The 71,315-nt window shown below is 43.3% G+C and overlaps 2 protein-coding genes across 5 annotated transcripts; one reads left to right on the top strand and one right to left on the bottom strand.

Moving 5' to 3' along the window:
• Positions 1-10,821: 10,821 nt before the first annotated feature.
• On the bottom strand, positions 10,822-32,575 carry SRD5A1 (steroid 5 alpha-reductase 1). Of its 3 annotated transcripts, none has more exons than XM_080678428.1 (5): positions 32,085-32,575; positions 23,136-23,302; positions 19,993-20,094; positions 17,440-17,590; positions 10,822-11,218 (listed from the first exon to the last, which is right to left on the bottom strand). In XM_080678428.1, the coding sequence occupies exons 1-5, from the start codon at positions 32,363-32,365 to the stop codon at positions 11,194-11,196; spliced, it is 726 nt and encodes a 241-aa protein (XP_080534554.1). In that variant the 5' UTR covers positions 32,366-32,575; the 3' UTR covers positions 10,822-11,193. The 3 variants fall into 3 exon arrangements, with proteins under 3 accessions (XP_080534554.1, XP_080534552.1, XP_080534553.1); XM_080678426.1 differs by lacking the exon at positions 10,822-11,218 and adding an exon at positions 13,166-13,372; XM_080678427.1 differs by lacking the exon at positions 10,822-11,218 and adding an exon at positions 13,654-13,833.
• Positions 31,920-60,970, top strand: NSUN2 (NOP2/Sun RNA methyltransferase 2). Of its 2 annotated transcripts, none has more exons than XM_080678425.1 (19): positions 31,920-32,323; positions 33,159-33,316; positions 34,464-34,568; positions 36,731-36,836; positions 40,141-40,212; positions 41,209-41,293; positions 42,258-42,450; positions 44,436-44,510; positions 46,522-46,652; positions 50,576-50,649; positions 51,486-51,616; positions 51,998-52,094; positions 55,035-55,219; positions 55,782-55,874; positions 56,438-56,573; positions 57,218-57,298; positions 57,649-57,787; positions 59,260-59,299; positions 60,032-60,970. In XM_080678425.1, exons 2-19 carry the CDS (start codon positions 33,261-33,263, stop codon positions 60,321-60,323), a joined length of 2,091 nt encoding a protein of 696 aa, XP_080534551.1. In that variant the 5' UTR covers positions 31,920-32,323; positions 33,159-33,260; the 3' UTR covers positions 60,324-60,970. The 2 variants fall into 2 exon arrangements, with proteins under 2 accessions (XP_080534551.1, XP_080534550.1); XM_080678424.1 differs by lacking the exon at positions 31,920-32,323 and adding an exon at positions 32,551-33,058.
• Positions 60,971-71,315: the final 10,345 nt, after the last annotated feature.

The raw sequence follows: 71,315 nt of genomic DNA, 5'->3' as shown, positions 1-71,315 counted from the left end.
TTTTAATTCAATGAAACTGAAATTCATTGCCTGCACTGGCTGCAGCAAATTCTCTGCAAGCCAATATTTATCAGGACATTAACATGTCTCTGTTAAGGACCAACATATCTACCACAGGGAGAGATGCAAAGAGCAGAGTGCTGGCTCTCTCCTCATTGTGATGGGGAAGAAGAATTAATAAACAGACACCAGGAGGGATACAGAACATCTACAAATAATGCAGCAGCCAGGAGTTTCATGTCCATTTTGACCAGGACACTGGTGCTGTTGTAATTTCTAGTTTGACACTGAAGATTAGAACTGTCTGCTCTGAGATGCACTCTGAAGAAGAAACTGTGCTTAGTGGGACTATGGGACAGTATGGTGGCTATTTGTCTGAGATCCTCGATCCTCAGCTCCTCTTCCTCGCCATGGCCAAGCTCTGATGAGCATCACTCTATGAAGTGAAATGGTAAGTGAAACATATTTTAACATTGTCTGGACTTTGTGTCTGGCCTAAGGACCCTTCACTTACTATGGTTTACCCTCAGCTCTGAGTATTACATAAGCTTTTCCAAATATTTCCTCCACAACACTGAGTTTTAACAATTACAATAATTCTTTCCTAACCAGCTCATTTGTAGATATTGAAGAACCCATTATTCCAGTGTAATTCATAAAGCCACTGGTTTCCAGCATCTTCCTAGGTGAAATACAATGTTAGGGAGGTATTCTGGCCATAGGGAGACTGTGGAAAGGTTTATTCTTCTATCAGGAGGACTGCACATACACAGTCTCCAAGAGCTATTAGATACCACCTCCCTTTTCCACCTGGGGCAGAAAGCAAATGTTACCTCACTTAATGCTCACAACTGCACTGGTAGCCAATGGTATTGCAGTTATGCATGGCTTAATGATGGGGTTACAGTCTGAGAAATGTGTCATTAGGAAGATTCATTATTGTGCGAACATCACAGGGTGCACTTTCACCAACCTGGAAGGAAGAGGTCACTATACACTCAGGCTTCATGGTACAGCTTATTGCTCCCAGGCTACAGTCCTATACAGCATGGTATTGTGCAAAACAGGATTAAATCAAACACAAGAGAAAATTATGCAATGAAGAGACTCAGTAAACATAAGATGTATGAGGCTGCTGCCAGTGTAACATGGCAGACTATTTTACCATGAACTTTTATAAGTAGAAGGAATACACTCTAAAATAACAATAAAAAGTATAGTGTAGAAATATGTAAATCAATAGCATGATCGTTTATCATCATTATCAATTATCATGTACCATACGTAATTGTATGTATTATACGTTTATTTTTTACTTGTGGCCCAGTGCATGAAATGCATGCACATTAAAAGGGAATTAATTAGAGGAAATATTTTAATATTGCTATTTGCCCTTTCTCTATAATAGAAGTGTCAGAGATTAAAGAAAATTAGTAAAATGTATATGAAAATCTCCCTCCTGTCAGAGTCTGGGGTGCGCCGTGGGAAGATCACACCCACCGCTGCCTGGCCAAAGGTAAATCCAGAAAATTAGTAAAATGTATATGAAAATCTCCCTCCTGCCTAGCCCCTGCCCACCTGTGCATGCCTCGAAATCGCGTGAGACCCAGACCCAGCCAGCCCCACCTTCGTCAAGCCCCTCAGGGTGGGGGGTACAGCCTCAGGTCCCCCAGCCCAGCACTGGGTCGGGGGTGCAGCCTCAGGTCCCTCGTCAAGCCCTGCCAGGTGGAGGGCATGGCCTCAGGTCCCCTGGCCCCAGTGCCTGAGTGGGGGGCACAGCCTCAGGCCCCCTGGCCCCAGCGCCAGGGCAGGGGATGCAGCCTCAAGTCCCCCTTCAAGCCCCGCTGGGTGGGGGACGTGGCCTCAGGTCCCTTGTCAAGCCCCACTGGGCGGGGAGGGGAGCGCAGCCTCAGGTCCCCCAGCCCAGCCTCAGGTCCCCCGGTGCTGGGGCAGGGGGCATGGCCTCAGGTCTCCCGGCCCCGGCACAAGGGCCCCAGGGTGTGAGGGCATGAGGGCGTGAGGGTGTGATGAACCATTTGCGTATTAGCTCTTTATTATATAGGATCTTATTTTTTATATATATTTTTATTGATTTCATAGAAGAAGGGAGAGAGAGAGAGAGAAACATCATTGATGAGAGAGAATCATTGATCAGCTGCCTCTTGCAAGTCCCTTACTGGGGATCGAGCCCACAACCTGAGCATGTGCCCTGACTAGGAATTGAACCATGACCTCCTGGTTCATGGGTCAATGCTCAACCACTGAGGCACACCAGCAGGGCATGTGCTATACTTTTATATGATTGGCAGCATAGTTTTGTTTACACCAGTATCACCACAAACACATGAATAGTGCATTGTGCTATGACAATAGGATAGCTATGGTGTTGGGTGGTAGGAATTTTTTCAGCTCCATTATAATCTTATGGGACCACTGTGGTACACGGAATCCTTCATTGACCAAAACATCATTATGTGATGCATGGCTATATTATCTTTGATTTGCAAATGAGAAAACTGAGGCAGAGAATTCAAAGGTCATGTGAGTAGGAAACAGTGGAGTCAGGATTTAGCCCAGTGCTTTTAACTGCTCTGTGTGTCCCACTGCTGTTCACCTAAGTTGGAGCCATGAGGTGGAAGGAGTGTCCTCTAATTAATGTTAATTTATGCTACTGAAGCTCAGAATCGCTGGGCAGGTTAGGACTCAATGGAAGATCAAGATAGTGATTTGGTGATAAAAAAGGAGTTGCATCAGGGTTAGGAGAGAGGCAGTTGAGCCCCAGGGAGAAACGGAATAAGAAGGTGTGACCAAGAAGCTGGGATGGCGACCCTAGTGGCTCAGTCAGAATGATAAGTCAGTGCCAGCCATGTGACCAAAGGGCAGGTCACCGGAATGCCTGGCTGCAGCAGCAGCAACTCACAGAATAAAGCTCCAGCAGGATGGCTGGGGCAGGATCACAAGGCGCCTTTCCTCGTGATGAATTGCGCTAAAGCCTCTGAGGGGTGTGGCCTCAGAGGGCCAGCCCACCTGCTCCTCAAAACAGCCCCAAACTTCTCTAGAAAACAGCAGGATGTGAGTTTATTTCTCATAAATTCTCCTTTTATTGGAGTCATAGCTGATATCTTCTTTTCCCCCCAATTGTTCTAAAATATAATTGGATTTCTAAACTATGGATTTAAATTTTATTTTAAGACTAGAGGCCTGGTGCACAAAATTCATGCACGGGGACAGGGGTGTCCCTCAGCCCAGCCTGCACCCTCTCCAATCTGGGACCCCTTGAGGGATGTCCAACTGCCTGTTTAGGCCCGATCCAGGTGCGATCAGGCCTAAACGGGCGGTTGGACATCCCTCTCAAAATCCAGGACTGCTGGCTCCCAACCACTCGCCTGCTTCTGCCTGATTGCCCCTAACCACTTCTGCCTGCCAGCCTGATCACCCCCTAACCACTTTCCTGCCAGCCTGATCAATGCCTAACTGCTCCCCAGCCGGCCTGATTGCCCCTAACTGCCCTCCCCTGCTGGCCTGGTCACCCCTAACTGCCCTCCCCTGCCAGTCTGGTTGCCCCTAACTGCCCTCCCCTGCCAGTCTGGTTGCCCCTAACTGCCCTCCCCTGCCAGTCTGGTCACCCCTAACTGTCCTCCCCTGCAGGCCTGGTCGCCCCCAACAGTCCTCCCCTGCTGGCCCCATCACCCCTAACTGCCCTCCTCTGTGGGCCTGGTCACCCCTAAATGCCCTCCCTTGCCAGCCTGGTCACCTCTAACTGCCCTGGCCTCCCCTGCCGGCCTGGTCCCCCACAACTGGCCTACCCTGCAGACCTGGTCCCCCCAACTGCCCTCCTCTGCCAGCCTGGTCACCCCTAACTGCTATCCTGCTGGTCGGATCACCCACAACTGCCCTGCCTTACAGGCCTGGTCCCCCACAACTGCCCTCCCCTGCAGGCCTGGGTCCCCCCAACTGTCCTCCACTGCAGGCCTACTTTCCCCCTCCCCCCCCCCCCAACTGCTCTCTCCTGCAGGCCCGGTCCCCCCAACTGCTCTCCCCTGCAGGCCTGCCCCCCCACAACTGCCCTCCCCTGCAGTCCTGGTACCCCCCAACTGCTCTCCCCTGCTGACCTGGTCTCCCCCAACTGCCCTCCTCTGCTGGCCCGGTCACCCCTAACTGCCCTCCCTGCTTGCCTGATCGCCCACAACTGCCCTCCCCTGCAGGCATGGTCCCCCCTAACTGCCCACAACTGCCCTCCCCTGCAGGCCATCTTGTGGCAGCCATCTTGTGTCCACATGGGGGCAGCCGTCTTTGACCACATGGGGTGGCCATCTTGTGTCTTGGAGTGACAGTCAATTTGCATATTACTCTTTTATTAGATAGGATTGTGAAAACTTGATTCAAATGAGTATTTTAGAGCTGAAAATCCTTTCTCTGATTCCCAACAGTATCTGCAAATCTCAGAACTCGGGTTGCAAGCCTGCTTCAGAGGTGGGCTTGATCCACACTAACCCCATCCCCTCCTGCCTAGCCAGGTGAGGGAGGCTGACACTGGAGATGGCTTTCTCACAGGAGCTGATCCAACGGGTGTCCAGACTCTCTGGCATTTCTCTTCTTTGAGTCGTAATGTCCAGGGGTCCGACCAACAGGACAGGGGGTCTAGACATGGAATCAGTGGGGCAGAGAGATCCAAACTGCAGTGCCTTGGAACCCAGAGCAGAAATCTCCCCTGGAGGCAGCAGAGATGGAAGTGGCTGAAGGAGTTTGAGAAAGGATGTATCATGATGAAGCCTGTGCCTGCTGCCAATGGACAAGGTGACAGGGAAGTGGAGGTGGCTTCTGCACCCCCAGAGGCCACCAGTGGGAGACAGCCTGGAGCACACTGGTCCATGTCTGGACAAGGGTGGCAGCGTTTGATCACCATAGTGGCCTTGGGTGGAGGTTCAGACAACACTGAGGGTCATAATCCCCCTACTAGGCATTGCGTTTATTTTTGTCATGTTTTCCTCCCGGACATTGTTTTAGCTACTTATCTGTTTCTTGCCTGTCACTGTGCCTAGGCAGGGAGTATTTCATCTGCCCTCTGCTTGGCACAGATACTCAGTGCTCAGTAAATCGTGTTGAATGTATACCTTGCCCCGAAGATGCATCCACTGAAGAGGACACAGGTACAATACGTTTCTGCCTTGCTGGATTTACCTTTGGCCAGGCAGCGGTGGGTGTGATCTTCCCACAGACAGTGGCAAACTGAGCAGATAGCAGACAGCAGGTGACTGACGCTATGCCCAGTGGCCTCCCTGAGGAAGGAGCCTGGCACACAGATAGTTTTGGTGAGAAGCAGGTAAAAAGTAAGGAATGAAGTCCCTGCCAGGGAGAAGTTAAAATGCGATTAGGTTAAACAGGGAAAAGCCAGGGATTCTGCGTCAATAATGGAAAGGGCCTGGTGGGCTGAGGGAAAACCACTTGGGGTTAAAACAAGCCAGGCAGCTGGCAATGGTAAGAAGATGGCCACTTCTGGAACATGACCTGACCTTACCCTTCATACTAAGCCAGTCCCTACCTCTATCCTGTGCCTTGTGCAACATTGAAGTGTAACCACAGGTTGAGGTCAGAAAGGAGGCCCAGCAGGCAACAGAGGACAAGATGGAAACCTGCCCCTTCGAACCCGGGGACAGTGAGAGGAGGACAGTGAGGCCTGGCAAAGGGGCAGGGTGAGGCTCAGATTAACCAGGAGAGCACAACAGGAAGGGCTTTTGGTCACAGCAAAGTACATTTGTCAGGGAAGGCCAGGTGTGGGGGAGCAGTAGGCTCCTAGGAGGCTGCAGACTTGCGGGGTGGGGTCGGGGGATGGCCCAGAGGAAGCAGAGCAGTGGGCAGAGTGGCCAGGGTCTCTCTTTGCTAGGTGACGAGCTGTGGGCTAGGCACCTGGATGCACCTGGTGCCCCAAGGGCCCCACACCACAAGAGAGAGCCAGAGGCCACTGGCCCTGACCAGATAGAGAGGTTGACCCAGGGTCCCTGAGGAGAGGCTGCAGACCCCAGCAGCAGTAAGGCCATTTCCCTGTGGAGCAACCTTCTGCCCTGCACTGGGGGTCAGTGCCAGGGTCCCACATAGAATCTCAGCAGAGAGCTGGTCCCAGTGCAGGTGGGTGAGACATGTTCAAGTGGGGAAAACAGACAGCGGGCCTTCCCCAGGGACATAGAAGAAGCTAGACAGACCAGGAACTACTGAATCAGCTTAAGTGGCAGGTTCTAAAGTCATGAGTTATTTGGCAATCTTGGACTTACTTCATCATAGTCCAAGGACATCCCACATCTCCCTGGTGAAGCTATCAGAGCTGTGGCAGCACTTCGAGAATGAGGTCAAGTATCAGAGTGGAGAGGCAGACATGGGGGTAGGGGGTGGCTGGTGGTGGCAAACTGACCCAGACAGGGGCTTTAACTTCTGGCAACCCCCAGGGCCCAGGGAAGCGCTGGGCCAGTGGGTTGTAATGCGAGCCATGAAGGCCACAGCTAATCCTTGGCACCCAGCTCCTGGGCACTGATCAATCTGGGTCAGTGGTCGGCAAGCTGCAGCTCGCGAGCCGCGGTTTGCCGCTCTGTTGACTAATGAGTTTGCCGACCACTGATCTGAGTGAAAGGAACCTCGTGGTTAAAGTCTACTGTTATGAAAGGGGCTAGCATGCTGTTCAGGCAATAACTCAGGGAAGTGCCAGAGAATGGTCACAAGATTTCTGTTTATGGAGAACTTGCCTGCAGAAAGTGGGAAGAACAGTTAACTCTGAACATTGGATGATGTAGTCTCCTGGCTGTTCTTATTTTTTATAGAAATCAATGTTCTATGTAAATAATGAGCACATAACCATTTACTATCTGGACAATGTAACGTATTAACAATAAGCCTCCTGATTTTGTTGAGTATGTGTCTGACAGCCTCATACACGGACTGCCTTTATCATAATGCTCTGCAAATGCTGTTCTGGTGTGTCAGAATGACTTTGGGAGGAATTCTAGGGCATAGAGTAAAAATAAAAATAAAGCTACTAATGCCTCTTTCCCAGTGATATGGAAAAGATACATCTTTACATAGCTTTTTTTTTTTTTCTTGGACTAGCTTTTTTTAAATGACAAAATTGGGTTAAATTTTTGTTAATAAAGATTGCATTATTAGTCAATGTTTGCTTTTTCTCATCAAACCAGTTGCGCCTGGAGAAATTCCACTATGAGCAAACCTGTAGTTTTTAAATTATTTAAAGTATATGTAACAATATTTAATGGAGGGAAGTAAATAAATTATGACTTATGAGTGTTAATGGGATAATGCTTATATTTGGGGGACTACCACTTTAAGAAGGAATTTTTATAGATTTCAACACTGAACATCAGAGAACTATGTGAAAAGAAGCCTGGGAACTCTTGCATTATAAATCAAATCATTTCTTGACTTGTCCTAGAAAAGTAGGACAACTGTGCAGTAATAATTCTTGAGTGTGCATTCCATTCTTTGTAGTACCAAGACTTTGAAAAATGAAATGATTTTTCTTTATTCAAATTCAAAATTTATGTTCTTTTTAAAGAACTTGAAGTCTAAATTGTTTTGACTGCTAACTTGAACTGGAATTTCTTGTGGCATTATGGTCTATATTTAGTGCTGTGATAAACTGTTTCCAAATCTCCTAATACCACATTTGTAATACAGAATACCATGTGATAAACACTTCTGAGCTTTGGCAATGAAGGAAAGCTTTCACCAATTTCAAGTGCAGAAAAGATGAATGTTAGGAATATAATTTCTAAAATGTGTAATGGTACACTTGTTAAATTCACACTGTGAATAATATTCAAAGAACAAGCCAAAAAATTAAAATTCCATAGTTTGTAGTTAAAATTTCCCAAGTTTCAACAGAAATTTAGCTAAATTTTCAGTTAAGAGATTGAGAAAATGTTACATGTTCAGACCAACAGTGATTGCTATTTATGATCAGATGGTGATAAAATTGCAAGAGCATGAATTATCTGGCCTTTAATTAGCATTAAATATTTGACAATTTAAAAAAAGGAAGAGAGAGAGAATGAGAGAATAAAAGAAGGAAAGGAAGAAAGGTGGGAAGGGGGAGAAAGAAAAAAAAATAAGGGAAACAAGGGAAGGAAATTGCTAGTTTTCCAAAGTTGGTCTTTGTTTTACATTCTCACCAGCGATGTATGTGTGGGCATTTCGTTGCTTCATGTCCTCACCAACACTTAGGCTTTTTAAATTGGAACTGTTCCATCACATGTGTGGTGATATGCTTATGGTTTTAATGTGTTTTCCTGGTGACTAAAGATGGCAAACATCTTTTCATGTGCTTATTTGCCACAGGTACATCTTCAGTGAAGTATCTGTTCAAATCTTTTGCTCATTAAAAAATATGGCCTTCAGCCTGTCCGGTTTGGCTCAGTGGATAGAGCGTTGGCCTGCGGACTGAAAGGTCCCGGGTTCGATTCCGGTCAAGGACATGTACCTTGGTTTCAGGCACATCCCCAGTAGAAGGTGTGCAGGAGGCAGCTGATCGATGTTTCTCTCTCATCAATGTTTCTCTCTATCCCTATCCCTTCCTCTCTGTAAAAAATCAATAAAATACATATTTTAAAAAAATATAGCCTTCAAAACACTCCCTAGTTTTCATATCCACCTCCTTGCCCTACCCCCAACTCTTCTCTAGTTCAGATTCTCATTTTATCTGATCTAGACTCCCTGTCTCCCAGCCCCTTATCCTGCCACCTCCCTCCATCTTCCACAATGCTACCAGAGACATCTTCCAATGTCTAGATGTGCTGATGTGTCATTCTCCTGCTCAGACGAGTGCAGTGGGTCCTGACTGACAGGCTCTCCATCCTCCCCCAGGGTGCGTTCTTCATGTGCTTCTCACCTGTTTTATTCCAGTGCCTCCCATTCCCCCTTTTGTTTCATTTGTTTGTTTTTCACCAACAGTGGACTAAATGCAGACCCAGGAAGCCTCCCTGTTCTTTCACTCCTGTGGCCTCTACAGTTATGAATGGCCTCTACCCAGGTTGTTATTTCCCCAGCAGACCTGTGGGATCTCTGTCCTGAGTAAAAGAACCCAGCCCATGGCCCATCTCTGTATTGTTTTACGATTTTAAAAATACATAAAATTACAAAGTATAACATAACCACCCAGCTTTCTCCCTTGGGGTAAGGCAACTCTGGATTTAGTACCCATTCTCTGTTCAACTGCCCCATTCAGTGTGCGGAAACCGTCATAGATCTCAGCGGAGCTCATGAACTACTTGTGCAGCCTCCCATCCCCCAGCAACGTTGGCAGAGAAGTGTGGAAGACCCCGGCCCTGGGAACACAGGCCTTTGGTGCTTGCCTAGAGCTCTCCATGGTCCTGCAAGTGCCGCTGTGCACAGTGCAGATTCCAGAGCCTGGCCTTCTCATTGCCCATTTTCTCTTGTTCTATTTATAACATCCTAGCTCCCCTTTCCTCACAATCTACACTCCATGGCCCATCTCTGTTTTAAAATTTTAAAAATACATAAAACGACGAAGTATAACATAACCACCCAACCTATATATTATTTGAAAAAAAGATTTGATATATTTGCAGACATTAGTAAGGAAAATACCTTAATAAAAGGTAGTTTAGAGTAAAACAACAACAAAAAACCTTTGAGAACATCTAGTGAATAACCCACAAGATTAGAATGTCAACATGGACATGTTCTAGTTTGCTATCTACTCTACATCTGTTGGCAAACCCCCTTTCTCATTTCTGACACAACACATTTGAAAATCTCAGATTTTTTTTTTTAAAAGCAAAGACATAATTCCAATGGCTAAAGTAGAAAATAACCTTGTATAAAGAGAAAAGAATGCTTAAAATGGTAATCTCAAAAAAAAAAAAAAGGCATTCCTGTTAAAATGACACGAGGATCCTGACAATCACCTCCATTATCAAAATTGTTAAATTTCTTGCGAATTTAAGCAAACAAAAACAAAATAGCTTCAAATGATGCCCTGGACAGTGTGGATCAGTTGGTTGGGCATTATCTCATGCAACAAAAGGTTATGGGTTTGATTCCACTGTCATGGCACATGGCCAGGTTATCAACCAATCCCTGGTAGGGGGGCATGGAGGAGGCAGCCAATTGATGTTTCACTGTCACATCAATGTTTCTCTCTCTTTCTCTAAAAATCAATAAAAATATTTTTAAAATATTTATAAAAAGATATTTGCAAATGATATGACTGCAAAACTGGGGAACCTAAGAATAACAATAACAACAAAAAATTTGAGAGCTTATCAAGTAATTTCAGAAGCATGGCTAGATACGATAAATTAACAAACTTCAATAGCTTTGATTTATCCTAGTTATAAAAAATATTTAGCGCCCTAACCGGTTTGGCTCAGTGGATAGAGCGTTGGCCTGCGGACTCAAGGGTCCCGGGTTCGATTCTGGTCAAGGACATGTACCTTGGTTGCGGAGCATCCCCATTGGGGGGTGTGTGGGAGGCAGCTGATTGATGTTTCTCTCTCATCGATGTTTCTAACTCTCCCTCTCCCTTCCTCTCTGTGAAAAATCAATAAAATATATTTAAAAAAATATTTAGGGATACGTTCTCATTCACAATAAGCAAAATATCAATTATCTAAAAATAACCTTAACAGAAATGCATAAAATTTGTAGGAAGAATGTTACATGGCCCTATTGATATAGATAAGAATATTGATGTTATGAAATGCTAATGTAGGTACGAAGTTTTCAGGGCTAAAAATGTTATTGTCTGAACTTCTAGAGTGAAGAAGAAATGTCAATAAAGAGTAACAAAAACAATGAGACTTTTGACAGTAATTTTATTAATCTCCTTAATTAGTATAATTAACACAAAGACTGAAGATGATTTCCTAAGCTGTAAGGAAATGAAGGGCAGAACGACAAGATAGGACAGGATTTGTTTCCATTTTAGTCATCCATCCAGTGTGTGCCGGGAAAGCAGAAATTCTGCATCAGATCTTGAGTTAAGCCAACCTTCTGCACACGTGGGCCATTCCAATGAAACGGCAGCACTTAGAAGTAATGCTCACAGGGAGCTTCTCTGGTTCTGGACACATCTTCTGCCCAGGTGCGCCTTCCAAAACACAGGGACCCGAATCCAACGAGACTGGCTCAGCTGTTTGAGTTTTCCTGAGATCCCAAATATTTATTGCTTTATAGTTTCAAGTAATTATTTGGTCTGAAAAGGAGCCAAAGTTCATTAATAATAAAATTTCCCCGCAAAATCATTCTGTTTTTAGTGAAAATGAAGCACAGCCGCATCAGGAAGATTTCTGTGTAATTCTAAACCCCTAAGAAACTCCAAAAGCCCACGGAGAACAGAGTTTCTACATGAAAACTCATGAGGGAGGGAGGCCCTACTTGGTAGGTGAGCCAGGAGAAGGGTGGGGGAGCTGATGGGGTCTTAGGGGTCTGGAGAGATGGGGGGCAGCAGTGAGTAAGCTGACAGGACACCACTTCAGGTGTTATCTGGAGGACTCCTGAACAGCAGATCAGAAGTGAACAGTCTCACCTTTTCCATTTCTCTTTTGGTTTTCACCTCTGGAAATGTGGCAGCAACTGAGACAACACTGCCCCAAGGGACAAGGGAGGGGACCTTTACCAGGAGTTCATTAGATTTTCACAGAGAGTGAACAGCTTTCTAGTTGGAGATTTCTTTTAAATACCTGGCCCAGTAGTACATTAAAAAAAAAAAAAAAAAAAAAAAGCCCTAACCGGTTTGGCTCAGTGGATAGAGCGTCAGCCTGCGGACTGAAGGGTCCCAGGTTCGATTCCGGTTAAGGGCATGTACCTTGGTTGCAGGCACATCCCCAGTGGGGGGTGTGCAGGAGGCAGCTGATCGATGTTTCTCTCTCATCGATGTTTCTAACTCTCTGTCCCTCTCCCTTCCTCTCTGTAAAAAATCAATAAAATATATTTAAAAAAAATATATATATATATATATATTTCAAAGAGTAAGGGAGAGAAATATCAATGATGAGAGAGAATCATTGATAGGCTGCCTCTTGCACGCCCCACACTGGGGATCGAGCTCCTAACCCAGCATATACCCTGACTGGGAACTGAACTGTAACCTCCTGGTTCATAGGTCTATGCTCAACCACTGAGCCATGCCGGCTGGCAAGTAGTACATTTTTTTCACTGTCAATTATATTCGTGAACCTTCAAATGTATCTTAAGCAAGAAATTCTGCTTCAAGGTATCATTTTGCAATGTTGAGATGTACTTTTAAAAAAGTGCCTTCAAAATTTCTAGTTCTAGCCCTGGCCAGTGTGGCTCAGTTGGTTGAGTGTGGCTCCATGCATCAAAAGATCACCTGATTTGATTCCATCAGGGCACATGCCCTGGTTGTGGGCTGGATCCCAGGTCAGGGTATGTGTAGGAGGCCGGTGATCAGTTTCTCTTACATCAATGTTTTTCTATCTCCCTCTCAAAAAAAAAAAAAAATTTCTAGATCTGGAACTCAGAAAAAAGAAAGAAAAAGCATCTCAGACCAGGGAATAATGCTGGTTTACGGCAAGTGACCCGAGACTGGGAAGTGCAGGAGGTGCGACTGCTCTGCTGCACCTGCCTACTCCCACCCTCACACCTCCACAAAGTCCCTTTGTGGGGGACAGAGTAGCTTGCTCCTTAAAATATCCCAGCATGCTGCCCTGCCAGCGCAGTCACCTGGTGGGCCAGACTGGAGCAGCGGCAGGTGCCTTTTGCCCAGGCCTCAGCCGGGCCTCAGACATCTCCTTTCTCCATCCCCAAGTTCTCTGCCTGCATAGCACCCAGCAGGGAGAGGCCTTGCATTTCTGAGTCCCTGACTATACTGTGGGTACCCAGTGGGATGAGAGGGACCTAGAAGTCAGATCATGACTCTATGGGGAGAAGGGACAATATTGCCTTTGATCTTGTCAGAACTGTTCTATGGGATTGTACAAGGGCTAATGGAAGGTCTTCAAAGATGGTATGTACATTCTGGTCTTGTGCACATTCAGCTGGACATAACCAAAAGTCCAAAATCAGAGAAATGGTCAGCAGCCATTACCCAAAGCTCCAGAGCCCTACCCTGGTATGCAGTAGAATACTTCAACCTGCATTTCAGTTTGACTGCTAAGTTATTAGGTAGCTTACAAATTTACTAGGAAAACAATTCCTAGGGCAAATCTTGAAAAAGATGAAGTAGCAGGAAAATGACAGAGAAATAATTCATTTATATAATCCCTAGAGAAACATTATAAAAAAAGCATGAAGTTGAAGATAATTCCACTGACAATGGACTTAAATCAAAAATGGAATTAGAGTTTTCCTGGATTTTGGATAATCTTCAAATTTCTCAAGGTACCACCTACAATGAAAAAAAGACATTAAAAAAGGAAATAATTTTGTCACTTAAACATGTAATACATGCTAGCAAAAGGAACAATATTTTTTTGTATCATCAAGGCATACAGTTTTTAATAGTAATAAAAACTTTGGCATTTCAGATACATAGGTTGATTTTATCTATATCATGAATAATTAGATATATGTGATTATAAAGTATGATTCACAAGTGACTTATATAACCCACCCTTATATTGGCAAGAAAAACTACTGATTTGTGATAAAGATGCTGATTAACATACGGAGGAGACATCTTTCCAGACCTAGGAAGCGTGCAGACTCGGGGAGAGGAGAGGAACCCAGTAGGTATATCTTAATTATTTCCTGGTGACTGGTAGTTTTTTCCAATCCCCAGAAGAGAACTACTGCTTCATACCCAGAGTCTGTGGAATGGGCACCCAAGCTGGCAACTCTGAAACAGACCTGGGAAAATACAACATGGGCTCATTCATCATTGGGCCCTGCATTCAGAACAAACAGGTCTTTTCCATTCTGATATAAATTATATCAACAAAGGCACATTGATTCATTTTGGGGTAACAGCTAGTTGAGAAGGGTGGAAACTAAGTAGGCAGAATAAAAATTTAAAATAATTTGATGAAGAAATAGAAAAATGGAGTTTCCATGAGCTCAAAAGAATGCTAAACAGATTAAAACTCATGCCGGAAAACAATTAGTTATTTGTTAACATGACAGCAACATATGACAACAGCAAACAAAGTGAGTGTGCGAAGTCCTATGGAATTTAGATTTTGGTGAGGTTTAGCACTGTTACCCACAAATAGAGAATTATGGGAGAATAACATGTTTACTTTCAGATGCTGTTCTGTACACCCAAAAGGACATGTAATGAGCAAAGTCCGGAGGAGCTGGGCAGTGGACCTGTGGATCAAGTGTAGCAACAACAGCCTTTTCCAGCTCAGTGATGTGCTGCAGACAAGAGTGCTTATGGCAGATATGGCCACAGACAACAGAAGTGCAAAGTGTGTACAAGTGCATTATACATGTATTTACTCATTAATCACTGACATTTTTTATAGGCCTATGCAACTGTCTGAATGTGTATCCCCCAAAATTCGTATGTTAAAAACCTAAGGTGATGGATTTGGGAGATGAAGCTTTTGGGAAGTGAGGCTGGAGCCATATGATGGGATTAGTGTCCTGATAAAAGGGGCCCCCCAAAAGCTCCTTGCTCCTTCTGCCATGTGAGGATACAGTGAGAAGGTACTGTCTGCAACCCAGAAGAGGGCCTTTGCCAGAACCTGACCATGCTGGCACCTGATCTCAGACTTTCAGCCTCTAGAATTGTGAGAAAGAAATGTTTGTTATTTATAAGGTACCCTGTTTATGGTGTTTTGTTATAGCAGCCTGAAGAGACTAAGACAGCCTGCTTGGGACTTAAAACATGAACCATGGACAAGTTTCTAAGAGCTTCCCCATAAATCAACAGTGTTGGGCACTGTGTTAGGAGAGGCAGGAGGTGAGCTCCTCTCTCCTAGAAACTGTCCATTGAAGAGGGACACACTAGCCTAAAAAGAACAAGAATGGAAGCAAAGGACAGCCTAAAATAGAAAAAGCAGGCCAGCACACCCACACGCCTGCAGGATGTTAGAGGGCTGTGACAGCCCTGCCGTGAAGTGCTATGCAGCAGGCTGGATTCTACCCGCTGTCACAAAGAACCTTTATCAGAGCAGAATTTTCTCATCCAACAAGAAATATGTTAAATGAACTTCATAGAAACCATTTCATAGGAATAAAATATAACTTGTTAAATCATTAGAGGAAAATTTTCTCAATTATTTCATCACTAAGATCACAAATTCACCTCAAAAAATTATATTTGAAGACTTATGATTAAGGGTATATGCATAAATATTTTTAAAAGGGGAATAAGCAGCATGATTTCTATTATTTTTTCACTCATATTTCTATCTCTAGAATCAAAAAGCTCTCACTCATGTAAACGGACCAGAGTTGGATGCCAATTTTTTGTCTTGATTTTGTGATTATGGCGCCTGAACTAATGCGCCCTTGCCTTCTGGTTGAAAGTGAAATGACCCCCGGCTGAGGACTGCCCACTTCATCTAATTCAGGTTTTGCTAAATCTGAGGTAATTCTTCAAAGCTGTTACTGTTTTTTCTGGCTCACAAACAGTTTCATGTTCCTACATTTCTCTTGTGGAAGTCTTTCTCTAGTAGAGTCAGGTCAGTGACAGCTGAACAAAAACTTTGCAAGCATTCACAAGTCCTGCTCTTTGTATTCGAGTCTGATGAATGGAGCTGTGAGACCAAAGCAGCATTTCATAAACATATTTGTAATCATCACACTATCAATTAGTGTCTTAAAGACACACTGAATTCACTTTTTAAGTGACATTAAACTTAACAAATGGGTAAGTATGTTCTTTATTTCAACAGAGCCCCTCCTCAAAGGCTATCCTCCCTGGCTGGGGTCCAAGGTGCAGCTTTGAGATGTGACAAGTTTACGTACATCCTCACTCAACCACCTCACAGCTGCAGAAGCGTGGCAGCCTGAGCTCTGGTCCACTGCATAAGCACGACTGCCCAAGGCGGATGGGAAGGAAGCCATGTGAAAACCCGTCTCCTTAAAATTCCTTGAAATGTTGCCCTCAAACCAGAATATCTGTTAGCACTTTGCCCAGCTGACCCAACGTGTCCGACATAGCACTTAATGATCAAGATAATCATTTATGAATTAAATACTTCTGTTACAGACAGAAATTTGTTGTAACAAAATGCTGCTTTGATGCAGGAATAGCCCTGTGGACTGTTTTCTTTTGAAATCAGTTTATCTGATGGGCTAATTAGTTGGGTTCACTGGATTACTAGAAAAAAAAAAAAGAACAGCTTTCATTTTGTACTCAGCTTGTAAATCCAACATTTGTAAACATACTTCCACTAAACTGAATTGATTCATTGTTCAGCAATTAAAATTGGTTTACACCAACATTAATTTAAACATCAAACAAATGGCAAAGAGCCCTTTCAATTCATAAATCTTTGTGCAAAGGATACCTCAGAAAATAAAATTATGTATTTTCTATTTATGTTACATTTTCCAATACTGAGAGGGATTTTCCTATTTCATTTTCATTTGAGGAGTGAGCCTGACAATTGACCTGGCATGCTCTTGTTCAATCCTCCCCTGATCCAGTTTCTTAAAGTATCAGCATAATCTTATTTGTTTTTATTATTAGAAACCAGCCAATATTCACTTCTTAAAACCTAACATAACAAATATCTGGGAGCAGCATCTTCCCCCAGAGGTGATGGCAGTCAGGAGAAGGTAGCTAAAAAGGAAGAGGAGGTGGAGGTGGAGGCGGGGAGAGCACAGATTCCCAGAAACACAGGACCTCAAGTTGGGCTGAGATTAGCTGGCTGTTGTCATCATTATTGATGCATGAAATCTAGCTGTTTTATTCATTTTCTAGGACTTTGTAATGTATATTTAGTCTAAAGTACTGACATATTATTTCAGTCAAGCCTGTTTAGAGTATGAATCCTTCTGGTTCTGAGAGAAGCATTTGAACGTGATGTGTGTGTGTGGGGTGGGGGGGAGGGGGCTGCACAGAGCCCATAGTCCATTAGGAACCTAGGTGTGAACGGGCTCTGTGGGGGAGGATGCTGGGCCTTCCCTCCAGCTGCAGGCCTTCTGTGCTCCCATTACTGCACAGTCAGCATTCCTCCTTGTAATCAGCGTGTTCCAGGTCAGATCCCAAATACCCTGCTTGACATTTAACTTGACCATCAAGTCCAGAGTCCAGCAGTGTAAATTCAGAGCCTCAGAACAGGGTGGACAAAATGATAATGCTGATGTGTATCCAATGATTCCTTATAGCTGGGTTAGTCTTCAGATATTTGCATGATCTTGTGCTTTTTAAACACAGCATGGTATAAACTGGGATTTGGCAATTCAAATTAATATTAACATTTCAAAAATCTAACCAAAAAACTGGTATAGTAAGGTCAGAGAACAAATTAAAAATGTTAAAAATGTTTTAAAACTTACTGATGATGCTGTTGTGCTCTGGTGAATAAAACACAAAAGGTGAACAGAGCGAAAGCCCCGCCTTGAACAGACCAGGTGGCCAGGCCATAGCCACACCACTCAACCACTTCTCCAAAGTAGTTGGCTGCACTTACGTATTCAAATAAGCCTCCTAGAAGAAAGCACAGACTCAGTGGTGCATTGACTACAAAGTGATGCCTCAGGAAATATTGACTTAAGAGATAACGGTAAATACTACTTTGGAGAACATAAATTCAACTATGGGAAAATACAACTTTTACAGAATTTTAATCAATGAAACACTTCCAACATTACTAGTTTTACTATTTCATATCACAAATTCTAGTAGTAACTATCTACCTGTATCAGTACCTATCTTTTTAGCTGAGGAAAAAATGCTATAGTTTTCATATACTTTAATATGTATCACTTCATTAATTAATGGATCAAACTGACAAAACCTGAGCAAGGACAGAGAATACAGAACAACAATTAATGAACCAGCTTAATAAAATGGATCTGTAAAGAACTCTAGACTAAAAATTGAAGAAAACATTAATTTTCAAGGACAGATTCATTCATTCATTCACTCACTCACTCACTCACTCAGTCACTGGTTTAATCACTCATCAAAACTTTACTGATTCATCAAGTCTACATTATGGGCAGAACCTGGTCTAAACACTTAAAGCAAACTGTGGATAAGATCCCCACCACCCACATCTGGAATGTTAAACTTCAGTGTACTAAACAAGGAAAGCACAGAGTCTGGCAGAGGGTGTGGAGTTCTGTGGGGAGCAGAGAAGGGTAAGAGGGCTTAGAATTCGAGTTGGGGGAAGAGGGAGGTCATGGTAACAGACAGTGGCTGGGAACAGGCCTTCCTGGGTAGGTGAATTTTGATCCCAGACTTTCTGGGAGGGTTGGGCCGCAGTTATTGGGGTGGAAGCCCTCTAGGCAGTAGAAGCAAAGGCCCTGAGGCCAGAGCTGCACACTCTACAGGGCCCCAGTTTAAGTAATTTGATATTTGTAAGATTTTTTGGTCATTTGTTCCTTATGCCGCTTTTCTCCTTGTATGGTTTCCAGGTATGTAAGTGTGCTTCCAGCTCCATTGAAGTTTTAGTCTTACCTACTTGATTCCTATTTTAAAAGCTCTATTGATTTATAACTTATATTTGCTCGTCCTTTTTATAGTATACACATATATATATATTTTTTAAACTCATAACTTCAATCCCTTTTTATTTTTTTAAACATTTAAGTGTTCAGTATATAATCTGTTTCTATTAACTCTAAGATCTGAAGTCTCTCACATTTAATTGTGCCAGATTTCTTCAATGGCTCTGCAACCTTGGAGTGTGCTCTGTGGGGATCTCTGAGGCCTGAGCTGACGGCAGGACCCTTCTGTGTGCCCTGGCCCATGTATGAGGGCACCACCCATCAGGACGACATGGATCCTAATTCACGGCTTGAGGTTTTTCAGACCCTCCAAGTGGCGCTAATTTGGGCTGCAAAGCAGCATGAGGACAGCAATGGCCACAGATTCTGATGTGTGCACTTTGGACACTAGGACCCACTTAGATTTTGCCCTCTGATGATGTCATGTCTTCCTTCCCTGATACCACATTCATACATTTAAAATGACTTTTAAAAAATTTCATCCAGCCGAAACCAGTTTGGCTCAGTGGATAGAGCATCGGCCTGTGGACTGAAGGGTCCCGGGTTCGATTCCGGTCAAGGGCATGTACCTTGGTTGCGGGCACATCCCCAGTGGGAGGTGTGCAGGAGGCAGCTGATCGATGTTTCTCTCTCATCGATGTTTCTAGCTCTCTATCCCTCTCCCTTCCTCTCTGTAAAATATCAATAAAATATATTTTAAAAAAAAATTTCACCCACTGAAAGCAAAGCATGGAGAAAAGAAATACAAAACCAATTTAAGGAGAATATGGACTAAGATAATTTGATATATTTAAATTGTATCAGGAAGTAGCTGAATATAAGATGAAAAACGGTAGATAGGTTTTTATTGGTGTTAAGCATCTAGTGGTTTGGCTGACTTTTTCTTATTAATTTAATTAACCCTTTATATGTTATGAGCAATAATAATAGCTCTCAGTTAACCCAAGAAAGTAGATTTTATTATTTCCATTTCATAGGTGAAGAAACTTGAGCTCCCCCCCAACTCACGCTGCAAATTTCACCCAACATTTTTAATTGTTTTCAGAGGGAGGGTCAGTCAAGGTATCTATTATGTAATATTTTTTAAAATGAAGTATTAGACACCCTTTGTAAACCATAAATTCTTCCCCATATTCTCTCTTTCCAAACAGAGATAACTAGAGTTTCCTTTTTGGTTAATAACCATTCAGTTGGCCAGAATTTATCATTTTAATAAAATAATATTCATGAGACTGCTATGAATAATAGTGACTAACATTAAAAACTACAGCTAACACATACTACACATTAGTTACTAGATCTGGCAAAATTAGAATAGCAAGGCACCATAGAATAGCAATGCAATTTTAGAATGAATTCTCCACTTTCAGTACATACCCCTTGGAATTTTGTATCCAGTCTCCCCTGGTTGCCTGAGATTCCTCAGGATGTGATCTGAGTGAATGTTTATCAGCATGCCTATCAGCCACAAGACAAAACCTGAAGGAAAAAAACACATGAGTGTGTTACGGTTGATAAACTACAAAATTTATGAACCCAGGCCTGAAAGGACAGTATCACTGTACTCCTTCAAATTATCATTATTAGTATAACATATAAGCCATAACTGACAGTAAAAATCATAATATTGTCCTTTATTTAGAAAGATAATTAATGTTCTCAGGTATGCTAAATAGGGCTTTGTTTTTCTAATAAGATTAATTATCTGATCTAGTAAAAATATTTTGACATGATGGTCACAATCTATGTTTTTAGAATGACTGGGATGATTAGAGGTATTACTTATGGTTATAACAGCTGTGTGAGGCATGGCTGCCCCCTCCATATGGCAGAGGAGAAGAGTGACATCTCGGGGTGTGATGCACACAGGTCCCCGGAGGGGTGCTGGTTCCCAGGAGCTAATCTCTGGTCCTTCTCGCTTCCTTCTTTATAACCTCATTTGAACATTTTCATACATATTCATGGCTTCCAACACTGCTGATTTCCTGATCACTTATCAGTCAGTATTCCTAGGTCTGCTCACCTGCCTCAGCTCCCAACAAAATCTTCCACTGCCACTGCACGCATGTGGACACCCTATAGCTTCCAGAATGCTTTCTCTCCCATTCTTAAAAGTCTTCAGAGGGCTGTCCTCACAGGAGACTTATTAGCATCACATCAATTAATGCCAAAAAGAAAATGCAAAATGCCAAAATAGCGTTTTATGAAAGAAATAACTTGATTTGATAAAAAAAAAAAAGTTAACTTGACTGTTCTGAGATACTTCAAAAATGTGAAAGGCAGATGTTGCTTTATGGTGGCATTCCATTCAATATGAAAAAAATGTATGCTTGAAATAACATGAATTACTCATCAGTCATCATGACGGTATTAGTTTTTCACAATTAGAAAGGGACTTTAAAGCACTCTGATTTATGGTAAGGGTCTCAAAATGTTCTTCTGATTTCGCCACTGTAGGCCGCTTTCTTCCAGGCATGTTAAACGTGCGGTCGGCCAACCGTGAGTTTGACATGCTTGTAACAGTTCCTACCAGATTTTGTAATATAAGTCACTTATCGAATTCGTAAATTTATAGCTGATTCACCACATTTTTTTTTCATTTCAGTATGTCACTGCTAGGTGATGTGGCCCCCATTTGAGGTCCCAGAAAGTATCATGTTCTTAAAATTCCATGCTTACTTTATTCTTCTTCTAAGAGACAAGATCCCTTTACTGTCTAGATTGGGGTTCATCTAAGCTAAACATTTAATTCCATATCTGGGGATCTTAAAAATTTTTGTATAAACTCTTTTAGATCAATGACTTTTACTGCTCTGGAAAATCTTTTGTTAAGATATTATCATTATTATTTGCTTACCTCTTCATGGTAAGTATCGTAAATGTAATCAATTAATTATTCATGCAATTTCTTATTAGTCTCCTTACAAAACCGAGCTCTATGAAATAAATGTAATGCAAAAAGAGTAACTTAGTTTCCCTATTGTTTTTTTTTTTTTTTCATTTTTGATTCCTTCTCTTCAATTGTAAAGAAGCCAAGAGGTCTGTGTACAATTTATCAGTGTCTTAAATTTTACAACAGTTTCCAAGGCATCTGCAGGTGATGTGGTCTGTCTCCTTTAAATGACAATGATATTCACAGACCAAAATGATTCTTTTTGTTTTGTTGTTGTTCATCAAAATTATTCAAATAATGATTCCTGTGAGAATCACAAATAAGCATTAAAACCCTTATCTTTTAGATTAAAAACAAAAACACTCCCCTTGCTACTTTTGGGAAACCAGTGTGGTGAGCAGGTTTAAACCCTTGCTCTGCTATTTACTCAATTTAGATGGTGGGCCAGCCGCTTAACCCAGGGATTCTCCCTTTCTTCTGTGAACGGACCTAATTTCTACTCTTCTCAGCGTGTTGGGGAAGCATAAGGCACATACATGTGCAGCTCCTGGCTGATGGCCAGACCTGTTCTTTCTCCTGCGTTTGATGGTTGGGGCAGAAGGAAATCAGGTTGTCTAAAGGCAGGTGAATCAAGAAGATATTAGGGATAGTGTACAAACAATATAATTTAGTGTTTCCTGGAGGCACAGATTTGTGGCGTTAGAAAAGGATACTGAAACTCTTTCTCATCCATCCTTCTTTTGATAGATGAGGAGGCAGCTCCCTCCTAGTAAGAATTCAGGTATGACCAGGGCACTGCCCTGGGAATAAAATTTTATTTCACAGAAAAAACTATGACTGAGAAATGTAAAAGTACTTTGTCAACAACAAAGTACTTCAAATGTTAGTTTTCTCTATCATTACAAATTTATATAGGGAAAAAGCCAAACAAAAGGTAACTTTATGGAGCTTAGGATAAAGGACTGTGGGGCAGCTTGAAAATCTGAGGTTTAATTTCATATCTCTTAGGAGGGTTATAGGGGCAAGTTACATCTGAATGTGTTACAATTAACTGTAGGAGGTGCACGGCTATCTTAGATAAGATGAACGATTAGTGCCCAAGTTTCCTCAGTGTTCTGGCTGCTCAAGCTGCTGAACCTTATTGCTATATTTAGGTTTGCCTTAAGAACAGGTATCTGTGCCCTGGCCGGTGTGGGTCAGGAGGTTGGAGCGTCGTCTCATTTGTGCACCAAAAAGTCGGGTTCAATTCTGGATCAGGGCACATACCCAGGTTGTGGGTTTGATTCATGGAGGCAGCCAATCTTTCACATCAATGTTTCTTTCCTTTCCTTGCTCAAGAAAGCACAGATATTTGCACTTTCGGTGTCTGAGTGGGCACAGGTGCTGTGCATCTGCATCATCTCCCGATGCTGGGACACTAGGATAGCCTGATTCTGCCCCTAGCACTCCAGCCTCCACCCCGACCCCGCCTTTGACCCACCCCCCCAGCAACTAGGTCATGAACCATCTCAGACTTTTTGCTCTCCCAAGAAGTGTGGGAAGTGTGGGCCTTTTCACTGCAAACAACTGGAACACGAACAATGAAGTGATGACTGGCATGGTGGAGTGCATCACTAAGGTCACTCACCTGTTAGGAATCGAGGGTCAGTGATCCAGTCATCAGTATACACTGCATATTGGCTTAAGTATCTGCTTTGCAAGTAGCCATTATAGGTACAGAACATGAATGCAATTACACATGAGTACAATGGTGTAGGCTTCCCTCCTCGGATCAGAAATGGGAAAATCAAGGACCTGAGAAAACAAGAAACAGAAACAAAAAGAACAACAATAAAGTATTTCTGGAATTCTATTTTAAGTGTCTTAGGGTTTTAATATCACTTCCTTGTACAAAAATTATTCTCAGTAACATATGCTGATTTACTCTATCTGTTAAAGGTACAACTTATAGATAAAAAAATTAACCATCTTTGCCCTAGCTGGTTTGGCTCAGTGGATAGAGCGTCGGCCTGCGGACCAGAGTCCTGGGTTTGATTCCGGTCGAGGCACATCCCCGGGGGTTGTGGCTCGATCGCCGGGGGGGGGGGGGGGGGGGGGCATGTAGGAGTTAGCCAATCAATGATTCTCTCTCATCATTGATGTTTCTATCTCTCTCCCCCTCTCCCTTCCTCTCTGAAATCAATAAAACATATATTTAAAAAAAAAAGAGAAAAAAAAATTAATCATCTTTCATCAATGTACACCGTAGTGCGCAAACTCAGGATTCTCAATATAAAGAATGGGAAACTGATACAGAGTTACAGAAAACTGAGGGTTTCAAGAGGCTCTCAAAACCTCCAATATCTGAAAACCCACAGCTCGTCCTAGTCTGAGCATTTTATCATCCATCATCACCACAAATGGCTCTCTCTCATTTACTAAGCACCATCAGCTATAAGGCCTCCCAGCTACCTGCATAGCAGAGACTTTATACACATTCCACAGAGGATGAGATTAAGACTTGGAGTGATTAAGTAATCTGTTCCAGATCACAGGGCTAGTGACTGGCCAAACGTGCCAATCTAGGTAATTCAAAGATCATGTTTTTCAGTTATACCATGCTGGCTTAGGTGCACACCAAGTTTAAAGAGAAAAAGAATAAGGACAAGAAATTACAAACTTATGAAGAAAAGAGGATGCATGTTTCAAAATTATAGATGAATGAAGTGTTAAAGAAGGGACTCTGAGGAAACATTCTGCAAAGGTGGTAGTGTTTCCCTCCAGGATGTCAGAATCATGTATAGGGCGGCTAACATTTGATAGTCCTCCCAATTCAGTTTCAAGTGCAGGGCTGAATTCTGAATGCGGCAAACACTGGCTGGCACCTTGTGAAGGTGAAACCCAAACCTCTCTTGTTTTTCCCTCACACCCCTTTCCTCCTCTGTCACTCATGTCCTGTGCTGCGTAGTAACCTGACTCTAGATTGTCAGCACTACAACCTGTTTTTTGTACAGCCTGTGAGCTAAGAATGACTTTACATTTTTAAGTAGTAGGGAGAAAAATCACAATAATATTTTATGACACATGGAAATTACATGAAATTCAAGTTTCAGTGTCCGTAAATAAAGTGTTATTGGAACAGGCCTGGTCACCTGTTTACATACTTTCTGCGGCTGCTCTGCAGTTACACTTGCAGACTTGAGTGGCTGTGATAGAGCCTGTATGTGGTGATTTCAACACTCTGCATGGCTGCTTGGTGCTCTGTAAATTACCATGACACAGTGTTTCGAGTGCTATGGGTATCCTTGTTTGACACATTTATTTTAGTATCAGCGACATCCATGTCAAGGCAAGTGAACTGTTCATGCCCTGAAGGCACAGTGGAGTGTGGATATTACTAGAGGTGGCAAAGCAATCTTTGTTATGCAATGACATGCCAGTTATGCCAAAAGCATAGAGGTGGGCATTACCAGACTACGCACTCATCAGAGTATCCCCAACTCACAGGAAAGGTCAGAAAAATGGAGGAAATTTAAAACAGAATCTCATCACAGAATTTCTTTACAAAAGAAATGAAAATGAGGCCACAACCAAGGAAGTTACCAAGTTAGGCAAGCAAGGGAAGCCGTACCCCCATGGGGAATTAATTGGCTGCAGCAGCAGCCAAAGGGACATGCCTAGACAATACAAACTTGCTTTCCGTGAGAGCAGCTGCTTGAGGAGTTGGGACACCAGGAGCAATGCCAATAGTCAATTAAAAAACAAGGCTGGGGGGAATGGGGTGTGGGGGGTGCGGGAAGAGATTGGACAAAAATCTTACACCTATGGATGAGGACAGTGGGGGTGGGTGAGGACACCTGGGGTGGGGGGTACTGGATGGAGGAGAGCTAGGCGGGGAAAAAGAGACACATCTGTAATAATCTGAACAATAAAGATTAAAAAAAAAACACACCAAAAACAAGGCACAAGATCGAGTGAGCAGTCTTCCTCAGCTCTTGTTGGGTTCATGGATGTCACTGATACTGCTCAGTTGTTTAAGGAGTCAATGCCAAGGTTGACCTGACTGAGAAACGAGGCTCTTAAAATAGTCTGCGTGGAACAACTGGAAACAAGAGTATTTCCAAAGAAGTTGAGAAAACACGAATTCTATACAACCCAAAGTGGAATCTACTGTTACAGCTGATGATAGTAAAAAAGGGTAGAACAGAAAAATGGACCCATTACAAATTTATAAAACTTGTGAAGATGTGTTTAATGTTACTCCCTGTATCATCAGGTACTTTCCAGAACAATCTGTCATGTGATTGAACCAATAGGGTCAATAGAGAATTTTACATTCTCTCCAGGGCTAATACAGAAAAATTGCCCTCACTCATTATTATTGAGTTTTGAAGGGCTTTGGAAATTAGCCTTTGCTGCAGATCTGATAACGTTTCTTAGTGAATTCAACCCTACACTATAAGACAAAACATCACTTAAACTTATACTGTGTTTAAGTCATTTCAATGATAATTGACATGGTTTGAATGGCAAGTCAGGTCAAACTGCTTTATATACTTTTTATGCTGTTAAAGTTAAAAGAAGAGGTGATGTCTCCATTCTTACAGAAATTTGCAGTGGATATAATTTCTAGAATCAAAGTAGTTTTTTGAACCTTGATTTCTATATTTCAAAAATCATTTAACTGTGTAATTGAGGAGTTTCACCTAATAGTCAATTGGAAGATACTAATCTACAAAGTAATGACACACTAAAAGGCAAATATTGAGAAAATCTAAAAGAATTTGATAAATGGCTCTCAAGGAATGAACATGCTCAATTAAAATAATAAACTCATGGACTGATATCAATATTTGGCAATGCCTGTGTGGAAAGACATTCTCTAAGATAAAATTTCACTGCGCATTAGCACTAAGAGGTGAACACTTACAACAAACTTTGGGAACAGGAAATACTAATGCTGAAGCCCAAGGATGTGAAATGTCATCCCCCACCAAAGGAATAATTCCATCCTTCTCATTACAGCTGCATGACAAAAACTGCACTGAGATATTGTATTTTAAATTGTGTCAATAAAAATTTTGTGAAAATTTGTTTTCTCCTCTGTTATAAATACCTACACAATATCCCCTATTTTGTCTGTTGGCCCACGAAGTTTCAATATGCACGATTTAGCCCTTTTCTAAAAAAAAAAAAAAAAAAAAAAAAAAAAGTTGCCAATCCTAGATTAACATTGCGGACCAATAGTTTTATTGCTAGCTTTATCCAATGGCCAGATAAGTTTCCATTGAAAGAGTACAAAAAACGTTTTACATAAATGTTAAAGGCAAGCTTTAAAATTAAATACCCATTGCATTTTGAACTTATTTATTACATGTTCTTACAAGCTAATATCTTTTAAAAATATGATCGTTGTAAAATAGTGTGTAATATGAAGCGAGAATTCTCGTGATCTGTCCACAGTGTTAACACAGTTATAGTCTGGAGCCATCACTTATACTTCCTTAGAAAAATGTTCTTGCTCAAGACCCTGCACTTGGCTTTCAGGCAGATGCTGCAGTCGGGGGCATTTGTGCTCGAGGTGGAGACCATGCATCTATGTCCTCAGTCACGCAGAGTCACACTGACTTCTGCCCCAGCATGTTCCCTGGGAAAGATATTCATGAAGGACCTTGGTAGAAGAATTACTTCTCTTTGGTCTCATGTGAATGTCAGAAAAGTGGCCATGGCCCAAAATGGCCTTAAAAAGAATGACACAGGTCTATTATATTGCTCTCTTAATTTCTGCCCTTGAAGAGGACAGCAGTGAGAGCCAATGTCAGGAGGAGAAAAGGCAGGCTCGGGCAATGATGCCTATGCCTTCAGAACTCCAGGAGGGAGAAAAGGTCCTCCTCTTCATCCTGTCCTTCCCCAAGCCTGAGCATCCTCAGGTGGACCAAGCACTCCTGGCTTTGAAGACACAAGAGCCCAGTTTTCAGTAGCCAGATGTCTAGATGCAGCACGCCTTCCAGAAGGGAACACTCTGCTTCCTCTCAGCAATTTTCAGACTTTCTCCTTTTATGTTATTCCCTTTAGTTTTACTTTTCTTTGGAAATCCATGCAGCTGTTGTCAGAAAGGTTTTCCTTTGACCTAGACCAATTAGGAGCCAGAATGGAGGTGGAGAGAGTGACTTCCAGGCATGGCTTTTATCTGACCTTTCATCTAGTTCTAGTTAGACATCAGTTCAAGGATCAAAGTGGCTCCCGGGCAGTTTCTCATAGTGAAGGGTCACTTAGGGACCGGGAGTCAGGCTCAGATAGTAAAAAAGGCAGCACACCTGCTAGACTGACATACTTAGCACCTGTCAAGACCCAGGGTCTAGGGTCCAGAGTGTCTGCTACAGCAGGTCTGGGTATTCAAAAGCCTTTTCTCACAGGTTGTCTTCATCTAGGAACTGCAGGAAATAAGCATTCCTCCTCTTTGAGAAAAGGAATTAAGTCAGACTGAAGTTGAAAATCCTTTACAATGGAAATTATCTTTAAGAGTAACTATGAAGTACTTGGACTTAAAGGTAGTTTATTTAGGTAATGTGTTATATAAATCCATTTTCTATTGATAATGAGCTGAAGGCTACACAATAGCCAGGTTCCATGGAGCTACAAAGCATTTCAATTTTCTCACTCATCAGGCTGGCTGTGGACAGAAATCAGCATTTGTTCTCCATCATGTTACAATTTTTCCATTTTACGTTCTGTTCCATGTAAGCAGACTCCCTTTCACCACGTTGTTTTAATTACTTGTGGAAATTTGCACATTTTTGTGTCTGTAAGGCAACGGGGAATATGGGACACATCTGATGATGGGGATCTGCTGAGCACAGACCTAGGGTGGCTGTCACTAAGAAGAGGCCTTGTGGGTATTTGAAAGTCTACAATCTGGGGGCCATTCAATATTCTCCCTCTGTGGATCCCAACCTGTCATAGTAAAGATAGGGACACCACATGCTTGAGTGGGACTTCCTTGTCATGGATAAAATGTTCCCACAGATGACCTTTGCCACCTAATAGGAAAGAGATCAGGGCCCTGGCACGTTCCTTCCCACAGCTATTCCCTCTTGCCATTCAAGACTTTCCTTCCCTCCCTGGCTCTTCAGCCAAAATGATCTCCCAGATTCTCTACAATCTGTCTTCCATTGCTTAAGGGCCTATCTTGTCTCTATATCCCCAATAATGTGTGCAGTGCTGGATACACAGCTTAATCCTCAGTAAATATATGCCAGATGAAGAAAGATGTCCAAGTTTCCCCTCTCCTGTAAGCAAATACTCTTTCCCATTGACCTTAGGGAGCCCCTCCATCTGTCTTCAGACCTCTCCACCCCCTGGAGAGGCTAAAACTCACCTAGGACAGGGCCTAGCCTCCCTCCTCAGAGTTCACACTGGGCCCCCGCAGACACCTGCCAAGCTCTGTAAGTTGCCACCACTTGGGCCTGGTCAGTCTCTCTGGAGCACATCCCGATTAATGCTTCTCTTGCCATTAGCCAGACTCTGGCTTCATTCATACAATCTCCTCTCTTACTCAGGCCAATATCACTTGCATTGCTCTGTACAAATGAGGGACTCCATTACGTGTTTCCCACCTCAGCTGCATGCCTTGTATCAAGTGCTCAATGCAGCTGGTGCTTCTATTCTCTTCCAAATGCTCACCAACTTAGGTCAGATGACTGTTTAATAAATTAGTTGCTAGGGTAGAATGGAAAATGTTTATCTTTTCTATTTGGAAAAATTCAATGTCCCGAAACCACACAGGCTATGTGTAAAGTGAGATGTGCAACTTAAAAAATAAAAAATAGCCCAGTGGGTTACATGAAATCCGTTGGTCATAGATTAGGGAGGTGGGTGAATTAGGGAAGGGGATTTCAAAACTACACCTGACTAGGCAAATCCTCAGGGGCAGAGTTTCTGAAGCTACTAGTCTAAGCACCAGAAGTTGCAGTCCCAGCAATCTCTAGTCCAACGGTCTTGTATAAAATTCTAGAAATGACGTCAGCCTTTTGGGAGGCTGCATTCATTCCTTCACTAGAGTGAGCATAGAATGGATTAAACATCATAACTTAAGTTCAAAAGCTTAGCCAGGCTTTCAAACAAAGCTCTGTAAAGTGCTCTCTTCTTTTCCAATGCCATGTCTTCAAAAAATTTTTATTGGCACTCAAAGCTGGCAGCAGCATGCATGAAAGACACACAGAGTATAGGCATGGATCTGCCCACTTGCATGACAATCTAAAATGGTATTATTTACCACGTATTCAGATTTGCCAACACTATGAAAGCATTTTATGGAGCTGCCTTTGTTTAATGCCAATCCCACAGGCTGGCATGATCACTGTGTCTGTTTCATACATGGGGAAACCCACTGGAAAGCCATTTACTAATTCATCTCGGGTCCCAAGTAACGGGAATTAGTTAACACGTGGCAAACTGACCCCAGAGACTGCTTTTAGCCACTAGAGAAACGGACATATGGACAAACACAGGTCTGGTATATGTATGGCAAAGTGTACATAGACACGAGAGTTCTACTGATATTCAAATTGCATCCACAAATTTGGTAATGTTCAACCACATTATCAAAAAATCCAGCAGTCTGACAGAAACTTTGTTTAATGAAATACTCTTGGAGTGTTAGGGTACAGGACTCAGACAGGCTTTGTTGAATATGAACTCTGCCTACTTAAAGTGCCTGCGTAAAAGCAGATGACAACACACTGCACCAGGCAGGACTCCTGTGTCCTAATAACCACACAGAAGAGAAGTTCCTAGATAGTCACCCAGAGATACAAGCATGCTTACTTCTTACTACCTCTCTATGCAGTGGGTGTTGTAAGGTGGGACCCCAAATCAGAGAGCTTCAATAACCTGCCCACATTCACAGAATAAGTGAGCCCAGCTTTCTTGATGTAGAAAATATTATTTTTAACTGTGCAGCCTTCTGATGTCTGAATCAAAAATTTTAAATTTTGATTTCCAGCTTTTGTTCAGCCTTTTGGTTTAGCTGTGTAAAAGCCAAAGCCTAAGAGCTGGAGAGCCCAGCTTATCAGAAGAACCTGAAGATCTCAGACACAGCCACTAAAGTTCTTCACAAAAACCAAGAGTTAGAAGTCCTCTATCTGTGTCTAAAGTCATTGCTTGGAAAGCTACTCTCCCAATCCTTGGTCCTGTGCATAATTCGGAGGTGAAAAGTCTCAGAAGTGACCAATTTCTGCCCCCGAGTACTATTCAGGGGGATTTACAAAGTCCTTCCAGGAAAGCAGCTTTCTAGGCAATCACCTACCCAGGAGAAAACAGCCCCACTGACAAGGATACCAAATGGAAGAGGTAGAAAAGGAGCCAGAAACGTTGCTGGGGGGGAGGGGGGGGGGAGAGGGGGGGAGAGGGGGGTTTACCTTTGGCCAGACGCTCTGGTCTTCAATAAAGCCCAGGATTATTGTATAGCTAACACTTTCTGGGTTGAAATTTTACAAACAAGTGTTAACGTAAGAAACATTCAAACCTGTAAAGAATTTTTGTGAGTTTATTTGAGCCAAACGGATTGTGATAATGTTCCAGAGGAATGGCAGTTTTTCACCTTGCTTTATACATTACAATCAAAGGAGATGTAAGAGGGTTACATGAAATCCATGGGTCATAGATTAGAGAGGCGGGTGAAAGGGGATTGGACAAAAAGTAAAATGATAGACACATGCTTCTTTTACACAGGTGGGTTACAGGATAGTTAAGTCAATAATTAACTTGATAACAACAAGGAGGAAATTCGTGGTCTTTGTCCTGTTGCATTAGTTGTGCCCTGAAGAGTGTCGAAAAAGGGAAGGTACCTGGACACTCAAAGGTATGTTATGATAGATACAAAAAGACAATAAGCTAGTCAAGATTAAAGTTGATCTTTGTTAGGGAAGATACCAGTCTAGGACTGCTTTTAGTTAAAGTTTTAGTTTCAGACCATCCTTTGTGGTTACTTTAGGTCTCTGAGTTTGCAAGACCTCCCCTCCACATAGGCCTTCCCTGAGCTAGTCAGGTTAGCATGTGGCCCCTTTTCATCCACACAAGTCTCTTCTATCTCCCGCCCCCCCCCCCCCCCCCGCCACCTTTAAAGTCCTAATATTTCACCCACTTTTCCAGACTAATATTTCTAAGCTAACTCCCTGTGGCAGGGTACAGAAGTGGGGCCTAGAGGTGTAGGGAGAGAACACCAGGCACTGGGGAGTGGGGGTCCCTCAGAGAGAGGATGCCTGGGGGCTGGTGGGAGCGCAGTGTGTTGGCGCCAAGGACAATGGGGGAGGAGGGACAGGTAAGAATGGAGGGGACTGTCGCAGAGGGAGCCTGGGGCACACACAAGGAAAGAGCAGCAAACTTGGGGGAGGGGGCGTGGGTGGGTGTGTGTGTGTGTGTGGGTAGGTGTGTAGAAACAGGCGGAAGGAGCTGGCTGGGGGACGTAGGGACAGGGAGCCTAGCCCAGGACACGGGGGAAGGAGGGCCAGGAGCACAGGAAAAAAGGAGAGCCGGGCGCAAGCAGAGGGAACCGGGTCGGGGGCGCAGAGAAGGGCGCGGGACCGCCGGCCGTTACCGTTGTATGTAGTGGACGAAGAACATGGCCAGGAGGATGCGGTTGGGCCAGTGGCGGAGGCGCTCGGCAGCCGTGTCGACGCACACGAAGAACGGCACGGCCAACGAGGGCAGCTCCTGCACTACCCAGGCGGTAGGTGCCGCCAGCCGCCAGGCCGAACGCTGCGACGCGTAGCGTCCATAGGGCGAGCCCACCAGCGTGAGCAGCACGAAGGCCACGAAGCCTAGGGCGCACTCAAGGTAGGCGAGAGCGTCGAGCAGGAACCGCTCCGCCAGCTCCATCACGGAGGACGGCAGGCTCGCTCCATTGCTGGGCGACCGTGGCGGGCCACATATAGGCGGTGACAGGGCGGTGAGTGGTTGGGAGGCGCGGTTACCTGAGGCTGGGGTGGCCCGCCGGCGCCCGGGGCGCAAGCCGCTCTTCCCGGGCAGGTTTGAGGCGGCGGGGTGCGCCACTGGGGCTGATCCGACCAGTCACCCACGCGCGCGGGTGCGCCGGGGGCGGAACGGGAGGCGGGCCTGTAGGCTTTCCGCCCCGCCCACGCGACGGAACCTCGCCTCCCAGGCGCGGCCCTCTCGCCGCTCTGCGCATGCGCGACATCAGGCTGTCCGCGGAGCTGCCTGAGGCAACGCGGAGAACCCTAGTACCCGACTCAGAGAGGCCTTTGGGGCTGCTCTCTTTTGCCACTTTCACACTCAGGCTGTCAACGGATCCCTTCGCTCGTTGTTTTCTGGACGTAGGGGTCGCAGTGCTTATCACTTGCGTCTGAGGTTTCCTGCAGGGGGCCTTGAGCTGCAACCCGGAAATACGCGCAGTCGACGGTGGCGGGTCGGTGGGTGTGGGCAGCGTGCGCGACCGCGTGGGCCATGGGGCGGCGGGCGCGGTGCAGGCGGCTCCAGCAGCAGCAGCAGCAGCAGCGGCGGCCCGAGGGAACGGAGGACGGCGCCGAGGGCGCCGGAAAGCGCCATGACGCGGTAGGAGCCGGGGCCAGGCGGGCCGCGCCCCACGTGGGCCTCCCAGACCCCTAGACCTGTGGGGCGGCCCCCCGAAGCGTAATTCCCATTTCTTCCTCAGGGCTGGGAAGGCGGGTACCCCGAGATCGTCAAGGAGAACAAGCTCTTCGAGCACTACTACCAGGAGCTCAAGATCGTACCAGAGGGCGAGTGGGACCAGTTCATGGAAGCGCTCAGGGAGCCCCTCCCGGCCACCTTAAGAATTACTGGTTACAAGAGGTAAAAGGAGCCGTGCATTTATTTCCTCAAGGGTTGGGATGCCTAAGGTTGAATTTTAAAAACGCGAGTGTTTTCCTGAGAGGTGTTAAAGGGCTGGATAATCGCTGCAAGTCAGCGGTGTGGATCCTAGAGTCTTGAAGCATCGAGGAGGGAGCGCAGGGCCCAGTGGGGTGGGTCAAGGAGGTCTGGAGGCATGTGAGATGGGAGGCTAGAATAGGAAATGAAAAAGCAAACTGAGAAAGGGTGGACCCCCTGGGGGTTTGTGAGCCAAGGACGCCTACCCTTTGGAACACATGAAAATTTCTGACATTACCGAGTTTGGATAAAGCTGTTTCTTCCTCTCTCTCTCTCTCTCTCTCTCTCTCTCTCTCTCTCTCTCTCTGTATATACTAGAGGCCTGGTGCACGAAATTCATGCCTTGGGCAAGGGTGGGGGTGGGGTGTCTCTCAGCCCTGCCTGCGCCCTCTCTCAGTCCAGGAGCCCTCAGGGGATGTCTGACTGGCATGGGGAGTGGGCCTAAGCCAGCAGTCGGACAGCCTTAGCGGTGCTGTGGAGGCAGGAGAGGCTCCTGCCACCTCTGCTGAGCTAGCTGGCCATGAACCTGGCTCAGGGCTTCTGGCTGAGTGGTGCTCCACCTGTAGGAGTGCACTGACCGCCCAGGGGCAGCTCCTGTGTTGAGCGTCTGACCCCTGGCGGTCAGTCATAGTGACCGGTTGTTCTGCTGCTCAGTTGCTTTGCATTTTAGTCTTTTATTATATAGGATATATAGGGTGTCCCTCCCAACGGTGTATATACACATGTTGAAAATGAAATTATTTTAATAACACTGCCTTTATAATTACTCAAAGTGTATACATTTTTGTAGTTAATATCCTTCCAAGATGAGTTGCAAGCAAAAATGGAACTGTAGGAATATTTAAGAGGGAAGGAATGCAGTAGAAGTGTATTGAGTTTGTCATCCTTTGGTGATTAAACAGTGAGTATTGTTTAGCTTTGAAGGAATAAAGAGGCAGTGATAAAAGAATGTCTTCTCTCTATGCAAAGGTGGTTTTAGTTTTAAATCACTTGAAATCTTAAATTCACCAAAAGATAAACTGTATTAGCCTTTCATGTTGGTTTGAAACTTGCCTTTTTTTTTTTTTAACAGCCATGCAAAAGAGATTCTACATTGCTTAAAGAACAAGTATTTCAAAGAATTGGAGGACCTGGAGGTGGATGGTCAGAAAGTTGAAGTTCCACAACCCCTGAGTTGGTAGGTACAACAAGGCTCCATGCTGTTGCATGTCTGTTAGGGATTTTAATCTTTGTCATTTGAATATATGTCTTGGTAATGCATTTGCTATTAGCACAAAAGAACCTGAACATAGGTATGAGATATCCTCATGTTTTTCACCCAATGCTTTTTATCGTTATTACTTTACACTGGTGTCCATGTTTTCATGTATGATTTTTTTCCAGTCAATCCAACCCCTTTGCTTCCGTGATGTTACCACTTTTATTTCCATTTAAGCTCCTTGTTTTCTCATGTCAAACTGTTGCTGAGTGTTTACTTTCAGAAAAATGACAGCCTTAACCTGGCAAAGGTGCACAAGACTGCTCCAGCTGACTGTCTCTGGCGCCCCAGCATGCTCCTGATCTTTGTGCTAACCTTTTTTTTTTTCTTTGCCCTGTTCTGTAGGTTACTTGTTTTTCATGGCCCAGGTCAAGCCTGAGTTGTCTGAAGACATCCCTTGTGTCGACAGCATAGTCTGTCTTGTAAAATGCCTGGTGTCAAGTCCTGGGGAGTCATTAAATTGTTATAGTTCCATATTTCAAATTATCAACTTTGAGGCGTTGAAGATTCTCACAAAATGTGTGTGTGTGTGTGTGTGTGTGTGTGTATACATATTTAGATATTTAAATAATTGTTGTAAAACCGTGAATTTAACCAGCATTTTCTGATAACTTTTGGAGGTTTTGACTATTCAAGTGTATGATATTATCTTTCTTTTTTACATATCCTTTAGTGATTGTAAACCAGGGTCAGGTTTTCATTAATCATGGGCTGTAGATTTGTTTGCTTTTCTTTCTTTCATTGGCCATTTGGATTTTTAGTGTCCGTATCACAGATGTGTGCAGGGTACACATTTTGAATCAATGACAAATGCCAATGCTAAAATCAGTATTCAGCTGAAATTCTCTGTGGTTGAAGAATAGAAGTGAATCACTGTCTGATAATGGCCAGTCATTCTCTTCATGTTATTGATTGTTTTAAGTTTCTGAACACAACTGAAGCATCTGGACAACATATTATATGATTTGGGTTTCCAATACTTAGGTTTTGTTTGTTTTTTCCCCTCATTATCAGTGATAACTGCATGGCAGTTTTATTGTATAAACATTTACTCAATCAAATCCACTTATCAGGTGTGGGATACCCATACATCTCTCAGCAAGCAAGTAAAGCAGACACTTACCAAGATGCCTGATGGTTTTCTGTATTGCTCAAAATGCAGAAATATATAATACTAGAGGCCCGGTGCACGAAAAGTCGTACACTTTGGAGGGGGGTCCTGCAGCCACAGGGAGCAGGCCTAAGCCGCAGTCTGGCCTCCCTCTGCGGGAGGCGACCGGGGTGATCAGGGGAAGGCGCCGCCCCTATCACCCCGCTGCTGCCGCCACTGCTGGCCACCGTGGATGCGAGGCCTGAGCCCCGGGCTTTGCAGTCACCGGGGCTCACGGCTGCTTGAGCCCTGAGCCTCGCAGCTGCTGTGGCTTTGTCCGGATGGAAATCTGGAAGACATCCACTCTAATTAGCATATTACCGTTTTATTAGTATAGATTCTTCTTAACCTTTTGGTACATAATGGAATAACATTTAGGAAAGTTTGTGGGAACTCTGTTTTCTGTATATAATTTTTTTTTCTTTTCATAGACTCAGAAATATAGTAAATAAAATTGTAATCAAATGCTTGTCAAACATTTTGATACTTGGTCTACCACATTATTTTGATTGTGTGATCTGTACTTCTTTAAATTTAAGAAATTTATTATCTTATGTGTTTTTTATTTTTCTGATGACCTTTATGCCATCGTTAACTTACCATACATAGTGAAGAGCAGAGGATTCTTCACTTTTTTATCAGATCCTAAACATTTATCATCATGGTTTTACTGTGATGGCACATGTCTGTGTCTCCTGTGACCCCCTAGGCTCTTCTGTTTCTGCCTGGGCCATGGTACCTTTAGAACCATGCTCCTGTGTCCCAGGGGACATCATGCAGTGTTGGCTGACTGTACTGGAGAGGATCATGTATGAGCAAGCAGAACAAAATTGAGTGTCTCGTTGGCTATATGACCTGGATAAGCAAGAAGTCATTAAGAGAGCACTTTAATATATACAGTCCATAAACATTTTACTTTCTTTTTGGTCAGGTATCCTGAAGAACTTGCCTGGCACACAAATTTGAGTCGAAAAATTTTGAGAAAGTCTCCACAATTAGAAAAGTTTCACCAGTTTCTGGTTAGCGAAACCGAATCTGTGAGTAGAGTTCTTTAGACTTGTTGGTTTCCTTAAAGTTTTAAGTGCATAATAGTGTCATAGTTATATTTTTAGCCCTATTTGTCAATGGGAGTGATCAAGTAGATAAAGTATGCAGGAAAGATACCTGCATCTGTATTTTTCACCTGTAATCTGTGATTATGAAGCTGTTACCTTGTTTGGTTGCACTAACCATGAACTTTGATAGGAATATAATCACAGTTGTCAGCTTGATTGTGTCTTGCTACTCCTGGGTTTGGGTGGCTGCAGAATTGGGGTGTGCACAGGACTCTGCTTGATATCATGCCATTTAGGAGACAACCACTTATTCCACTTTCCTCCTTAGGTGTATATGCCAGGTGCTTATAACAAGAAAGTAGTATGTTTTTATGGCTGTGTTACTTATTTTACTAAAAGTGAGACTTTTATTTAAACTCACTTTTTATCACTTCTGTTTTTTTCTTGTCCTGTCTATACTCCATTTTTTGTCATAACAAGCATATATACATACAAAAAAAACCTAAGCCTTAGCTGGTTTGGCTCAGTGGAAAGAGTTCGGACCGAAGGGTCCTGGTTTCGATTCTGGTCAAGCGCACGTACCTCGGTTGCAGGCTCCTTCCTGGCCTGAGTCCTGGTCAGGGCTCATGCAGGAGGCAACCAATTGATGTGTTTCTGTCACATCCATATTTCTCTCTGTCTTTCCCACTCTCTAAAATCAATGGAAAAATATCCTCAGGTGAGAGTTTTAAAAAATAATACCTAAATAGGACAATTTTGTTCTCCTAAAATGTCACCATCGTCACCCTCTTGGTTTCTTTGCCATCCCAGATTCTTGATTACAATGAACATTTAGCATCATGGTTATTGAACTTTTCACCTTTAACATCAAATTTTCCCCAAGAAAATAGCTATTTTCTGACGCAGTACGTATTAAATGCCCATAAAGTTTGGATATTGTAAGCTTTTCCGTTCCCTTTTTTCCTTTTGGTATTCTTAATACTCTAGTATTTTCAATCAGGAGTTCTCCCTTCCTATTTTCTAATCTTCTAGTTAAGGAAACCTCTGTTTCTTCAACAGATAATGTTATTTCTTTTTCCCTCTTCTGTATCCTCTTAACAGAGTTAATATGACCCCCAGGTTTTTTTTTCCCTTCACCTCACCCGGTTCTAACTTCTCCTCAACCCACAGCTGTTTCCTATCATTGTGGCTTTTTGCCCATTTAGGTAACCTGGTAAACTGGGCTCCTGTTTGCCTGGCTTTCTACCCCACTTCCCAATAGTTAGGAATATAATGGACTGAGTACTACCTCATTCCTGATTCTGTACTTGGGGGCCCAGTACTAGGAAGGGTTTTCTGACTCTGTTTTGACTGAGATGCAAAGACAGATAAAGATTAACACTGTTGCTGAAACCGGTTTGGCTCAGTGGATAGAGCGTCAGCCTGTGGACTGAAAGGTCCCGGGTTCGATTCCGGTCAGGGGCACATACCTTGGTTGCGGGCACATCCCCAGTGGGAGGTGTGCAGGAGGCAGCTGGTCGATGTTTCTCTCTCATCGATGTTTCTAACTCTTTATCCCTCTCCTTTCCTCTCTGTAAAAAATCAATAAAATATATTTAAAAAAAAAAAAAGATTAACACTGTTAGCAAGTTACAATAGAGCAGAGGGTTTGTGGGGAGTGGAGTGGTATCCAGTTGAGTAGGTTGTAAAAAGCCAGATTTGAGCAGCTTTGAAAGGTGGAGGAGATGGGAGTTTCGTGTTAGTAGTGTATATCGTAGGGAAATGGTTCAGTTTTTATCAGAAGTCAGCAGGATGAGATACTCTTAGTTATTTAAAGCTGGCTGTGAAACCTCTTCAGGATGTGTTTATGAATCCAGCCTAATTGCCAGGATGTCTATAGTCCACGGCCCACAGTTCCCATCCCCACCTTAATGCTTGGAGTCAGTGTGCCTTAGTCAAGTTAAGATTCAGTCTTCACAGACTCATTGCCAGCCCAAAATCCATATGGTGAAAATTAGCGGGTGTGAATGAATGTACAAGTCTGTATTTAGATTCTAACAGGCCGATGGGTAAGTATAAGATGAGTAGTGATAGCTATTCAAAAGGCCCTTGTTGTAATGGAGCAGAAGCTTCCGGGTAGCTGATGTTTTATAGCTTTCTCCCCTGTTTTTATATTGATTTCAGAGAGAGGAAGGGAGAAAGGGAGATAGAAACATCCGATGAAAGAGAGTAATTGATCCTGCACGCCCCCTACTGGGGATTAGCCCTCAACCCCGCCATGTGCTCTGAGCAGGAATCAAACCATGATCTGGTCCATGGTTGGACACTGAGCCACACCAGCTGGGCTACTTTCCCTTTTTAAGTATTCATTCTTAAGGTTGTTTATAGTTGTGATTGAGGCAAGCGCTGGACTTCATCAAGAAAATTTTGTCTGATTCTGAACTGTCGTACAGATGCCTTAGCCCAGCGGTCGGCAAACAGCGGTTCGCAAGCCACATGCAGCTCGCGAGCCGCGGTTTGCCGCTCTGTTGACTAATGAGTTTGCCGACCACTGGGATAGGGGCTTAATCACAAGGAACAACAACAGCCTGTAATTATTGGAATCGAGAGTCTAGGTCAGTGGTCGGCAAACTCAAACTAGGTCACGTGGCTCGCGAGCCGCAGTTTGCCGACCACTGCCTTAGCCCACTAGCGAAGATCTTTAGAACAGACGATTTAGTGAAGAATTTTAAATAATTTATCTTGGGGAAGGAAAGAGAAAAGCAATGGTTGATGCTTTCACCTTTCTGAGAGACAGTTCTCAGGAATAGAAAGCAGACATGGGCTGTTCCTGAAAACAGACTGAGCTATAGAAGTTATAATTTTAGCTGAGAGGGAAAAACTTGCTAACAGTGACTTTGTCCTGTGCCCTCTTTGACTGCTCCTCTTGCTGAAGGTATTTCATTGGCATTGTCTGCCTTTGAGACATGTTTACCCAACTTCCAGATCTTCTGAAGGTAGGAAGTAGGGACTGCATAAGCTTAAAATTCCCTTTGTTTTAATGAAATTACAAAATGCACTGTTTTTTTAAAGGTAAGTTTTGGTAAATGGGCATCCTTACTTGACCTTTAGGTAGCAACCATGTATCCACTAGTATGAAAATCTGTCCTACCTCTTTAATGTGTGTGTGATAGTACTAACTCTTGTTCTGTGTATGATTAATTCTATGGTCTTTTTCTGTTGCATTTAAAATTTTGAATTTCCAATATTGAAATTTTCTGCACTTTTTAATGTCATTGCTGACTTTTTAAACATTTTATTTTCTAAGGGAAATATCAGTCGTCAAGAAGCTGTTAGTATGATTCCACCACTGCTGCTTAATGCTCACCCTCACCATAAGGTATTGTGTATTATATAGAAAATCATGGTGGGCAGGCTGCTGTCTATGTTTGTGCCGCTTTGTTGTTGAGACCTTTTTTTCTTAATATAACGAATTTTTTTCACTTTAGATAAATAGAAAGTGATAAATTTTTTCTTTAGGTATTTCACATTTTTGTCCTATTTGATTTTTATAAGTTATTTAACTATTTTCTTCCTTAAAAAATTTTTTTTTAATTTTTTTTTTATTGGTTTCAGAGAACGGAAGGGAGAGGGAGAAAGAAATAGAAATATCAATGAGAGAAAAACATTGATCCATTGATTGGCTGCCTCCTCCACACTCCCTACTGGGGATCGATCTGTGACCTCCAGGTGCACAGGACAACGCTCAATCCACTGAGCCCCACCGGCCAGGCAAAATTTTTTTCTTAATTTGTCTATTTACTATATAGATTATCTTCAGTGGTCTTGATTGACTAAATCAGATTAAAAGTCATATTGAACATGTGTTGAGAGGTTGTTACACGCACTCTTTTCTTTGCCTGAATTCATTTTATTATCCACACATCCCTGTGGGGGTAGATGCTACCACTGTCCCCATTTTTCCAGATGAGGAAAAGGAGATAAGGAAAAGTTGAAGTAACTGGCCCAAGGTCACAGGACTAGTCGTTGGCTGAGCTGAGATTTGAGACCAAGTAGCTCTCTTCTTAGCAATATGTTATAGTGCTTCTTGCATTTAGTATCTTTACTCATTCATCCCTAAATGTATTGCCTTTACTGGCTTGTAGTGCTGTCTGTTCCCGTCCCCTGTGGAGAGAGTAACTTTGTCACTGTGACTTGAGTGCATTCTATGTTACGAGATCCCTATCAGTTAAATATATCACGTTGTAGATTCATTCTATAAAGAAATATATTTAGGTATTGGAATAGAAATAAAAAGATTAGAATGACTCAAATTGTTTTAAATGTAGAATGTTTGATTTCTTAAAATAAAAGTCTCATCCTTGCTTTTTAATAGATCTTAGATATGTGTGCAGCACCTGGATCAAAGACCACACAATTAATTGAAATGCTGCATGCTGACATGAATGTCCCTTTTCCAGGTATGCATTGGACTGGGGGTTTGGAGGTAGCTATGCTATTTTGGTGGGATATAGACAGGGAAAAATTAGAACATTGCCTGAAGCCTCCCTGAAAGTAGGACTTGACTGTGTTAAGAGCTGCTGTCTGACTCCCCAGGTTCAAATCCCACCACCATTTACGAGGTGAGTTAGGTGATATTACTAGGCATCACATATGAAATGAGCCATCAGTCCTGAACTTGGGGTATGTGATACAAGATTACAAAGTGCTCAGAATATGGCAGCTATTACTGTAGTATCAATGATGCTCCTTTATAGAGATTTTACAAAGATGGGAAAATACTGTGTATAGTCCTAGTTAGTCTTCTAATATTTTTATGTGCCTTTATCTCCTACTTCCTTTAAGAGAGAGCAATATTGATTATAAAATATTACTAGACATATTTGCCTTTTTGCTGGAGATGAGAGAGGAGCGAGAGGGAGAGGAGGTGGCACCCAGGAAACATTCCACCCAGTACTTAGCCGTGGTACAGCTCAGAATCTTCCAGGGAACAGCTTTTAAATGTTCAGGAATGTGAGACCCCACCCCAAGAATCTGATCCAGAGTCTAGAATGGTGCTCCAGCACATATGCAGTATTTAAAACACCTGTCAGGTGATTCTGTTGGTTTGTACACCTTTCTCTCTCCCCTCATCCTCCTAATTGTTACTAATAGAAAAGACATTTTTGGCACAATAACTGGTACAGAGTGAATAATTAGTTGAACAAATGAATCTTGAAGTTTTGAAATTTTAAGGGACCATGAAATCCATGCTGAGCTGCTGGGTTTCTGTTTTGGGACCACTCCTGTAGTCCTAGCCAATCTTTCACACTCGGGACTCAAGTTTGGTGGATCCTCACCTTTCACATGCCAGCCTAAAGGTTATGTATTTCAGGAATTTACTTGTGCTGCATGTCACCCAACACTACAATTTTATATTCCCAGAGGGATTTGTCATTGCAAATGATGTGGACAACAAGCGCTGCTATCTGCTTGTTCATCAGGCCAAAAGGTTGAGCAGTCCCTGCATCATGGTGGTCAACCACGATGCTTCCAGCATACCAAGGCTCATGATAGACGTGAATGGAAAGAAAGAGGTTCTCTTCTACGATCGCATCCTATGTGACGTCCCATGCAGGTATTTATATTATCAGGAGACCAGAAAGCCCAGGATCCATTAAGAAATCACATAAAGACTAAAATGAAACTGCACATGAACACACCGTTGTCTGTATTATTCTTGTGGTAGTTGGTATGAAGAAAGACATAGTGACCTAAGTTAGAAGACAGACACAGAGTTTTAGTAATACGGAGACTGAGCATGTGGAGCACAGTTAAGAAAGGGGTGGTTTTGGTAGTCTAAAAGAGAGAGAAAATACTTGAGAGGAAAAGGGCATCATAAACTCATGCATTTCAGGATGTAGTCAGTTAGAGTGATTTGTTGATCTGAGTGTATATGCTTGTACTTCAGTGAGTATGTAAAACAGTCATCAAATAAAAACACATTGGGTTTTTACTTGTGACTTTTATATTGTTTAGCACTGTGAAATTGGGAGTTCAAACTTTTGATAAACTGATTTTACCTGTATCTGTTCACATAGTTTTCTTCACATTTTACATGTAAATTTTAGGTTTTTAGAGTTTACCTTTACTAAAGTTTTATGCCATAACTGAATGAGTTTTTCCAAAAAGCAATGAGTCAAACTAAAGATGGCTGTTAAGTTCTCTGAGGCAGTGACATAGGCAATGATCACAAGAGTTTAATAGCTTTTGAACACATGATTTTGTGAGGCTAGAGTTCAAAAACTGCCACAAAATTTTGTTAGCACTAAGTAGTGTTTAACTGATGCATCGGTATTAACTTCATTTTGTTTAAACAAGTGGCAGATTTACTGCTAGTAACAGAACTGAGTTTGAAAATAATAGCTGGTAGCACTGAATATGAATGTGAGTTTTTAAATACCTGGAAAAATTTCCCTTTAAAGTAAAATTTAAAATTGGTCATGAAATGAATTTTTTTCTAGGTTGCAGTTTTCTAATTTTCCTCTGGATCAGATGTTTTTCTAACCTTGTTCATTTGATCGGGAGCCTAACTCATTTCTTACACCAATATTGTGAGAGTAAAGTGACCTTAGGAGCACTAAGTTGTGAGCTGAAAAAAATTCCTAAAATTATAGATTTTTATAACCCATTGCCATACAAGTGAGGGATGTCATATGAAAGCCATCAAATCTCCAGACATTTTCATCCTGCAGACTGCACCTCAAGGACATGTGACTAGACCATCAAGGAAAATGAAACTTTACAGAGAAAGCAACAGATGCAGGAATTACCTCAGAAAAACTGGGTAGATAAAAATAGACATGTTCAGAGAGATTAATGAATCAAGTCTATTATAAAATTTACTAGAGGCCCAGTGCACAATATTCATGCATGGAGTTGAGTGTCCCTCAGCCCAGCCTGCACCCTCTCCAATGTGGGACCCCTTGAGGGATGTCCCACTGCCCCTTTAGTCCTGATCCCGGTAGGATCGGGCCTAAACGGGCAGTTGGACATCCCTCTCACAATCCAGGACTTGCTGGCTCCCAACTGCTCGCCTGCCTGTCTTCCTGATTGCCCTTAACTGCTTCTGCCTGCCAGCCTGATCACCCCCTAACCACTCCCCTGCCAGCCTGATTGATGCCTAACTGCTCCCCTGCCAGCCTGATTGCCCCAAACTGCCCTCCCCTGCAGGCCTGGTCCCCCCCCCAACTGCCCTCCCCTGCAGGCCTGGTCCCCCCCAGCTGCCCTCCCCTGCTGGCCTGGTCCCCCAACTGCCCCCTTCCCCCCCCCCCCCCCCCCGCAGGCCTGGGTCTCCCTCAACTACCCTTCCCTGCTGGCCTGGTCTCCCCCAACTGCCCTCCCCTGCAGGCCTGGTCCCCCCCAGCTGCCCTCCCCTCCTGGCCTGATCTCCCACAACTGCCCTCCCCTGCAGGCCATCTTGTGTGTTGGAGTGATGGTCAATTTGCATATTACTCTTATTAGATAGGATGCCTATTTTATAATTTAGCTTGAATGTGACATATTTGTTAAACTCTAATCATCTACCTGTAGAGAGTTTTAAGTTCTTAAATATCTTTCCAGCGGAGATGGCACCATGAGAAAAAACATTGATGTCTGGAAAAAGTGGACCACCTTAAATAGCTTGCAGCTGCATGGGTAAGTGACACTTTATAGCTGGCAGCATTGTTTGACAAATCAGTTGGTCAAAATTTATTGTTGAATCACCTAATTGGGCATCCAGATCTTTGACTCTATGTAAGCATCAGAGTGTTAATGATGTAACTTGCTCCATGGGAATTTGCTTGTATATCAGAAATAGTTGCTTTTAAAATCTTTAAGAGTAGTAAACTGAAGGTTGTACACATTTATTAAAAATGCATTTTATAAGAATTTACTATAACATTTGGAATTTTTTTTAATGAGATGACTATTTACTTACTGTCTTACCAGTTGTTTTCCTGTTCTTTTGTGTTTAATTATTTTGTTTAACATTTTTATCTCAGATATTTATTGTCCCTAAAATTTTTTTGTAGAATTCTTAAAAAGAATCTCATACCTTAAAAATAACTTCTGTCATGTCTAGTATATTACAGTTTTCTGTTCCTATGGAATTTTTAAGTTCCTATTTTGAACAGTTTTGATTTTTCCTTCATTTAATATTAAAATTATACATTCTTAAATGTACAACAGTGGATGGTCTAAGTATGTTAAAGAATGTTCATCATTAATAACTTCAGCACCACATTTTGTTTCGCTGCTAAATAAATACCACTGTTTTGTGAAACAGGCATTAAAATTAGAATGTGCTGAAGGCTAAAAGTTGTTCATAGGAAGAAAAATCAAATATTTGTATAACTATGGAGGCTTTTTAATAGTGAAATTCATTTAATATGTTGAATTCAGTCATTAATCACTTTATGCTTTGCTTGTCAACATGCTGGGGAAAGTCCACAAACCAGTGTTCATATAAATAGGTGCTTTTTTTATATTTACACTAGAGGCCCGGCGCATGAAAATCGTGCACACCCGTGGGTCCCTAGGCTTAGCTTGCGATGAGGGCTGATATTCCCCAGCTGCCAGCTGCTGACCAGGGACTTCCTTTATTCCACGCCGCCCCCTGGTGGTCAAAGCACATCATAGCAAGTGATTGGTCTCCTGGTCAAACTCCCGTGGGGACAATTTGCATATTAGGCTTCTATATATATACTAGGGGCCCAGTGCACAAATTTGTGCACTTTGAAAAGAACTGTGGACCGCTAGGCTGCGGTAGGCACAGGGGCAGGTTTCAGCCCATCCTCCATGCCCCCGCCCGGCCCCTCCTGCCATGGTCCCCTGTCTGCCAGCAGCCCCACTCCTGCTGCCGCTGCTCCCCCACTCTTAACGGCACTGGCTCCACTCCCACCTGCTGACAGTGCGGAGTGATTGGGGCTGGCTCCATCAGCGGGTACGAGTGCCAGCTGCTGCTCCAATCGCCTCTCAGGAGCAGGGTGAGGGGGAGAAGACCTCAGGGGCGATCAGGGCCGGCAGCCACTGCTCACACCTGCTGATGGCGCCGATTATTCAGATCTGGCGCTGGGCACCGGCAGCAGGTGCAAGCGGTGGCTCCAGTGCCACTTGTGGGTGCGAGCAGGGCCGGCGCTGGCAGTGGGTGTGAGCGGCAGTTCTGGCGCTGGCAGCAGGTTCAAGCAGGGCTGGCGCCAGCAGCAGGTGTGAGCACCGGGTGGGACTGGCGCGCAGGAGCAAAGAATTACCAGTTACCACCAGAGGCTTGCCCCAGTGACAGCGACCAGTGCCCCACCTTGGTCTGGCACCCCTGCTCACCTTGCTTCACTCTCCCGCCGTGGCCAACGCCCGCCATGTTCTACACACGCTCCCTGGTGTTCAGCGTACATAGTGACCAGTTGTTCGGTTGTTCTGCTGTTCAGTCTATTTGCATATTGGCCTTTTATTATATAGGATAGATGAAACATCTTTGGTAGGTTTATTCTAAATTCACTAGAATTTAAGGGTTTTTTAAAAATAGAAATTATTTATTTTAGAGTACTTTGTATTTTATTGTAAGTCTGTCATCAAAACTTACAATAAATATGTGACATAAAGGGTGCCCATAAAGAATGCGCTCTCTGGCTGTGTTTGGTCTCAGTGATTTAGTATATCCAACCCTTAGCTTACAGCTGCGGATTGCTACACGGGGTGCTGAACAGCTAGTGGAAGGTGGCAGGATGGTGTATTCTACATGTTCACTGAACCCCATTGAAGATGAAGCTGTCATAGCATCTTTACTAGAAAAAAGTGAAGGTAAGCACGCTGTATTAATAAAAGTATAGATTTTTCAAAATTATTGCTATAGTGCAGCAATTTTCAGCCTGTGTGCCGCATAATTTTCATAATTACTTTATGTGTACCATGAGATGTAAAAGGTTGAAAATTGCTGCTATACTGTATACTTCTGTAGACCTTTTCCTGGGGCATTTGCTTATGTTATTAGCCTGTAAACCAGGGGTCCTCAAACTTTTTTTTTTTTTTTTTTAAATATATTTTATTGATATTTTACAGAGAGGAAGGGAGAGGGATAGAGAGCTAGAAACATCGATGAGAGAGAAACATCGACCAGCTGCCTCCTGCACACCTCCCACTGGGGATGTGCCCGCAACCAAGGTACATGCCCTTGACCGGAATCGAACCCGGGACCCTTCAGTCCGCAGGCCGACGCTCTTATCCACTGAGCCAAACCGGTTTCGGCGGGTCCTCAAACTTTTTAAACAGGGGGCCAGTTCACTGTCCCTCAGACCGTTGGAGGGCCGGACTATAGTTTAAAAAAAAAAAACTATGAACAAATTCCTATGCGCACTGCGGGCCCGGGACGAGTCGGCTGCTAAGCAGGACAGGCAGTGGCACCCGGCGGGCTGGATAAATGTCCTCGGTGGGCTGCATGTGGCCCACAGGCCGTAGTTTGAGAACGCCTGCTGTAAACCCTAAAATGAGATAGCTGTAATAGAAAACAAGCTTATATAATAGATCTGTTTTTCATGAATTACAAGGTTTGCCCATTATCTGAGTGTGAATATTTATGTCAGATTCTGTCAGTGTAATTGTGGTAATACATACATAAACTTAATATTTATCATTTTAACTAAATTTAAGTATACAGTTCAGTAGTGTTAAGTACATTCACATTGTTGTGTAGCCAGTCTCCAGAGTTCTTCCTCTTGTAAAACTGAAATTCTGAACTCATTAAACAACTCCCCATTATCCTCTCCCCATTGTTGTAGTATCTTTCTCTGAGTTGGAACAGACTGGGTATCTCATGAGTGGAATCATACAGTATTTGTCTTTTTGTGACTTGCCTACTTAGCATACTACCCTCAAGGTTTATCTGTGTTGTAGCATGTGTCAATTTCCTCCCTTTTTCAGGCTGAATGATATTCCATAGTATGTATACCATCCATGGACACTTGGGTTGCTTCCTCATTATATTATGGTGGACAATAACTTTGAGGCTCTGCTTTCAGTTTTTTGGGGTGTAATACCCAGAAGTGGAATTGCTGGGTGATGTGATAATTCTGTTTCAGGACCCACCCCCATACTGTTTTCCATAGTGACTGCACCATTTTACAAGTCCACCAGCAGTGCACAGGGTTCTAGTTGTCTGTATCCTCACCAGCACTTGTTGTTTTCTGTGTTTTTTATAGTATTTGTTCTGATGGGTGTGAGGTCTTATAGCACTGTTTTATGAAATGTTCTGAAACAGCAATTTCCATAACATTTTGATGTAAAATATTATTTCTCCTTTTATGTTTTCAATAAAAGGATCATCTTTCCTGTCATCTTCTTCTTAAAGCAAATAATGAGAAATTTCAAATAGAATGAAATTGCAAATTTCATTCCAGAATAGAGTGCCATCAAATTTACTACATGCATTTTTGTGAAGTTAAGACAAGAGTGCATCTCCTGTGGTGCTTTCTACAGCAGTCTGGGCTTCCAGTTATGTTTTCAGTGGCTGGTTGATCTCTGTGTAGTCAGTCCTCACTCTTGTCCTTCAGCCTGCATTTACTGTGTTTGTTTTGTTTTTGCTGTACTTATGTTGGTCTACAGAAAGATGTGATATCTGAGTGATGTTTTTTACATGATCATAATCTCCACAGTTTTGTTGGTACTTTATCTCAGAAGGCATATGAACAGAAAGACTGTGGGTGATGTAATTTTATAGAAAACTAGAGGCCCGGTGCGCGAGTGGGGTCCCTCGGCCTGGCCTGCGGGGATCGGGCCAAAACCAGCTCTCTGACATCCCCTGATGGGTCCCGGATTGTGAGAGGGCAGTTCTCATGTGATTCACCCCACAATTGGGCTCCTTCCTCTCTGGTTCTGGGTGTGTCACCCAAGAACCACAGCTGCCAAGTCCCAACAGCTTGGCAGCTCCAGCATTGAGCGTCTGCCCACTGGTGGTCAATGTACATCATAGCTACTGGTCAAGAATGGTTGGCTGGTCACTTAGGCTTTTATCCTATATAATAAAAAGGGAATATGCTAATTGACCATCACACCCTCACAAAAGATGGTGGCGCCCCCAGTCAATAAAGAGGGAGTATGCTAATTGACTGTCACGCCCTCAAAGATGGTGGTGCCCACAGCCACAAGATGGCAGCGCTCAGTCCCCTCAGCTCCCCAGCTGCCCAGGGCCTGCCCAAGGTGCAGGCAAGCCTCAGATGGCGGCTGCCCAGCCACCCAGGGCCGCCTGAGGCTCAGGTAACCAGGGCCGGCCAAGGCTTGTGCTGCCAGCAGTGGAAGCAGCAGAGGTGTGATGGGGGCATTGCCTTCCCCTAATCACTGCATCGCCTCCTGCCCCCAGGGCTCCCCAACTGTAAGAGGGGGCGGGCCAGTCTGAGGGACCCCCTCCTCCAGTGCATGAATTTTCATGCCCTGGGCCTCTAGTATATATAGAATAGATTAACTGGGCATCCCACTCAGTGATTAGGCAGGTGGGTTTCCAGTCTAGATCTTGCTCTCACAGCCACCATTAAACATGTGGTTGTTTCAGGCTTGTAGACTCTTCTCAGTCCTCGGTGACAGGCGTCCTGTGTAGACATGGCTTCATGGGAGCATAGACCTTTCCTGAGCTTTGTACTTGACAATTGCTGTGACTGGACAGGGTGTGGTCCCCACCTGAAAGTACTCAAGAGACTTAGCTGGAGGAAGGGCAGCGCACAAAACATTCAGTCTCCAAACACTGAGCCAGCATTGGCAGCTTCTGACCCAAATACTGGCAGGCAGGCATACTGAGCACTGGACAGTGTTTGAAGAAGCCAGTTTCTGGGAACCTCCACTATTAGTGTTCACTTTTAAAGTAAGATTGTTCAGATATACTAGTGGAAGTCAATACAATGTTTTGGTCAAAGGTGTCTCACTGCTAGATGCCCGTTGGGTATTCTCTTGCTTGGTTGTCTGTAATTATTGTCTGAGTTTTCATAGCTTATGTGTGGCTTTGTTGGTGTTTCCTCTTCTGTGAGGCTGTCAAATCAATGTCTGTGGCCTGTGAGTGGTAGTTCATGTGAAAGGTTTCCTGCCCCATCTCACAGCTTCTGGTAATACTGCTACTGTAGACACGATGTTTTTAAAACTAGGCTGTTGTCCTGATGGGCAATTTTAGAAAACTTAATTTGGGCCTAAAACTGAATATTTAAAAATTGCCACAGTTCACTTTAAAATGTTACTTTTTTGGTTTGTTAGCCATAAAGGCACGAAGGAGACCCAAAATCATCTGACTGCCATGTCTAAAAACCAGGAGTGGACCCTTAGCTGAGTTCTAGCCTGGTGATGCCTTTAAGGTGATTTTGGTTATGGAATCAGTCAGCCTTGGATGCGTCCTGGGACTCTGCAGCTCTTCCCTAGTTCAAGAGCTTTATTGAGCTCCAATTGACATACCATAACACTCACTGGTTTCAGCTGTACAATTCTAGGATCTTTAGTAAATTTACTAAACTGTTGGATAGCCCTCACCACAGTCCAATTTTACTAGTAGTCCATTCCCATCACCCCAAGCAGAGCTCTCCTGCCCATTTGCAGTCACTCCCTGTTCCCATTAGGAACCACAAATGTATGTTCTGTCTATACAGTTTTGCTCACCCAGACATCTCCTAAATATAGAATCATGCAGTATGTGATCTGCATCTCATTCACTGGGCATCATGTGGAAAAAATTTATTTTATTTTTTGATACGTAGGTGCTTTGGAGCTTGCTGATGTGACTTCTGAATTGCCAGGACTGAAGTGGATGCCTGGACTCACACAATGGAAGGTAATCTTTCTGTGAGGACTCTGCTCAACAGAGTAGGTACAACCCACCCAGCCTTCATAGTCCTGAAAGTTCTAAGCATCCACATTTGGGTTACTTGAATAATAGCTTTGGTTATGCTTTTTAGAATCAATTTCAAGATTATACATAAATAGTATGATTATACAAATATTTTTCTCTGGCAATGGAAGAGTTTTCCTGCCTCATTTTTCTAATTAGACATCAGCTTTGTTTATTTTCATCTCTGTAAGTACAGCTTTGCTTTATTTTATTGGCTGAGATTTAAGCTTTGTTTGTAATATGTAAGAATTCATTTTTCAGTTTTAAACTAGAAACAATATGAGGCTTGTGTTTTTTCTTTTTAAAATTCCACATGGAAAATGCTTTATAAAATAATTGTCCTGTTTTACGGAATAAACAGTTATTTCCCTTTTTTTTTTTTTTTAATCTTCACCCGAGGATAGTATATTTATTCCACTGATTTTCAGAGAAAGTGGAAGGCAGGGTGAAATAAGGAGAGAGACACACATCGATATGAGAGAGACACATTGATTGGTTGTCTGATGCACACACACCTGGGGGCGTGGATTAAACCTGCATCCCAGGTACTTGCCCTTGATTGGGAATTGAACCCGAGACCCTTCAGTGCGCAGGGTGACATTCTAACTACTGAGAAAAATAGGCCTGGGCTATTTTATCTCATTTTTATCTTTGCAAATAGTCTTCCTAGCTTTAGAGAGAAATGAAAATCATCATTTATCATTTTTGAGAGCATGTACACTGGCCCCTTTTTATTAGGTAGTGCTGGTGATTTAGAATCTTCCCCTCTCATTTTGCAGGTAATGACAAAAGATGGGCAGTGGTTTGCAGAATGGGATGAGGTTCCTCACAGCAGACATACCCAGATTCGGCCGACCATGTTCCCACCAAAGGAGCCAGAGAAGTTGCAGGCGATGCATCTAGAGCGGTGGTGAGTTTGTGGGGCTCTCAGAGTTTGGGGACAATGGGGAGGTTGGGCCCTCCGGCATTCCTGCGAGGCCTGGGCTGTGCCTCTGGCTGGCCTCAGGGATGTAAACTTTTCAACACGTGAGAACTCCATATCTGTTAGTTGCTGGCATTGAGCCTTTGTGAATAATGAAGGTAGTTAGAACCTAATGGTAATACATTAAATACTGAATTAATTTTTTGCATATTAACACATTGGCCATTCCTTGAGTGAGGGCTGTGTGAATATTAACAAGACATCACTTCTCTATCACAGGTCATCTTTGTAGTACTTGTCTTAATATTTAATACTAAAAGAATGTATTTTGGATCAGTTAAAAAGTGAGAATTGTGTTGTTTTTTTTAGTCTTAGAATATTACCACATCATCAAAATACTGGAGGGTTCTTTGTGGCAGTATTAGTGAAAAAGTCTTCAATGCCATGGAATAAACGTCCACCAAAGGTAAACGTCTTCCAAAATACCACAGCATACCATGTGATCTCTTTGTGCATTCAAGGCAGGAGCTGACAGAGGTCAGTTGGAACGTGTTTGGCGGGGGGGAGGGTGGCTGGGCCTGATGGTGTGTGGAGGGATCCATTTAAATGTTGAGTTTTCCAAACGAAAAGCAATTTCTTATAAGGGATATGTAAGTGGAAAAGGCAGACTTTGGGAAATTCATTTCTTCTGCACCTTAAATGTAATTATTTTCTTTTTAAGATTCTTTTACTGATTTTTTAAACATATTTTTTTTTATTTTTTATTGATTTTAGAGAGGAAGGGAGCGGGAGAGAGAGAAACATTGATCAGCTGCCTCTTGCACGCCCCCCACTGGGGACCGAGCCCACAACCCAGGCATGTGCCCTTGACTGGAATCGAACCTGGGACCCTTCAGTCCCCAGGCCGATGCTCTATCCACTGAGCCAAACCATCCAGGGCTTGATTTTTTTTTTTAAAGGAAGAGAGAGAAAGAGGCTGTCTACTGCATGTCCCCCCAATGGGGAATGAGCCTGCAACCCAGGCATGTGCCCTGACTAGGAATCGAATTGGCAAACCTTTCAGTGCACGGGACGCCGCCCACCCATCTGAGCCACACTGGCCAGGGCTTAAATCTAACTCTAATAAAAATTGAAAACATGTAAAGACTGCTCTGTGGCTCAAAATCAGAGTATCCCCCCACTTTACCCCCAAACTGGCTCTGAACTCTAATTCCCTGTAGGTTGGTTCCGCTTAGCCCATTTCAGTTTGATGGAACTCTGTTAATCTCAAGCCTGTGTTCACCTTGGCTGTGAATAATTACAGTTTGTCAAGGCCTAGCTAAAAAGAAATGGATTGGCCCTGACCTGTTGCAACGGATCTAAACTCTCTCCTGAGTCATTGTAAGGGCGACTGTGAAGCAGAACGGCTGAGAAAGGGCTGCCTTTCGAGACTTGACACAAAGTTGTGATTTAACATGTACTCTCCTCATCAGTTTGGCATTATTTTGTTAGTTTGTATGTCAGCCTTCATAGAACCTAGCCTGGAGTCACAGTCTGAAGGTCTGCATTTCTTTCAGATCCATGCTTAAAAATTAGGATAAATAATGCTTAGACTTTGGAGAAATAGTAAGTAAACAGTTTTCTGGGATATGGCTAATCCAGATTAATATAGGATTATACAGCCTCAAACTGGCCCAGGATTGGAACTGGCACTTTTGGGCAGTCACCATGGCATTGGTGTTAGGCTAGAGAGCGTTTCCCTTAGAGAGTGAAGGTCTCTGTGTGGTGTTCTTGACTCTAATGGGTCCCTAACTCCCTGGTTGGGAGGAGAGCTGGCCAATCAAAGCACTGCTAACAGAAATGGAGCCCCAGCCACATGTGTAGTTTCGGTTTTCTTGCAGCCTCTTTCCCCAAGAAAAGTGAAATTAAACATTTTTTTGTTTACCCTGGTATATTTAAAATGTTATTTCCATATAATCAAAATAAGTTATTAATGAGGTATTTTATATGCTTTTATACTAAGTTTCTAAAAATAGTATAGATATTACGCTCTAAGATGCACCTTTACACTAGACACTTCTGCAGGGGTCAGACAACTGTACCACACGTAGGTTGAAGGTCTGTTCACATAAGTGTACTTTAGATTCACTTGGATTTGGGGCTATGTTGACATTTTGTTTTATAATCACCTATGTAAATGGGTTTTGAACTTTTAAATCTGTCTCCTCTGCTGTGGCATCACACTTTTTAGAACAACTTAGTGTCATTTAAATATTCTCCACTTTTCTTATCATATCAGTTTCTTATTTTGTTGTGTAAATATATTTTGGTTGTCTGTGTTACTGGGGCCTTTCTGAGGTTCTTCATATTCAGGATTCTGGGATCTAGTTGAAGTGAAGACGTGTAGTCCAGAGTTTGAGTCAGGGAAAGCCGTACTGGCACAGTGCTGCTGGTGTTCTGGGGAGGGCAAGATTAGATCGTTGGGATGGAGCAGAGAAAGCTTCCTGGAGAAAAGGGCATTTGAGATGGGCTCTGAAAAAGAGGCAGCATTTCAGGAAGCGAAGATGGGGGTAGAAAGGATGTGGGCCACTGCTGGCCTTGCCAAGCAGTTTCAGGTGATGGTTTTTTCTACATTTAAATAAACAGTTCTCTGGGAGGCAGTGTTGTATAATGTTAATAGCTTTAGAATCTCACCGGCTAGTCCACTTTACAGCTTTGTGAACTGGGGAACTTTTCTGTGCTTAGGTGTCTAATTTGTAAGCTCACTTCATAGGGACTGGGAATTACTACTTTTACCTATCTTGGGACTTATTAGAAAGGACATACAGTTTTAAATAATTTTTCATTTAAGACTATATAAAAAGTATATGAGCATTTAACATAAGTAAAACATTTTGCTCCTTCTCAAAACCACCTTTATACCTTTGCCCCAGTTCAGACAGTTATTATTCAACAGGTATTTCCTTGGTCCCTGGAGGTACATTCTTCTGATTTTCACCGAAGTTTCTCCAGGTGCTCTGGAACAGTATCACTATCCTTTCCTACGTTGTGATTATTCCTATACTTGTCTTTTCCGCCCTGCCTACAATTTAGGGATTGCGTTGACTCCTTTGCATCTCTCAGTGTGCCTTATACAGAGTGGATGCCAGCAGCATTTTAAATGAAGACAAGCTGGAATTGTCTGCCAGCTGTTTATGCTTTTTATGGGATTATGGTAAAGTGATTTTAACCTCAAAGAAACAATGTCCATGAGTTCTGTTTATAATAGCAAGATGTTATATTTATAAATAACAGTAAGATGTTATATTTTCTACAAAATGTTATAGGAAAATAGTTGAGATTGATTTTGTGAGTTCCATGTTATTAACTTTTTGTAGCAGTGCAAAGTGGATTGGAGTGTAAATAGACTTACTATTCCCTCTGACAGCTGCAGGGGGAGTCTGCGAAGCCAAGAGACCCTGTGCAGTCCAGCCCTGCAGGTCCCATGGAAGAGAAAGCTGTGGGCCCCTCGGAGCTGGAAAGGAAACTGGACACTGGAATTGGTGATGCAGAAATAATAGAAAGGACTGAGGATTTAAAGAATAATGGAAATAAGAAAGATGGCGTGTGTGGGTAAGAAACATGGTTCTGCCTTGAGCCTAACATTCTAGTGGTCTTCCCAGCTGTGTAGATTGACTGGGATCTCAGAACCTTTCCTGTGATGGTTTTTCAGCAGGCAGTGTGAGAACATTTTGGCTGGCAAAGTACTCAGTTCAGTGCTAAGGAACTTTTTTTTTTTTTTTTTTTTTAATATATTTTATTGATTTTTTACAGAGAGGAAGGGAGAGGGATAAAGAGCTAGAAACATCGATGAGAGAGAAACATCGATCAGCTGCCTCCTGCACACCTCCCACTGGGGATGTGCCCGCAACCAAGGTACATGCCCTTGACTGGAATCGAACCCGGGACCCTTCAGTCCGCAGGCCGACGCTCTATCCACTGAGCCAAACCAGTTTCGGCGCTAAGGAACTTTTGGTGTGGGTGCTGCTGTCTGTTGTCTGCGGGGAGAGATTTAAGACCTGAGGAGGCATGTGTATAAAGCCCGTGATGCACAGAGCTGGGGGTAAGGGTTGAAGACAAGGAAGAGTGTGCTGTTTCGGATTTCAGATGACTGATTTCATCCCAATTCCTTTAGTCCCCCTCCATCGAAGAAAATGAAGTTATTTGGATTTAAAGAAGATCCATTTGTGTTTATTCCTGAAGATGACCCATTATTTCCACCAATCCAGTAAGGATTAATTCAGTCTTTTTTAATTCTTTAAAGAAATTTACTGTGGGGTTATAAATGTTTAACTGGTAACATTTAACCATAGTTTTATTTTTATCTAGCTCTGTATAGCTGTATTTTTACTTTTTAATTGCATGTTTTAGCTGGATGAAACTTAGGGTGTGTTTACTGAACCCTTCAATTTAAAGTGAGCAGTAATCAGAGAAAATAGACTGCCCAAAGGTAAAGACAGTGGAGAGATGGAAGAACTCGACTCAGATCCTGAATGTAAATTACTCAGTTAAATTACGAAATCGGTGGCCAAGGCTCCTTACTCAGTTCCAATTTAGGAGATGAGGAATAGTGGGGCTGGGTAGGGCCTTAATTGGGAATCTCCAGGCAGAACAGAGAGAAAAGATGCTTAGGATAACAGTCTCAGGTTCTCTCTTCCTTATTCATTAAGTTTTTGTATATATTTACCAGAATGGTCACTTACATTGTCTTGTTGGGGAGAATAGGGGGTGCTTAAAGACAGTCTATTAAATTTTGAATTACATTCATAAGCACCTCTGCTTTATTTGTAGGAAATTTTATGCTTTGGATCCTTCATTCCCAAGGATGAATTTGTTAACTCGAACTACAGAAGGGAAGAAAAGACAACTCTACATGGTTTCCAAGGAGCTGAGAAACGTGCTGCTGAACAATAGTGAGAGGATGAAGGTACAGGTCACAGATGGGGACTGATGCATAATTGAGGATTCCTGCTCAGGTTTCCTTGGGAGGAGCAGATCCTGGCACTGGCTCTCCTATGTCCAGTATGGGCCAAGGTCCCCAGAGCCCTTAGCAGGCCCAGGCTGTGTAGCCTGCGTCCCTTCTGTCCCACTGTCCCTCTCACTGTTTGTGTCATGGGAGGTAGGTGTCATGGGTTTGGAGAGTTGGCTGCTGCTGCTGTGGTATGGTGTTGTCATTTCCATTTTCTATAGAGTGTTTCTACTTTTAGTTCCCTGTTTCCATTTGCTTTACTGTTTTTCTAACTTGTTTTTCCTTTGCCTATGTATTTAAGGCATTGTATCTCCAAGTGTTGTCTGGAGGTCAGTGAGGTCAAAGTAGTTTCATAACATTGACTAGGACTTGGTGCCACAGGGGCTTCCAGGGGGATATGATCCTTGCTCCTGATAGCCCATAGAATGTGCTGACATAGTCTTGCATTTTCAAAGTTTCCTGGTCTTCAGAGGTTCTTCATTTCTCTTTTCCTTCTTTCATCAGGTACTTACAGTTCTGCCTTCTCAAGGTAGAAGGGATTATTTTAATTGATTATCCTGACTTTTACTTATGTGTGTTTCATCATATTTTTTAACTTATAGGTTATTAATACTGGGATAAAAGTCTGGTGTCGAAATAGCAGTGGAGAAGAGTTTGATTGTGCTTTCCGGTTAGCACAGGAGGTAATTTGGGGAACAGATTTGGACAGCACCAGCCACGAATAAATGGGAAGCAGTTGGGCACAAATAGGAGCTTCTGAGCCAGCCCAACAGGTCTGGATGGCTCAGAGCTGGGATGGCACTACCAGCCATTTGAGTCTCACTGTTGCACTCTCGGAGGCTGGGTTTCCTGCTCTGGGAGAGTGTTTGCTTACAGATTATTACAGGTTCCGGGCAGGGGGTGCTGCACCTGCCCAGGGCTATAGTGAGGTGAGGCCTGGACATGGTCCTTGGAAAGGCCCTGAGGACAGTGGGTGCTCACTTTACCGGGTGATTGTTTCCATTCATAAAGTGACCTCTCTTTGTTCCCACAGGGAATCTATACATTGTATCCATTTATTAATTCAAGAATTATCACTGTATCATTGGAAGACGTTAAAATTCTATTAACCCAGGAAAATCCATTTCTTAGAAAACTTAGCAGTGAGGCATACATCCAAGCCAAGGACCTGGGTAAGCAGTTTGACTTGCATGGAGGCCTCACTAGTCCTTATAAAGACAGTACAGCTGTGGGTGTTTCCTCTTGTTGAATCTTTCTCAGTCTTATATTCAATACATTGTGACTGTCTTACTGACTGTCAGTTTCCAGAGGGCTTTGTGGAAACATAATTGGCCTCAGTGTATTGAGGATCAAGGGCACCCCTAGGGTTGCTCTCCTTCCCCAGACCCTGGGAGACCCTGCGTCTCCCAGCTGCCATTGATGGTGTGCAGTTATTAGAGCCTGGCCAGCCCACCAGCCGGAGCTCCATCACTGCCCACCAGGAAAGGTACCCGTGTAGCAGCAAAGAATGTATTTTTATCAATCCTGTTAAAGCAGAATATGCAGACTTGCTATGGTGTTGCTAGCCAGCCAAAATAGATTCTCACCAAAACACTGTTGATTTTATATTTCGTAAACCTCCACTTAGATCACTTGAGTGATGTTTTCACTTAAGAATAAAAATAATTCTACTCTTACTAATTTTTAGTTGAATTTATTGGGGTGATATTGGTTAATAAAATTATATAGGTTTCAGGTATACAATTCTATACATCTGTGTATTGTGTGTTCATCACCCCCAAGTCAAGGCTCCTTCCATCACCATTTATTGGCCCCTTTACCCTCTTATACCTCCCCCCACACCCCTTCCCTGTGGTAATCACCATACTGTTGTCTGTCTGTGAGTTGTTTTTTGGGTGGGGTGGGGGAGTTCTTAATCCCTTCACCTTCACTCTTAATTAACTTTTATGTGTTCAATATTTCTGGCTCAATTTGATGAAAACTTGAACAAATAGGTTATTGAGGTCATATAATCATTTGTTTTACATTTATAACTGGAGGCCTAAAGAACATAGCACATGCTTTGTTGAGTCCGCATCCTCTTGTCTCCTCAGGCATAACCTCAATTTAGAGTAGAGATTATTTTAAAGGATAAAGGAGCCATTTGTACTTTTTTAATCCTGTAGATCAGTGGTCGGCAAACTCATTAGTCAACAGAGCTGCAAACAGTGGCTCGAGAGCCACATGAGGCTCGGGAGCCGCAGTTTGCCGACCACTGTTGTAGATGATTGCAATATAATTTTTGATATTTTTTATGTGTTTAATGCTGTTTCTGGGAGTTGGAGCTGTTATCTAACCTTGAACTTTGAGAATTAACCAGTAGTTAGTCCCACCTCCCTTGTGTCTGAGACTTGCTGAGTAGCTTCACCTAAATCCCAGATGGTCTGGCTTGGTCCTCTCCCACAATGTCCTGAACCATGTTGTTCTGACGGCCCCTACTTGGTACTTAGTTGGCTGATGCCTTCAGGTTTTTAGAAGAAAAGTCCTTTCTTCATTGAGATCCTGGAGACACCAGAGTGTAGATTATTTCTTGTTCTCTTTCCATATAAACAGAGGTGTCCACTGACTAGGAAGCTTGGCCAATGCTTGTCTGTTTCTCTTCCAGTTAAGGGGAGCGTCGTCTTGAAGTACGAGCCGGATCCTACGTAAGTGGGGATGTTCTTGCCATCTGGCTTTGGTGTTATTGTTGGGGGATTGTGGGTGTGCTTAGAAAGAAGCCTTTTATGAATGTTTCTTAAAACAATATAGGGAAAATTCAGAACTGAAATACTACATTCTTGTATATCACTATGAAAATATGTTTTGTAGAATGTTCAGCTCAGGCCAAACATATTTTTATTTAGATAATAAAATGCATAGTATGTGTTCTGTGTGCTTTAGAAACCTAATCCTAATTTCTGTCTTAAACAGAATAAATGGAAAGATTGAACAGGTAAGAGAGATTGCGTTCTGCCTTCTCTTCCGTTGGTTCAGTGCCTGGGTTACCTGTTAAGCATCAGTGCTGTTCTAGCGTGGGGCCTGGGGGTCCCCTGTGGCTCACAGGGGACCAGCCCTGCTTTCATGTAACCACTGGCACTTGACAGAAATGCTTGGAGGAGTAGGTCCCAGATTGTCAGCACTTCCCAGGAACGGGACAGAGAGCTCGGGTGGCTTCCCAGAGCACCCCAGCTAGTGAAGGAAAAACTGGCCAATTTGAGGGTTTGATGATATTCAGGGAGGAAGGAGGAAGCTGATCTTTGAGAAAATCCATAGGATCACAGACTGAAATGCCTTCCCAGTGGTTTAGTGGTATAATTTTTTTGGAGAGACTGCATATTAAACCTCTTGGAGGCAATGATGAAAGATTTAATACTTACATGAAGCCACTTTGTTTGTAGGAAACCAGATACCCTGCAGTGTCCCATTGTGCTGTGTGGATGGCGGGGAAAGGCCTCAATTCGAACTTTTGTGCCCAAAAATGAAAGGCTGCATTATCTCAGGATGATGGGGCTGGAGGTGTTGGCAGAAAAGAGGAAAGAGGGGACTGCTCTGATGGACGAGAGTGCAGCCAGCTCTGGACCTCTTGAAGATGACGAGGTGAGTGCCGACCAGAGATCAGAACAGACTGCCAGTCCAGACGCCACCAGCACAGGCAGTGACTCGGGTGGAGGGGCCACTGTGCCCCGGTGAGGAGACTGCGGAGCCTCCACCTTGGTGTCTACAACCAAATCCAGAACTTTGGACCTGCAAAGTACATATTTTTAAAGACTGGAAACTGACGGAATGATGGAAGCATCTATGTATGATCTCATTGCTGCTTTCATAAGGAGTTTACTAAAAAAATATTTTTTTAGTTTGTTAGAAGTTGCTCACTTTACTTTGTTCTTGGCAAAACTTGGTCCACTGTACCTGTTGCAGGTAGTAGAGTTTCACAGTTAAGTCTTAACTTCCATTGAGAAATATAACTGCTCTTATAGAAATTTTCAGGTCCCCTTTGTTGTGCCTATATTGCTCTTAAGTCCAGTATTTCTTTTAATTATTTATAGAAAGAATCTATATCTCCTGATGAGTTGTTGGAAACAGCATTATGAGCTTTATTATAATTATGTTAAGTTGCACCATAGCAGTGCGACATTAACATGCAGTGAGGTAAATATCTGAGGTCTCAGATGACTTCTGTGCCTTTGTAATAAAGGGTAAAATAAACTTTGTTGGAGTAAAAGCTGTATCGTGAATTGTGATACTCATGTGCTTTTGTTGATGGAGTGCTTTGCACTTTTAATTTTTAAATGGTGTTTGGGATCCTTGGAACATTTAAATAAAGAGTTAATGATAAACGTGTATGTGTGTATGGCTTGTTTTAAACCTTCATGAGGCAGAAGGAACAGACTTGAAGGGCTTCCCTGTGGTTTGTCTTTTATCCTCTAGAGGGCAGTATTAGTGCTGCAGCTACAGTGAGACAGATCTGGGTAGATCAAGGTTCACTTACTGATAGCAATTTGAGAAATTTGCCCAGAACTACAGGGTTAGAGAGCCTGTAGGCGATGTTATTCAGGCTGCACGACTATTTCAGTTTATCACTTATTACATTCCTGCTGTGTATCAGGCAGAGGTCTGGGGTCTGGGACACGGCTGATCATGACAGACAGTTTCAAACTTTGAAAAAAGCAGGGTAGTATGTGAACCTTCATGTTCCTTTCACCTAGCTGTCACACTTATTTAACACAATCTTGTTTTATTAATACCTCTCTTTATTTCCCCATCCCACCTACTTACTTGTACTATTTTAGAGTAAATTGCAATAGATAATAACCTTTTTAAAAAATTAACCTCACTGCCCGGCCAGCATGGGCTCAGTGGTTGAGCATGGACCTATGAACCAGGAGGTCAGGGTTCGATTCCTGGTCACGGCACATGCCTGGGTTTCGGGCTCGATCCCCAGTATGGGGTGTGCAGGAGGCAGCCTATCAATGATTCTCATCATTAATGTTTCTATCTCCCTTTCCCTTCCTCTCTGAAATCAATAAAAATTACATGAAAAAATAAAAATAACCTCACTAACTTTACATCTAAAATAGTAACAATTTCTTAATATTAAATAGCTTACATGAAATGTCTATATACTGAAAATATAAGACATGGAAGAGAGATATTGAAGACAAATATATGGGAAGATATTCCATGCTCATAGATTGGAAGAATTAATATTGTTAAAATGCTACCCAATGTGATCTACAGATTTAATGCAATACCTATAAACATTCCAATGGCAGTTTTCACAGAAATAGAAAAAACAATTTTAAAATTTGAAACCCCAGACTCATAATAGCCAAAATAACCTTAAAAAAAAGTAAAACTAGAGGCATCATATTTCCTGATTTCAAACTATATTCTTTTTGGAAAGCTATAGTAAAGCAATATGCTATTGGCATCAAAACAGACACATAGATCCATAGTACAGAATAGAGAGCCCAGGAATGCATCCACTCCCATATGGCCAATTTTCAACAAAGAAGCCAAGAATATACAATTGGAAAAGAGCCTTTTCAATTGTGCTCAGAAAACTGGATAGCCACACGCAGAAGAATGAAACAATCTCTTACACCATACATAAAAAACTCAAAGTGGCCAAGACTTTGGTGTAAGACAAGCATGCGGCCCACAACGAATATTTTTGCGGCCCAGCCAATATAACAGTATGTAAGAAAAGTTTTAATAAAAATTTTGTAACTTAATTTTTACAATATCCTGTTATACATAATTATTAATAACGAACTACAACGTTCGCTAATGACTGATCACTATAATTGTGTTGCAGTCATTTCCCTTACGCGCCTATGCGCAGGTGCCCATTTCTCTCCACTAATACTAACAGCGAATATTTTAGCAGCCGATTGCCATGTCATTAGTCTTGGACTAACTTGTTTGGTGTGCGCAATAGGAAATATTTCACTTTCAGAGAACAAGAAAAGTAGGTTTATTTGTGTTAATGCTTATTAGTTTGTGTAGTTATTCAGTGTCTAGTAAGTTAATGTTCAAGAAAAAATACTAATTTTTATTAAAATGTCCTATTGTTTTATGTTAACAATTACCTCAGCCCTTTGTATTCAGCATTTCTCTATCGAAATAAACCTACGTTTCTATGAATATTGAAGCTTTTGTTTTTTTGTGGCCCATATAACCTTAAACCTTGTTTATTTGGCCCGTGTTAGCCTTTGAGTTTGATATGCTTGGTGTAACACCTGACTGATATCAAAACTAGAGTTCAGACATTTGTGTATGTGCTTGGCTGAGGAGCCACTGGGGCAAAACCCACAGGTTGAAAACCGCTAGCACGGTCGCCTAAGACCATGGGAAAACACAGATATTTACATTACGATTCATAACAGTAGCAAAATTACAGTTATGAAGTAGCAACGAAAATAATTTTATGGTTGGGGGTCACCACAACATGAGGAACTGTATTAAAGGGTCGCGGCATTAGAAAGGTTGAGAACCACTGACTTAAAGGGTCTCTTCTCTGTTCTTTCACTGCTAAAACAAGAGGCTCCATATAGTGAACTTTGATCTCCCTTCCAGCTCAGAAGATCGGTAGTTCCATGGGTGGATACTAAACAACACAACTGCAATAGAGTTACATTGAATACAGTGTGTATGTGTGCGCGCGTGTGTGTGTGGACGGGGATTTAAACCATCACCCAACTCCAATAAGCTAATTTTTACAGTCTTGGAATGGGGAAGGCTTTTAAAAATATGATCCCAAATCCAGAAACACGAAAGAAAAGATTCATAAATGCAGCTACATAAAAATATCCTGTATGGAAAAACACACCCTATAAAATAGTCAAGACAATAGACAAATTGAAAGGCTTGTCAAATCAAAGGGTTCAGTTCTCTGATAAATACAGTGCCTTCAAATCAAAAAGGGAAAGATCAACAAGCAGAGAAATAGGAAAAATATGCAAATACTAGCAGCCAATAAATGTGAATTATGTTCAATCTCATAAGAGAATGCAAATGTAAGCAGTGAGATACAATTCATCCTTTTCTCTGTAGCACAGTATTGGCAAGGCTCCCTCGCACATTGCTGGTGGGGGTCCATAGTGATTACTCCCTCTGGATGACAGCTTGACAATCCCCATCAAATTTAGAGTGCTCATATTCTTCACTCGGGAATTACATTTCCAGGAACTTATACAACACATTTTGGTGAGTGTGCAAGTTTAAATACCCCAGTATGGCAAGAGCAAAGGGTTGGAAACCACGGGCTAACAGGAAAGTGATGAACTAGATCATGTGTCCATGATGGAATAGTACTATGTAATGGCTAAAAGAATAAGGCAGCTCTGTATTTACTGGTATGTATCTTAAGTATACATTGTGCAATAAAGCAAGGTGAAGAATGGCCCAGATAGCCTGTCAACATTTCCATTTTGACAGATACCTCGGGAAGGAGAGATACCCAGAACTTGTCACTGCTCTTATCTCTAGGGAGGAGACTGGGCATCTGGAGGACAGGAATTGGAGCGGAATTTGTTGTATACCTTTAAATTTTGTTCTGTTGCATGTATTGCTAAAAATAGATACTTTAAAATAATAATGCTGCTAAAGACTGAATGTCTATATCTTCCCAGAATTCATATGTTGAAACCATAATCCCCAATGTGATGGTATCTGGAGATAAGGACTTTGGGGGGTGATTAGGTTAGGAGGGTGGAGCCCCCATGATGGGTTAGTGTCCTTATAGAAAAGACTAGAGACTCGAGCTCACTTCATCTGTGCTCTCCGTCATGTGAAAACACAGCAGCCCCACGAGGACTGGTCTGGGAAGTGGTGTGGTGGTTTGAGAAGTACTTGCAGACATCTGGAATGCTTTAAACTGCATCCACTCAGTGCCCTACCTCCCCATCACAGCATCTGAGTGCCCAAGCAACTTGGAAGGCCTTGTAATCTAGGCCTTTCTTCCCCCCAGCCTCTCCATTGTCATGTGCCTTTGGAACCATTGCCCTGGGTGTCACCCACAGCAGAGAACCCTCACACTGGCCTTGGCAGTAGCTGAAGCTCTGTCACCAGGTGACCAGGAGATACAGGCACACACGCCACAGGCCTTTGCTGTAGTGCATTCCTAGATGCGCCTTGAAAGGCAGCTTTGAACTCAGCTTGAAAACATTTTTTATGTTATTATCAAAACAACCATTTTCTTTTGTCTCTTGATTTATACATTTAATTTAAATGTTCTATTATAAAATATTTCAAACATACAAAAGTGGGAAAACTGTACAATGAACCCTCCTCACATAACCATGACCCAACTCCAGTAAGTAACACTGCCCTTCCCCCCCATCCCCACACCCCCGCCCTACACACACACTCCAGATTGTTTTAAAGCAAATCCAAGTCATTCTATCACTTCATTCATAAATTTCTAGGAGAAAAGATGCACCACTTTCTCTTAACACACCATGTTCTGATTTTCTCACCTAAAAAGTGCAAAACCCAGAGTTGAATACTGTTGTGCTCCAGTGTTTGTTTGTTTTTTAAGGTCAGGATCTCAGCAGCTTTAAGGGCACAGCATGTCACTACTGTGTGTTCCCAGGGGACTGTCAGTTCCAGGAGGCCCTGTCAATCTTGTGCACAACTGGCTGTGTCTCTACTGCCTGCACTTGGGAGGCTCTGTAAACCCTCGTGGAATGACCGGGAATAACTGTGCTGAAACAAGCCATTTCCTCCCCATTTGCAGGGAACCAATTTCTTTCCAGGCTGCATTCCCACCCCCTGCAGGGCTCCACTTCTTGCTCTAATAAGCTAAATATCCCTGCAACGAAACCAGCTAGAATCCTAATTTTCTTCTTATTAGAAGTTGTCCCCCAAATGATTATCCAGCCCAATGGTTCTCCACTCCAGCCACCCATTTGAATCACCTGAGCAGCTTTGAGAACACCCTGGGGCCCTAGCCTAGAGAACCTGCCTGGTCTGGGTAGGTGGGTGGGGCCTAGGCACTGGGGGTTCTTCAGGGTCCCCAGTGGTTCTCATTAGCAGCCTGGGTGCAGACTGCTGTCCACCCATCCTCCAGGCACGGACAGGAGGATCAGCAGAAAAACTAACTGCTCCGGATTCTCAAAATCATTTGTTTGACCCAGTTTTTTCCTTTCAAGTCTAGGCAACAGCTGAAGCCAAACTATTAAGCCAGCAAGCACAGCTAATTGAAAACCACCAGGGGCCGCCTTTCCCAGGGTGATGGAATGGCTGCACTGGCCCAGCCCAGTCACCTGTGTCTTGCAAATGATTCCCGAGGTCTTCAAAGCAGGCAGGCCCCTTCGGAAGGTTAAAGCCTCATTTTTATTTCTTTTCTCTTCCACAGTGAAACCTCTTTCCCAGGAGACTCTACAAGCCAAACGGAGACCTCAGTGGGCATCACCTGGCTATTGAAGGTTAAGTTCAATTTAGTGGGACTTGCTAACATACACAGGAAGGTATGGTAGGCAGAATTCTAAAGTGACCCCCTCAAATTCCCATTCCCTAGTGAGCATGCCCTTTATAATCCCCTCCCATGACGGCCGGCAGAACCTGTGACTATGATGGGATACCAAGCCCATGAGGAAGTTGCACCTATCCTGGTTTATTTCAATGAGTCCAGCCTCTGTGTCTCCTCAGGCCATAAAATCCAGGCTTGTGGTACCAGATCAGTGATGGCAAAGGGGGAGGGTTGGCCACTGCCCTTCCCAGCCTCCTGTCAGGAACGGCTCTGGGTCCTTGTCCTTCCACATTCAGCTCCTCCATCTGACGTCCAGGAGCCCATCCTTCCGGCGGCCACTTCTCCGCTGAACCTGAGCCTACCTCCCTGCCAGCTCTCCTGGATGGCCAACGGTGGTCCCTGCTGCTGTGACCTCCCGGAGTGTTCTTGCTCCCCTCTTCCCACTGGGAAAAGTGAGATATAACTGCATATCTTCAACGATTCATAACAACGTTTTATAGTGAATATTTGTTGAGCGTTTTTGAGGCAGTAGGTAGAAATTTCATTCTCAAATATTTGAGGTCTTTCTATTACGTCCCTGTTTACAAAGGACAAACTAAGGCTTGGGGAGGTTTCACAACTCGCCTAAAGGGACCACACTGGATTCAAAAGATCATGTGGTCATGACTAATGTCTGAGGCCCTCCATGGAATACTATGGACTTCTGGGAAGATGGAGGCAGGAGCAGGTCCTCAGAGAGACAGAGATAGGAGTCCAGGAAGGGCTGCTCCTGAATTTCCAGGTTTATGTCGACTTCAGTGCCAGTTTGTCTTAATTCAGTTCTTGATATCTGTTCAAGTCCAAAGAAAACCCCTGCTCCCCAACATGAAGCTAAAATGAGCAAATTTGGTTTTTGTAAACAAATAGTAGCTTAAATAAAATAAGCTACTACTTAACAGTTTTTGCTTTTCTTTTTTTTTTTATAAGAAATTCCTATGCATTTCAAACAGGCTAGTGTGTGTGTGGGAAAACCTATAAAAGCAAATTAAAAACAATTCCTATTTTGAACACACAGCAATGAACGTGGCTATCTGTTGCTTACACATGCAACTTTGTTCTGTATCTAAACATTTTATGAAATGTTATGATCAGCACCTACTGTTTTGTCATCTGCATCAGCTCTAGATCACTAACATCGTTGTTGACCTTTTTTTTTTGGTGGCATAGATTTCATTGAATAAATGAGCCATAGTTCATTGGATTGCATATTGTTGAGTGTCTGTGTTGTTTTTGCTGTGATCAGCACTATTGCTACCATGCAGGAATAAGTCAGCAGTTGGCAAACACTTACTGGTTGATAAATTGACAGACTGGTCCATTAATAAGATGAAGATCTGTGAGACCACTTCATGGATAAGAAAATTCAGATCTTTGTGTGCCAGGTTTTCTAATCCTGGCTGAAGATTAGACGCACTGAGGGGGCTTTTAATAAATACAATGGCTGGGCCCAACCCTGGAGATTCAAATTTAATTGGCCTGGGTGTTCCTGTCATAAGCACTTTTTAAAAAAGCTCTTCAGGTGATTCTAATTTTTAGCCAGGGTTGAAGAACACTGAAATAGGAGTCTATAAAATGGGTGCTTGTTTATATTTTAATAACTTATGAAATGCCCCTCTTGTTTCTTTTTGAACGCCTTCCCATCTTGCTTACTGAGATGGCCAGGTTAACTTGAGTAGGTCCACCAGTGGAGACATAAAGTAATTTGTTTGAGAGACTTATTCTTTGCTCATTTTGAGAGATAGGAATAAAACTTAAACAGAACCAGGATAGTACAAGAGAACCAAATTGTACCCTGTAGGTGTGGCTCAGTGGTTGAGCATTGACCCATGAACCAGGAGGTCACCGGTTCAATTCCTGGTCAGGCCACATGCCTGGGTTGCATGCTCAATCCCCAGTAGGGGCATGGAGGAGGCAGCCAGTCAATGGTTCTCTCTCATTGATGTTTCTATCTATCTACCTATCTATCCCTCTCCCTTCCTCTCTCTCTAAAATCAATTAAAAAACATATTAAAATGTTAAGAGAACCAAATTGCAGGCCCATATTACTTATGAAGACAAAATAGCAAACTGAATGCCAGAGGGTGGAAAAATGATGATAACCCACACCTAAGAACTGCCTAGGAATGTAAGGAAGATTTAATAATAGAAAATATGAAAATTGTCATTGTTTTGAAAGAGAAAGACATCTTAGTAGATGTACAAAAAGCATCTGATAAAGCTAACCATTTTTGATTAAAAATAAAACTTTCTTATTAAAGCATGAGTAACAATAGTAAATGTTCTTAACCTGATAAAGTCTACCTGAAAATAACAAAAATTACCCTAGTGATGAAACATTGGAAGCATCACTTTAATATCAGCAACAATACAAGGATGTCCCATATCTCTGCTTTTTTTGACATTACATATAGAGAAAAGATATGCTAGAAAATGAGAGGAATTTGTCTTTATTTGCAGATGATATGATTATTTACAGAGATAACACGAAAGCCTATAATCATTAAGAAAAAAACGTGTTTAGCAAGGTAGCTGGATATAAAATTGACATACAAAAGTTAATATCCAAAAATGTACAATAACCTAACCCTAACTCCAAATTCAAGATACTAGTTGTCTCTGGGGGAAGAGGCAAAGTGATAATGAAAAGTACATGTGAAAGTATCAGTTATCAGCAGTGTTCTCACCCTTGGGTTGGCTGGTGAACTCAAGAGTATTCATTGTAAAATACAGAAAGGGAGATGCACGTACCTAATACAGAAGGCCTGGTATGCACCAGTGATGGTATTGTTACCTGCATTTAGGATGATATGCAGGCCTGATTCTGTGCATCTGAGGCCCAATTTTGTTTTTTAAAGTAGAGAAAAATGGAAAAGAAACCTTACTTTAGCAGAACTATCATATTCGAGAAGCACAGGAACTGTTTACAAGTCTTGTGGGTTGGCCTCAGTTTCCAAATCTCCCTTCGAAGATTGACAGACACTCTTGATTCAAAGGGTGCACTCTGAAAGACTGAAAGGTCCTTGAACTACAATGCTGTAAGTTCTTTCAGACAATCTGGATTTCTCCTCCCTGAGCAAATACACCTTTTTGTCTGCGCTGCTCTGGACTCTAGGTACAGAGTCTGCACGGGCCATCACACAGCTGTCACCAACCTCCTTGACACTGTTTTGCTTTTGTCTTTCTGGTCCCAAGAGCTTGTTGTAGATGAGGTCCAGAGTGTGTGCTGTGTAAATACTCTTTGAAGAAGTCCCCGCTGACATGCATTAATGGAACATGGAGCTGGTCTGGGTGGCCTTCCGATGCCCACAGTCTAGAGTGTGAGAGGACAGTCACCCTTGTTCCCAGCAGGTGAGTTAAATTGTGGCTGTGAGAGTGTCCAGTGGCGAGGCCTCCAGGGCTGGCAGCAAGGGTGACTTTTCCCACAGATCCTGGGAGCCTTTACCTTGGCTCAGCCTGGAGGGCAGTCAGCTGTGGCCCCGATGCTCCCTTCTGCATCTGGATCCTGGCCAGCTTCTCTCCAGCATCAGCAGCCATGTTCGGAGGTCAGAGATCCCCAGACCGACGGGAAAAACCAGGAGACCATTGAGCAACCAGGCGTCAGGATGTTCATTTAGAGCAATGAGCAAAACAGAAGGTACCTACCAATTCTCGATTCATTCCGTGTGACAGGGGGCAGGCAGGAGGTGCCAGCTGCAATGCTCCACTGGCTCCCCAGGAGGCAGCAGGTGGGGCAGGTGGATCAATGCAGACCAGGAAAATCATCCCATTGCCCAGGGCCCCACACCCATGTGCCTCGTTATGGCTCTGGGGGCAGGGTCGGGGGATGAAAGGGAGAGGGCTAGGGCTAGTGGAAAAGTGTGGACACAGGGTGGAGAATGTGCCTCAGCCAGGCTCCCAGTGAGGAGGAAAGAAGGGAGCCTGGCTCCAGGGCCCATGTGATAGCACTCACCCCTACCTCAGTCAAGACCCTGGGTCCCCCCAGCATCCTTGCCTCCAGGAGATGACCCTGTCTGCTCTCCAGGCCCTGTCCCCTGATGTTCTCTGGGGGGTTGGCTCCACAGGACTCTGTCCTTGGGATGTTATTCATCGATTTACCACTTCCCCACCCCTTAACCACCCCCAGCTCCTTCCCACCACTGTAGGATGACTACACTTTACTCTTAGAAGAAGGCAAAGTTAAAACCTTCTTTCACTCCGTTCCTTTGCAATCTGAGAACATAGCCTGCACCCACTGCCCACCCTTCGCCACCCCATTCACTGCTCAGCCCAGGAGCCTGGGCATCCCTGCCCCTCCACTGCCTTAGGGTCACTGAGTCACCAATTTCCTTCAAAAGGACCTCTCCATGTTTGGGGCAGATGCTGCTGCTTGTCTGTCCAGAGTTCACCCATTTTCCTTACCAATGGAAACCCAATTTTATCTGAGGCATTACTACGAATGAATGTTCCCAGTGCCCCTTGCAGCTATGGGTGGATGCTGGTCACTCCTGCGCAGCCCATGGAGAGGCAGCAAGGCCCACTCGGTTCCTCCCCCAAGCACCATCGTGTGTTTTTTTGGAGGACGGGGCCAAGCTCTCAGCTGGCAGGGGCTTCAGCCTAAGGGCTTCCTTGCAGACCTCCCTGTCTGTCCATCACACGAGGCACCAATCCCAGAGGGAGGGTGACGGGGTCCCTGCAGGGGTTCGGTGGCCATTCAGGTTTCACCTCTTCAATTTGTTGCCTGTGGACTGAGTCAAGGCATGACACCCAGGGCCGCTGGGCTTTCGCAAGGCTTTGCAGGAGGAAATCCCTGCAGCGTCATTGCTCTTCAGAGCGTTATGGGCTGGCTGTGCTGCGGGAAGGCCATTCTCTGTCACCTCTGCCAAGAATGCCACAAGCTCTTTTAGAAACACAGCTCATCTTGGCCAGAGCCCTGGTGTCTAGACGGCCAGCTTGCCAAGACCAAGGGCCTGTGTCAAGTGAAACTTGGGAGGTGGCAGACAGGTTTGGACCACAGAGCTCTCAGTGCTGACTCACCCCTAACCCTCCAGGCCGGGATAGGCATCTTAGAGAACTGCCTCCTCTCCCAGAGAAGGGCACCCTCCATCCATGTCTGCGGGACACCAGCTCATACTGGCTGGCTCCCCAAGGAAGAGATGAAAGTGGGAAAGGGTCATTCTGCAGTTTTGGGG

Source organism: Plecotus auritus (assembly GCF_963455305.1).
Source record: "Plecotus auritus genome assembly, chromosome: 7".
NCBI classification, from domain to species: domain Eukaryota; kingdom Metazoa; phylum Chordata; class Mammalia; order Chiroptera; family Vespertilionidae; genus Plecotus; species Plecotus auritus.
This window is presented reverse-complemented; position numbering and strand designations above follow the sequence as displayed.

Bases quoted from the DNA above. Each gene is read 5' to 3' on its own strand.
- SRD5A1 (XM_080678426.1), bottom strand. From the start codon at position 32,365: ATGGAGCTGGCGGAGCGGTTCCTGCTCGACGCTCTCGCCTACCTTGAG. The intron at 20,095-23,135 runs GTGAGTGACCTT...TTTTTCCTTCAG, and splicing joins TGACCCTCGATTCCTAACAG to GTTTTGTCTTGTGGCTGATA. The intron at 17,591-19,992 runs GTATGTACTGAA...GCTTTCTTCTAG, and splicing joins TGGATACAAAATTCCAAGGG to GAGGCTTATTTGAATACGTA.
- NSUN2 (XM_080678424.1), top strand. From the start codon at position 32,951: ATGGGGCGGCGGGCGCGGTGCAGGCGGCTCCAGCAGCAGCAGCAGCAG. The intron at 36,837-40,140 runs GTGAGTAGAGTT...TTATTTTCTAAG, and splicing joins TGGTTAGCGAAACCGAATCT to GGAAATATCAGTCGTCAAGA. The intron at 57,299-57,648 runs GTAATTTGGGGA...TTGTTCCCACAG, and splicing joins CTTTCCGGTTAGCACAGGAG to GGAATCTATACATTGTATCC.